Source organism: Grampus griseus (genome assembly GCF_964374135.1).
Source record: "Grampus griseus genome assembly, chromosome: 1".
NCBI lineage: Eukaryota > Metazoa > Chordata > Mammalia > Artiodactyla > Delphinidae > Grampus > Grampus griseus.
In genome coordinates, this window is record NC_139017.1 from 167,973,313 (window position 1) to 168,044,064 (window position 70,752).

At 51.4% G+C, this 70,752-nt stretch overlaps 3 protein-coding genes across 3 annotated transcripts; 1 reads left to right on the plus strand and 2 right to left on the minus strand.

The window, feature by feature from the left end:
- Positions 1-12,764: 12,764 nt before the first annotated feature.
- On the minus strand, positions 12,765-19,811 carry UBXN10 (UBX domain protein 10; the record flags this gene model as incomplete). Its single annotated transcript, XM_082667266.1, has 2 exons — positions 19,795-19,811; positions 12,765-13,622 (listed from the first exon to the last, which is right to left on the minus strand). Exon 2 carries the CDS (start codon positions 13,605-13,607, stop codon positions 12,765-12,767), a length of 843 nt encoding a protein of 280 aa, XP_082523392.1. The 5' UTR covers positions 13,608-13,622; positions 19,795-19,811.
- A 10,042-nt stretch (positions 19,812-29,853) lies between these two features.
- PLA2G2C (phospholipase A2 group IIC) lies at positions 29,854-43,462 on the plus strand (the record flags this gene model as incomplete). The annotated part of the gene is made up of 4 exons (XM_082674252.1): positions 29,854-29,893; positions 31,989-32,133; positions 34,165-34,268; positions 43,311-43,462. 4 exons carry the CDS (start codon positions 29,854-29,856, stop codon positions 43,460-43,462), a joined length of 441 nt encoding a protein of 146 aa, XP_082530378.1.
- A 12,141-nt stretch (positions 43,463-55,603) lies between these two features.
- PLA2G2F (phospholipase A2 group IIF) lies at positions 55,604-63,264 on the minus strand (the record flags this gene model as incomplete). The annotated part of the gene is given in 7 exon segments (XM_082674360.1): positions 55,604-55,782; positions 58,082-58,171; positions 58,396-58,418; positions 59,571-59,608; positions 59,611-59,717; positions 62,200-62,261; positions 63,149-63,264. Coding segments are annotated over 7 exon segments (615 nt in total).
- Between the last annotated feature and the right edge of the window lie 7,488 nt (positions 63,265-70,752).

Below are 70,752 nucleotides of genomic sequence, written 5' to 3' on the forward strand. Positions count from 1 at the left end.
CCAAACCTATCTTCCGGTCTCACCCTCCTTTACCCTTCACACAGTCACCAACAGGCCTTTCTAGAACCGACTTCTGATGATACACTCCTCTTTGGAAGTCTCTGCAGGCTCCCCTTGGCCTACAGGGTCAAGGGCACAGTCCTTAGCATGGACTTCAGGGTCCTCTACAATCACCCCACCAAACACTCCCCCAGAAGGACACACACCAGGCACTCTGTACTCATCATTCACAGCAGGGCAGGACTTTCCTGGCACCATGCTCATCCCACTGCCTGGAAGGCTGTCCCCTACCCCCTTCTCTGCCTGGCAACCTCCTGCTTCATCATTCAAGACTCAGCTGCAAGGTGACACCCCCTCTATGTGGCCTCCCCTGACTTTCTCAAGCAGAGGTTCACACACTCCTTGGTGAGCAGGAACCTCCTGCCTGGTGAAGGTCAAGATGTTTCCTGTTATACAAGGGCCAGCTCCTGCCTACCAGCCACCCCGCCAGCCCCAGCTTCTGCGTGGGGCTTGGGTACCGCTGACCATTGTAGCCTGGCCTTGGGAAATGTCACATGCTCTCCATTTCAGCCTCCTTAGAAGAGTTAGGATAAACATTTACCGCAGAAATTGTCCTAGACCTGGAAATTGTATAACTGAAGATTAGGGGATATTAAATACTGTTAAAACATCTCATCATTTTTGTAATAACGAAACAAAGAAACACGGGGACCTAGAACTGAAATGTGCTCTGAACTTAGCAGGGATTCTCAGCTGAGGGTGGGAACAGAGGCATTTCTGAGTCACCCACAGGGCTTTTCTTACACAGATTGGATGCTGGTGCCCCTCCCCCCAGAGTCCACCCACCCCTGTGCCCCACTCGGACCCACCCTAGTCACTGAGCTTCAGAGTCACCTGTGTGCTGGGCACAGTGAGGCTTCCTTGCTGATCTCTGCTGCCTCGTCTATAAAAGGGAGGGATGATGTCAGCCTCAGAGGAATACCCTGAAGGCTAAATGAGAATCTACCTATGATGTTCTTAGTAGGCACTAAAAAGAAGTTAGTTCCATTCTCCTGTCCCTTCCTCACTTCAGCTAGAAATTTGCCCCGGGTCCCACAGGCGGCCATGGAAGGGAGTCCTCAGCTGTGATGGGTGAGACCAGAGGGTGGGATGCCTGGGGCCAAATGCAGCCCCTTTTCCTCTTCTTTCTACTGCCTAGGGAAAAGCTCTGCCCACAGACACTTCATAGCAAGGGGTTCCGTAGATACTCATGTCTGTGACCGAGTACTAGGTGCAGAGGTGGCGCCTTTTCCCCACCATCTCTGGTCAGTGCCCTGTGGGTCCACCGGCTTTCATCACTGGGGTGTAGACGGGCCTGGAACGGCTGAGGTGCTCTTCCGGGAAGTACACCAGGTGGCGCTGTGGAGTAACCAGAGGGTCCAAAGGGAGGGACCGTAGAAGGAGCACTTGGAGGGGCAGCAGCATCCCGACTAGGAGGCTATACGGGGCGTGACAGAGAGCCCTTGATGGCCCTCTGCTCAGGAACCCTGACGGAACACCCCTTTGACTCATTTGAGCACAAGCCAGAGCCCCTCCCTCCGTGTTCCTTGCAGAGTTGTTGACAAGAGCGTTGACCATGTGCCACATTCAATTCTAGGTGTGGTTTAACCCGTTTAATTCTCACAACTGAGCACACAAACTGCCCTAATGAAAAACACTGGGCAGCTGAGGCACAGAGAGGTGCCATAACTTGGCCCAGGTGACCTGGCCGGTAGGTGGGAGGCCTGGGATTAAGCCCAGGTGGTCTGGCCTCCTTACACAAAGAGCTGATTTCCCTCCCGCAGCCTAAATAACTTTCAGGTTATCTCCAGTGGTTCTAGGGTAAATCAGCATCCCCGGCTTAGAGAAGATACCTCAGGAGGCTGAAGATTCCACTTCCTCTTGGATAATAGGCCTTTAGGTTGCCATTTTCAAGAGGCCCAGACCCAGCATACCTGGGGTGCGCTCTTGGGCAGTGGGGCTCTTATTCACTTATTCCTTACAAGTTTACCATCCAGGCAGGGGGTGCCAGGGGTACAGACGGGCAAGGTCTCAGGCCTCGTGGACTTTATATTGGGGTTGGGGAAACAGCTAACAAGCAAATCCATAAGTAAGAAAATTTCAGGTAATAATAAAAAAGAAAGTAAAGGCAGATTAACAGGGTAGAGACTGAACGACAGTTGGAAGAGGGGAGGGAAGGGGTGAGCACGTTGGTGCAGCAAGATCACTCTGTATGAAGTCTGAACTGCGTATTTCCTGATTCCGTGATCGCCTTCAGGCGGAGAAAATGTCGTCGGACTTTTGCGCAGCAACCTCTGCGTACACGCACTCGTATAATCACCCTCTCCTGGAGTAGAGTCAGCTTAGGCACAGGCTACGCACTAAACGAGGGAAGACTTATTCTCTAAGTGCCAGAGGTTCTGGAGCTCGGGCAGGCTGTCTGTGTGCCTTGCTTGCCCACCTGGCCCCAGGTGTAAATGGTGCAGAAACGCAGGCCCGTTCGGGCTGGGTAGCTGGCCCTGTCAGAGGACAATTGTTGAACGTGAACCTCAGTTTTGAGCCTTTGGCAGGAGGAGCCCGTTCATGCTTACAGCTTGGCAGCAGTGCTTGCTTTTAGCCAAATCTCCAGTTACGAGTAATAAAGACCCAGTCCCTGGTGGGCAGCAGAGCCATAGAATTGAAGGGGTCCTGAGAGATTGCCCAGCCTCTGTCTTCAGACAGGGAAAGTATAAACCACCCTGGTCCCAAGGCACTATCTCGCTTCCTGAATGTATCTAAGGACAGAGATCATAGAGGGACCCCAGATGCATTCACCCACTCATGTCCTCAGGGTGAGGGCTCTGCCTCCAGTCAGGGCGTCTTCATTCAGAAATGTGGTCTCTGAAAGGGACCCAGCAGGGCCCATTAAAGTATTGGGTTACTTATCCGGTGGCTGTCTCCGCTACTGACTGGGCTTCTGTTCTTGTGAAAATGCGAAGCCTATAGAGAACAGGAACCTCCCTGTCTTCACGGTCCCTCACTGCTAAGAATGTATTATCTTGATTAGGGTAATGAGAGATGTGCTCTGAAATACGTGGATGAGGACCAAAGCAGATGGACGGAATTAATTTGTGTTTGCCAGCTCTACCCAGAGCACTGCAAGGACTTTGAAAACCATGCCAAGCTCCTTGGGAATGGCATCATGGAGACGCGCCACTGTGAACTGGATGAAGGGCTTGGGTGACCCAAATGACCTGTCAGTTCTACGTCTTGGATGCTGAATATTTGTTTTGTTTTGAAAGTAGGATCTTTAACAGTTTCATTTGGGGAACGTTGGCACCTACCAGGGGCAGCCCCATTGCTAGGTACCCAGAGAAGCACAGGATAAATGAGTCATGCGCCGGTGTTGAAGGGCCTCGCAAACTTGTCAAAGAGGCCAGCTGTGCGCCGGTTCTGGGATATCGCTCCTCCCTTGGCTGGTTCTCTCCTACCCGGCCCTCGGAGCCTTCAGAAGCTTCCCCCATCCTCCATCTGTGATTCCATAATATCCTTTAATGTGTTCATTAATCCCCCAAACACTTACTGTGTGCCAGGCACTGCTTAGATGCTTGTGCTAATCTGGTGATATGACAGTTTTCTGTGCACCCATCGGCCTCCCTCACTGCACGGGGCTCCTTTAGGGCCGTGAGCACATCTTCCTTCTTGTGTTCCCAGTCCCTGGAGCAAAGCCACTGCACCATAAACGTCTGTGGAACAAATGAAGAGAGAAATGACAACAAGAGGGGTAGCTCCTAAAATAAAAATGAGCACTTATCCCTATTTTTACGGGTGTCAGAACATTCTCAATAAAACGTTACTTCTTCTGATTCTTCACCACAGCCCCTTGGGAAGATGGAGGCTTGGGTCAAATACAAGCCCCCCAGGAGCAGATGGGGTTCGTGATGCCAAACCCTGTGCTCTTTCTACTCCACATAGGAGCGTTTCTTCTATGAGAACTTGGAGGGGGGTGGGTATTGAGCTGGGGAAGCCCAGGGAAGAGAGAGGTCGCTCCCTGCAGAGAACTTCAGAGAAGGCTGGGCCTGAGGCTGCAACTGAGAGGCAGCTCCTGACAAGCAGAGCCGGGGGAGGGGGTGGGGGGGTGTTGGTGGGGAGGAAGCCCATGGCCCAGGGCAGGTCCCAAGGCCAGTCACTGGCCTGGCCTGCTGAGAGGGATCTGAAGAGAATCAAAGACCGTAGGTGTTGGAAGGGACCTTGAAATGACCCAGCCCAGCAGTTCTTAGCCTGGGGACCCTTAGCATTCCCTGGAGGTGGTTCTAAAAGGGTGGTTCCCAGGCTCCAACCCCAGACACTTTAATTCAGAAGATCTGGGGCGAATCTTTCTAAAACTCTCCAGAGCCCTTGGGATGCTGAGACCCCTTTTAAAGTCCATTCCTCAGGGTTTTTTGTGGGTTTTTTTGCCTATTGAACACAGTCTTTGAGTTCAAAAGCCATTTGGGAGGCATCATGGCTACACCGCGTCAAAGGCTTGCTGGGGGTGGTCTGAATTTTCCCCAATACTTGCAGCCTCACCCTTGTCTGTCAGCTGCATCCCCCACCTCGTCCCCCACATCCCCCCCCGCCCCCCCCCACCGCCGTCTCTACACACTGGTCTTCCCACTCCTCTGGCTGAAGATGAAGGCACAGCCTCTGCTGTTGACTGTGAGTGTGTTTGTTGATTTGGTCCCTCTTGAGCACCGGCTCACACCTGAACTTCCTGGAGACGGGACGGAGGACTCTAGACTGGTTGGTGCCGGATGCCTTGGCTGGCCTGGCCTTGGGGGAATGACTGCGGGAGTGGAGCACAGCCTGAACAGCCGGAACCAAGTCCGAGAGCATCTTCAGTCAGTCCTGGGAGTGTCTCCTTGATGGCCCTTTCCAGTACAGATGGCAGTGAGGGCAAATGCTCTCTGCAGGGTGAACTGATTTCCTGAGCTCCCACACTGGCCCTTGCCTCCGTCTGCCTCTTGTTCCTCCTCCATCCTCTTTTTAAATCCAAATTAAAAGGTGTTAGAAGACTGTGGCAGGGTAGCCTGGGTCCTCAGGCTGATCATTCATGGCTTTGACCAGGCTCCCGGGCAGCTGAGCAGGCAGACCTCCTTCCAAGACTATTTGTCGTAGATCAATAGAATATTTTCTGCCACTATGGAGTGTAGTTGGTTTCAGACTACTGTCAAATGAGATAAAAGACGAGTCTAATACTCACCACATATGATTTTTTAAAATTTATATGCCTCTTCCCTCTAGACGGGAAATTCCTGGAGAGCAAAGACCCGCCTGATTTCATCTTTATGCCCCGTGTCTGGTGCGTGTACATGTCCATTTTGTTGGTTCAATGAAAAGATATGTATTTAAGATTTGATTCATAAAAATCCGATATGCGTACCGTTCAGTTCATGACTAAATATATTTTGAAAAGTGTAATGTTTATATCAACTATGATGCATATAGCGACAAATATGAATATTAAGAACAAATTTCTCTCTCAGCCCCCCACCATCAGTCCCCACTTTCATAGGGTCCCAGATTATGACAACAAATTAAATGCACCTTGAGGGACTTCCCTGGTGGCACAGTTGTTAAGAATCCACCTGCCAATGCAGGGGACATGGGTTTGATCCCTGGTTGGGGAAGAACCTACATGCCATGGAGCAACTAAGCCCGTGTGCCACAACTACTGAGCCTGAGCTTTAGAGCCCACGAGCCACAACTATGGAGCCCGTGTGCCACAACTACTGAGCCCGTGCACCGCAACTACTGAGCCCACATGCCTAGAGCCCATGCCCTGCGACAAGATAAGCCACCTTAATGAGAAGCCTGTGCATGGCAATGAAGGTAGCCCCTGCTCACCACACCTAGAGAAAGCCCACGCAGAAATGAAGACCCAACACAGCCAAAAATTAAAAATTAAAAAAAAAATTAAAGTGAACCTTGAGTTTTTAATCTTAATATTAAAAATATTTTGAAAGACATGCAAAAAGTGTTAATATTTAATAGTAATCAAAGACATGAAAAATATTTTTAAAAAGCATTTAGTTTCTTTTTTCAACAAAAGTAAAGAAAATTATAACAAGCAGTAACCTCAAAACTGAAGATGCTGCATGAAACTATTAGATGCTTGTTATATAATCCTTCAGAAAGCAAAGCAGAATCCATAAAGTTTTTTTATATATATATAATATATATATATATATAATTGGACTTACCTATTCCTAGCCCTGCAAATCTGTCCTAAAAAGAAAGAATTCAAAAGATGCAAAAAGTTACATAAGTGAAGATTTTAGCATTGACTTCTGTAGAAAAACAAAAACAAAACCTGGAAATATGTAAATGTTCCCCAAAAGGGAAATAGCTTAATAAATTACAGAACATCAACATGTTGAAGTATTACTCAGTCTTACAATAATTATGAAGACTATAGAAATTTGGAAAAAGAATATAAAACTGCTGTTTTTGCTAGGATTACAAACGCTAAAAATATGCATGTGTGCCTACTGACAAGAAGGTAATGTGCAAACTAATGTAATCTTTAAGAATGAGATAATATACATCAAGATGTTAACAACGGTTGTCTCTGACTGAAAGGATCATGGACGATTTTTAGTTTCCTCTTCAATCTTCCCTGTATTCTTCATGTTTCCCATTATTAAAAGAAAAAAAAGCCTGTGTTTTGTTTTGGGGGCAGGGTGTCATGGATTCTGCAGAGTAAACCTCTTCTGCCTGGAAAAATCATTTATGATGACGGTGCATTTACTTCACTACTGTTTTTACAGTAAAATTAATACTTCTTGAAAAAGTAAATGGATTCGATACCCAGAAGCTGACTGCTTCTCAGGACGTCTGTGGCTACCTCTCCAGTCTTCATTGCTCACTTGGATTGTAGAAGTAATAGCTTCTACTTGTTCTTCCATCTTCTGCGCTTGTCTGTGCTCAGCACAGCAGCCAGAGTGCTGATGTGAACACATATGTCCGTAGACTCCTCCGCCCAGCACCCTGCAGTGGCTCCCGTTCTACCCAGAGCTGCAGCCCCTAAAAGGTCCCAAATGATCTGTCTCTCCGCCCCCATCTCCAACAGCTCAACCCCTTCCTCCCACCAGCCACACTGACTGCCCTTCCCTCCAACAGGCTAGATGTGCTCCCGCTTTAGGACCTGTGCGTCCCCTCCGCCAGGAGCAGGCTCCCCGCCCCCGGAGCCCCGCCCCCGCCCCCAGGAGCACCGCTGAGTCTCATTTTCAAGTTCTTCGCTCAGATGTTGCTTTGTCTGTGAGGTCTGCCTTGACCACCCACCCCCCGTGTAAGATCTCATCCTCTGCAACCCCCATGCTCTCCAGATCCCCCTCACCCTCTGCTTTTCCATTTTCCATCACCTGTATCCTTTTCTATCATACTATATTATTTATTATGTATATTGTTCCTTTTCTGTCTCCAGGCATTTGAATGTAACCTCCATAAGGGCAGGGAATTTGTGCCTGCTCTGTTCACTGATAGACCTAATAAGTGCCTGGCCTATAGGTGCCTATAGATACATTTTGAATGAATTTGTTACAGCTAATTTGAATAAGGTGAGCTCCTGCTAGGAACTCCATTAAGAAGGAGATGTGAGCTGAGGTCCAGGCCTGGGTTGGGGAAACTAACAAAGCTCTATTGGGTCTGGATCCAGAGTCTTTGGGACATGGCCCATTCAAGTATGATCTGGGTTGACGCTGCAGTACATCCAGGGGCTGTACGCAGGGCTGGCACGGAGACAGCAGGTGATTTCCAGACTGCGCTTCCCAGTAGGGAGGATGAAAGTTGCCACCATTCTCCCACGGTCTGTCTGCAGGTGGCTGGTCACTCTTACTAACAGTGCGCTGGGGCTAAAGCAGACCCAGGATGTCTGTCGGTGGTACTCACCAACCACAGTAGACCCACGATCCCCACCTCTCTGCTAGAGGGCAGATGCCAGAGAGGTGCAGCTCTCAGCAGGTCCAAGGCCCTACGGCACAGCTCTCCTCAGTGTAAAGAACAGAAGAACAGGTGGGCGTGGAAGTTATGAAACTAGGAGCTTTGTTAATTACACCAAAGGACAGTGGTTTTATTTGCCCTCATGAGAGGAAATGCACCCCAAATCAGCCGCTGGGTTTGGCTGAATGGAATGGAGGCAGGAGACGGAGGGAGAGAAGAAGAGGTAATCAATGTATTATTTTACTGGAACAAGGATTTCTCATAAAGTAACCTTGGCGGTAATTATACCCGTAGAGTTAGATGGTAATTGACTTAACCTATACATTAAGTGAAATAGCAAACTTTTTAGTTGCATCTCTTAATTAAAGCAATTAATAGCTTTGAAATTCTCTACACACTTTGTCCAAAAACTTTCATGCATTTCCTTCCTCTGCACACTGCTTCTGGTCAGGGTTTTTCCCCTGCCTACCATGTATTGGTCTTGTGGCTGTCAGGTTTGTTTTTGTTTTTGCAGAAACAGTCCCCATGGGTGAGGTGGTCAAGCTAAGTCCACTTGGGTAAATTCCAATTTGTCAAACTATCTTTCCTTTTCTTTTTCCTTAAGAAAATGGATTGTGTATTCAGAATCTGACCATCTCTCATAACATTTATGGCTACGCCCCTGGCCCAAGCCACCACCATCTCTCCTCTGGTTACTGTCAACGTCCAGTAGTTGGTCTCCCATCTTCCACCCTGACCCCTACAGTCTGTTCTCAACTCAGCAGCCAAAGCGCTCCTCTGAGCATGACGGGGAACGAGGCTCACTTCGTTGTACCCATCGCCAGTTGTCCCATCAGTTGTTCAGCTTCTTGGGATGGGATTTAAGTGTGTCCAAAAATACTTCCGGAGGTGTGTGCTTGTGCATCAGCTGTTCAGGGTTTCTGCTGTTTCCTCAGCTGTTTGAAGGTACAGGCACACAGAGGGACGTCAGCAAGGGCTGGTAGAAACTGCCCTCACCAGGAAAGGAAAATGTCACATCACCGGTGCAGACGCAAAATAAAACACCCAATTTTATTTTTCATAATTGAGTGACTGTCTTGTTTGTTGGTGAGTCACCAAAAGTCTGCTCCACTTGGATGGCCAACGCCTCCGCAGTGGCCCCCGACCCTCTCTGCTTCTATGGTGGGGTTTGGTCGGTTCTGATTTCAGGGCGAGGGTAAACGTGCTCGAAGTTTTAACTTTATTGTGGTGTGGTTGCCTCGGTGGACTAAGAAAACGGATATTCCTGCTTAATTCTCAGAATGATTTCCACACGAATGAAGTAAAATGATCTAGTTTTCTTTGCAATTCTGTTTAAAAGGGATAAAAGTACATCCACTGACCATGTAAAAGGCTCGTCTAAAATATACCCCAAACCACGGGAAACTGAATACCCTCTACCTCCACATATTACGAAGACAACTAAAAATCGTGTAAAGAGAAACCTTTTTGCCTCTTGGGGCAGGGTGGCTTTATTTGACATTAGACACCCCTTTCAAATGGTGATAAGAGCATGAACAAAAGCAAGTCTAGTGCGTGGAATGCCTTACTTTTGTCATGTCTGATAGTGAGACTGATTTGTCACTAGTCTTGAAAGTTTCTCATTGGAATGGAAGCCTCAAGGCTTGTCTTGCTTTTTTTTTTTGTTTGTGAAGGATTTTCTGTGGGGAGCTCAGGGGTGACCGCTGGCTCATGGTCTCGTTCACCTCGCTTCTTCAGCAGGACTGCCCTGGATTCACGGCTGTGGGCTGGGTCCCCGGGTACTTTCAGGGCAAGGGCTGTTGTTGTGTTAGAAGCACCTGCCATCTGTTGGTGAAAATTTTTTGGATTCTACATGATGAGTCACTTCTTTCTTGTGCTGTTCCTTCTGCTGCCAGGATGAATTTACCTACTGGATTTTATCAGGGGATGGAGTGGAATCTCTCATCATGAAGCTTTGTCCTATGCAAAGTCCATGTCCCTAATGAGCGATCTTCCTGATGCCATCACTAGAAGAGGTGGGGAGGAGTGTCTTCTGTGTTCCCGCAAGGTGGGGAGAAGAGCCGGCAGCCATCCAGTCTGGCCCTCACTCTAGGGCCCTCCCAGATAAAGCTACAGCTGCTGCCCTCAGCTGGCTGGAGCTGACAGTCCAAGGTGGTTCCACATTGTCTTGCCGATGCTCTCTTGCTAGGGCGCCAATGCCTGTGAGCCGGTGTGGCACAGGGCAGACCCTCAATGACTGTGGGTTAAATGAATGACTCAGGCCTGTGACCGCAAAGTGGGCCAACTTCAGACCTACCAGGGCCACCAAGAGTTAGGCCCTGGGCTCAGCTTAGCTCATTAGGCCAGGGTACCTGATTGGCAGTACCACCTACAGAGCCAAGAACGCTGAAGTTCTGATACAGTGTGTTCTTGCCAACCTCAAAAGAAGAGTGCGTGGAATGATTTGGGGAAGAAATTCAGGAGTTTCTTCCCCTACAGGCCAGCTTAGTGCTCTGATATGAGCTGGAAGTAGGAGCTTTCGGAAGGGTGGGCATCTAGAGTGCCTGGGGAAGAGGACTTGGATCAAACAGTAGGGCCAAGTGCTTTGCCAAGGAGAGAACTGAAGACGGGGTTCCCAACGCCCTCTGTCCACTAGCGTGGGTGGCCGAAGCCTTGGGCTGAAATAAGAAGATGCACTTCTCCACTGACTCAGTGTCACGCAAATCGGTTTTTATTATTAGTATTGTCATCTTTTGTCCCCGCAGAAAAAGTTTATTTGAAACAAAGGATGTGTTTCAAATCTAGCTTTGTTCACATATCCCCAAATATCCTAAAATATTCCTATGCTTTATGCCTTCCATTTTGTTCCCACTACCCCCAAAATTCTAAGCTAAACAGCAGTAGCAAACCCCTAAGCGCAGAACGTTCTAACTCCTCCAAGCATGCTCCATTTCACTGCAATTTTTCTAAAGATTTCCTGCCTGGAGAAAGTACCAAGTCCCAGGTGGGTGGGATTTTATTCTTACCACAGAGTAGGTGGTAAGAATAAAATGTGGGAGTCTCTGCCCCCAGCCTCCTAGATCAGAGGCAGAGTTCCGTGCTCGAGTCCTGGGTAGGAGGCGAAATCCCTGGACTGTGCGTACCAGGCTCGAGTCACCAGGCCCTTCCGCGTGGTCAGCAGCTGGGGGATGCGGCCAGTGGCCTGGGCCTGCCCAAGGCGCCACCAGCCCCAGCTGACCTTTGCAGTCAGAGGAGCGGCTGACCAAATGGCATTAAGAAATTTTGCAAAACATTCCAAAATAACCTATTCTGGAACGATCTGGGTGGCGTGGGATGCGGTTAGGACAAGTCGAGCCTTCTTCAGAGGAAAGGATGTTGGTGTTCATCTCCAGGGCCAAGTATCAATTTGCTGGGAGTAACATTTCCAACCACAGGCCTTACCTATGCATGAGATGCACTCGTTGCTATGCTTCTAGAAGTCCTGCCTTCTCTGTGTACCTAGCAAGTAGGGGTGCGTATCAGTACTCAGGGCTTTGTGATGGCTGGGCTCTGGGAGGACAGGTGTTCTCCACTCTGAACGGTGATTTGGCCACAAAGGGGATCCAGGTGAGATGTGGGAGCCTTGCTGAGCTTACAACACAAGGGAACTTTGGAAAATTTCCATGTCACCATTTCAGAGCTGGAAAAGCAAGACTCCGGGGTCCGCCACACAGCTACGGGTGTCATGCTGATCGACCAGACATTTATTTGGGCACATGGTCTCAACGTAGGCACAGCAAAGCGACACCAAACCGAGGCGCCCTCTTCCTCCGGGGGATTCTAAATCAGAACATGGGCGCACCCCTGTCGTCTCAAGGGAGCGTCCGTGTTTGGAGTAGTAGGGGAGACCCTGAAACTGGGGGATAAAACAATGTATCCACTCCCAGATAAGCCAAGGGGGCCCCTCCTACAAGCTTGTGCAGACTTGTAGGTTAGTGCCATTTAAAAACAAAAGATGCCACCACTGACAAAAGCAAAGGATGTAAGATTACACTGGCTTTTCTCAGTTTGGGGAAAATTTTGTGCAGAGAGTAGCTACCAAAAATTGTAAACCTCATCAGTCTCTATTAAAAATAAAGTAGCTCCTGGCTAATCCCTGCTTATGGGAGGGATTCACTCTCCAGCTCTGGGGCTCCTTCCGAAATGTTGGTGTATTGGGGGATTTGTATTAGCTGAAGACCTATTCTTTCCTCTGAAACCACTTCACACGAACGGTAATCCCCGAGGAACTCGAGCCACCGAGCTTGGCAAAGGGGCTGCTCCCAAAATAGGGTCAAGCGCCCGCTTCTTAGAGATGCTTGCAAGAAACACAAATGCCAGTGCAGTATTTCCTGAACCCTGGTTATGTACCAGACCAGAATCCTCTCTGGGAAGTGTTTAATCCTGCATCAAATACAGAAAGGCAAACCATTGGCTTCAAGGGAGTGCAAGTTCATTGTAAAGGTAGGCAGGTGCTTCAGAAAGGACCCAAGGAGAAGAGGAGAAGGCCTGGTCACAGCTGTTCCAGGAACAGCCTTGGTCACTTGCCAGTTCACTGCCGTGGTGGAGAGAATTCAACCACCGGAAGAGAATCCTCTTAACGCATTTGGCGCCTGCGTAGATTTCACTGCGTCAGAGAAGATGCTCTGAGGGCGAGTGTCCCAAGAGTCACAGCCGTCACAGCCGCACCAGATTCACACGGCACTTGGGACCAAGCTGCCTGGGAGGCCGTGGCACCCAAGCATGCTCCTTGCTCAGAGACCCGGGACCCCAGCTGGGTGGCTGCCGACTCAGGGCCACCCCTCCCCAGCTTCCTGTGAGATGCCCAGCACCGACTTGTGCAGGATTCCGCACTCCTGCAGAGACTTGGTGAGGTCAGAGAAATGTCTCCTGGGCACCTCCATCGTTTCAATGCTGCGGTGTCGGTAGGTGGCCTTGTTCTTGTGTTCGGCCACGGCGACAACCGTGTATAAGTCATCAGTTGGCCGGAAATGGTGGACAAACCTCCGTCCGGATGGCGATCTGACGGCAAGCAGCAGCCTAGGCTCTTGATCCGACGGTTCCTCCAGGTCTCTGGCCCTGTAGGAGCTTTGTCTCTTGGTCCCCATGATGAATTTCCTCTCCGGGGAACAAGGCTGAGCTCGGGAATCTTCTTCCCTCATCTTCACGGTGCGGGTCTCCGCTTGGTCAAGAGCCTGGGTGCTGCTCAGCTGCAGGGAACCAGCCTTTTTAGCAACTGTTTCCAGGGCCCCCTCCTCCAGCGTCTTCCTGTTGATGGAAGGAAGGACTGGGTATTTATTGAGGGAAGAGGATGCCCCTATGGGCACCTGCTGCAGCAGCTCCGGGATCTCATCGGGGGCTCCCGGATTCGGAGATTTGGGTGTGCAGGCTCCCGGTTTCTGGCTGCTCGGCGACTCGCAGGGAATGGCTGGAGGTGAAGATGGCGTGAGGCTGCAGCATCCCTCCGTGCCTGCGGGCTTATGCAGACTTGGCCGAGGACGTCCCTTGGCGGACTTGGGCCTCGTGACGCGCATGTTTAGTGAGTCTGGCCGCCAAGTGAAGCTGTCAGCTGCTGTGCTGACAACAGTGCTGTATTCAGGGGGGGCTATGTTCACAGGGGCTCCTGTGGCCATTGCTCCTCAAGACCCCTAAGGAAGCAAAAGAGAGGAGGCTGTGGGTTAAATGTTCTAGGACTTCTGGACCTGAGCCATTCACTTCCCAGGATCCAGAACAAGGACCGGCCACAATGGGGGCGGGAGGGGGTGTGCAGAGGAGCTTCTCTCTGGATTTCTGGCATCTGGAGAAGGGCACCAGCTGCAATTCATTCATTCCTTCATTCCAGGCATTGGAATATATCAGTGAACCAAAGTCCTTGCAACTTAAATTATTATAGTGAGAAGAGGCTGGTGTTAAATCCACAAGTAAATAGATATTTTCAACGACCACTAACTGCTATGAGGAAAATAAAGTATTGCACCAGCGAGTGACTAATTCTTATTCTTACAGGGGGTTGGGAGGGCTTTAACCTGAGAGACCAGATTGATGCGAAGGAATAAGCCCTGTTGCAATCGAGAGCAGGGCTCAGCTAACTGTTTCTCTAAATGGTTTTGGCTTTGGGAGCCACGTGGTCTCTGATCCAACCACTCACCCCTGCCCCTGTAGCACAAGAACAGCCATAGACAATACGTAAGCAAGGGACTGCGGCTGTGTTCCCTGTGTTCCCAGGCAACTTTATTTACAAGGACAGGGGTGGGCCCCATTTGGCCCACAGGCTGTGGTTTGCCCACCCTTGCTCTAGGGGGAAAGTGTCCCAGGCGAGGGAAGAGCCAGGGTCCAGTCCTGAGGGCGGGATCTGCTGGCTCCCAGGGTGGGGTGCTCCGCCCTACACTGTCCACAGACCTGGAGGCCCAGAAGACAGCGTTACCGTGGCTGCCTTTGCTCCGAAGAGAGAAAGTATCCCTGTTCAGTTACCCAGCAGGGAATCCAAGCTCAGCTTCGCTCAAGAGCTGAGAGCTATATATATTTGTTAGCAGACGGTATTTGTTTTTCTCTTTCTGACTTACTTCACTCTGTATGACAGACTCTAGGTCCATCCACCTCACTACAAATAACTCAATTTCACTTCTTTTTATGGCTAATATTCCATTGTATATATGTGCCACATATGGAATCTGAAAAAAAGAAAAAAAGGTTATGAAGAACCTAGGGGCAGGACGGGAATAAAGACACAGACCTACTAGAGAATGGACCTGAGGACACGGGGAGGGGGAAGGGTAAGCTGGGATAAAGTGAGAGAGTGGCATGGACATATATACACTACCAAATGTAAAATAGATAGCTAGTGGGAAGCAGCCGCATAGCACAGGGAGATCAGCTCGGTGCTTTGTGTCCACCTAGAGGGGTGGGATAGGGAGGGTGGGAGGGAGACGCAAGAGGGAGGGGATATGGGGATATATGTATACGTATAGCTGATTCACTTTGTTACACAGCCGAAACTAACACACCATTGTAAAGCAATTAGACTCCAATAAAGATGATAAAAAAAAAGAGCTGAGAGCTTGAGCTTCCTGCCACAGGTGGCAGGGGGGCTCCCGCCCCGTATTCACTGGGCAATCACCACCCTCTGCCATGCCCATTTTCCCCGTTCCCCCTCCATACTTCATTTTCCTTTCTACTGGCTTTTCATTCAACCTTCTAGGTGGTTCTGTGCAAGTCACTTCATGCAACATCCCTCTGCTGCCCTCACTTTGTCATCAGGCTGGGGGAGAGGAGAAGGAGACTCCACTGCTGGTCCACCCACTGGCCAGATCTCACGGGGGGCACTCGGCTTCTAGACCGGGGTTGGCAATCCCTTTCCGTAAATGGCCAGACAGTAAATATTTTCGGCTTCGTGGGCCACAGTCTGTCACAACGACTCATCTCTGCCCTTGTGGTGTGAACGCCGCCATAGACAGTGTGTAAATGAACGGGTGTGGCTTTGTCCCAAGAGAACTGCCTTTATGGGCACTGGCATTTGAATTTCATATCATTTTCATGCGGCACAAAATCTTCTTCTTTTTATTTTTTCCAACCATTAAAAGTGTAAAAGCTATTGTTAGCTCATGAGCCACACACACACAGTGGTGTGATCTGGCCTGTGGGCCATGGTTCACCAAACCCCGTCCTAGGCCAACTCCAAAGGGGCCTCCGGCCACATGCTAATTCTACAGATGTGTGAGCCAGAAAAGCAGAGCAAATGCCCCAGGCCACCAAGTCAGCTGGCGGCAGAGGCTGAAAGAGAATCCAGGTCTGTGACACCCAGTCCTGTTCTCCAGGACCAGACTTGGCCTCTCCCCCAGCACTGGTCACATTCAGTCTCTTCGTTAGCTGCTGACATTTCTTCTTCCCAACCACCTTGTCAACACTTTGAGGGCCCCTGTGTTTGGACCTCCCACACCCTGTATTTGGGGGTGTGCACGAGTGCACGTCCTGAAGCACGGTGGGAGGCGTGTTTCTCTTGCGGGCCTGGAACTGCCAAGTCAGGCCCCCTCCCCTGTCCTCGTCGTCTTCACAGCACCTTCGCTAACACGCTTCTGATCACCTTTTCTTCCCAGTCCCTGGTTACATCCTTCCCAGGACGCTGCAACGTGTTGGGCTCCCTGCCTCCTCTGAATCCTGACCACCACTGCGACTGCGGCTCTCTCCACCTGCAGCCTGACCAGCCCTCTCCCAGCCCTCGAAAGACCTTCTGGTAGCTTCCCAGAGCCTCCCCAGGAAGCAGCACGTTTGGGAGGTGTCGTGAGACCTAGGTTCTATTTCAGGCCCTGCCCAGAGCTAGCTGGATGACCACGGGACAGTCATTCTACCTTTCTCATACACTGCTTTCCTCATCTATAGAATCAGCTATATGACCTTGAAAACATTATTTAACTACCTCTGAACATCAGTCTCTTTATCTGCAACATGAGGACAGTAATACGAAACATCATAGGTAAGGCCGTAAAAACCAGGCTTGGCACACAGTAAAGGCTTCATTTTTCTGCTTTTGGTTTTTGTTTTCTGTTTATTTAGTGCTTTCGATTGTTTTAGGTCCAAAAGTCTTACCTGTTGCTTCAGAGCTTTTCCCCACGGTGTCCGTGGCGGGTCTACTCCCAGTCACCTCTAATCGGCTGGGTGACTCAGGGGACCCGTGCCTGCCCCACCCACTGCACAGAAATGCCGGAAGGTTGACTCCAATGAGCTACTGCCTCCAAAAATGCATTCTAATATGTCCCTTCTAATCCCATACTTTTATTTATTTATTTAGTTAGTTATGTATTGGCCACGCCACATGGCTTGTGGGATCTTAGTTCCCCGACCAGGGATCAAACCTGGGCTCTCGGCAGTGAAACCATGGAGTCCTAACCACTGGACCGCCAGGGAATTCCCCCTAATCCCACACTTTAATCGTATACTTACCTCCCATTCACTGACTCCAAGCTACCTTCATCACACAATGCTGAGCAATGCAATTCAAGCCCCTTAGCTCTGCACCCTAATATTCCCATTCTGTGCATATTACCATCATTGTCTAATTTTAGGGCGTATCCCCTTCCTCACCACTAAAACCACAACCAAACAAAACACAGTATCCCTGTGTATTCCTGAAGGCCTACTCAGTTCAAAGTCTGCCCTGTCAGAAAGAGAAAAACAAATACCGTATGCTAACACATATATGGAGTCTTAAAAAAAAAAAAATGGTTCTGAAGAAACTAGGGGCAGGACAGGAGTAAGACGCAGATGTAGAGAATGGACTTGAGGACACGGGGAGGGGGAAGGGTAAGCTGGGACGAAGTGAGAGTGGCATGGACATATATACACTACCAAATGTAAAATAGCTAGCTAGTGGGAAGCAGCCGCATAGCACAGGGAGATCAGCTCCGTGCTCTGTGACCACCTAGAGGGGTGGGATAGGGAGGGTGGGAGGGAGACGCAAGAGGGAAGAGATATGGGGATATATGTATACGTATAGCTGATTCACTTTGTTATAAAGCAGAAACTAACACACCATTGTAAAGCAATTATACTCCAATAAAGATGTAAAAAAAGAAGAAAAAGAAGTCTGCCCTGTCTTTCTTGACTGCAAGGCCTCTGTGTTTGCTCCCTTCTGCTCACAGGCCGTGTCTTTCCACACTCCCATTTTCCCACTTCTAGTCTTTCACACTCAATCTGGCTGCTGGGAGTTCGGGAGCCTTCTCCTTGGCATCAAACAAGCCTGCCCAGCTCCTTGTTAATTTAATCTATTTTCTGATCAACTGTGAAGAATGTGGGGGGGGGGTTCCCTTTAATTTTAGTCAAAGTCTTTCACTTGTAATTAAGCAGCTCTGCACTTAACTCAGGGTGGCATGGGGAGGTCATAACTGCCCAACTGTTCTGCCAAAGAGAAGCTTAACTGGGAGACCAGCTCCCCCTCTCTGCCCACCCTTCCCCGTCGAAGAAGGGCTGTTAATTTGCCACAGCTTCTACCCAGTTATCACAGACTTGGCTTCTAATTCCCACACACGCCTCGGGAAGGCTTAACTGTCAGTAAGTTTGGTAACTTAGAAACCTCTTCCTTAACAACTTTGCTGAGGAAAGTCATATGTTCTCACAGGCTCCCTGCTGGATTATTTTTAACAGTAAAACTTGAGTGTGTGCATGCACTTTCCATACCTTTTGGTACTATATAATTATCCATGTTCAGGGGGTGTCATATCCAAGACACCCTGGTCATAAGATAACATGACTGCGAGCTATCTCGGAGAAAAACCTCAATTATGACTAATCCCTATAAGCCCACTCATGGTTATTTAGAGATTAACACCTCCTTCAGGTAAAACCGTTCCCTCAAACCTGCTTTCATAACCCGCTGCCTCCTGCCGAGAGCAGGAACCATCTGTTACATGGAGGGAACATCAACTCTCCCCAGCTTCTCCCACATCGAGAGGGGAGGTGGGGGAAACAGGTGTTTGGGGACCTGGGCCAACGGTGTCTTTATATTCACACCTTGGGTCTCAATCTCTGCCTTCCCGCCTCAGTCCAGGGAGGCTTCTGCTGCATCCATCATCAACCCCGCTCAGCTCATCTCACCACCTCTAGGCCTGGCAGACTCTCAACCACAAAGTGATTTGACAAGATCTAGGCGTAGGCTTCCATCAAGCTGCCTGTTGAATAGGCAAGTGGCCTGTTTACTTAAACATAATAGCTGCACCCCAGAGGCCTGCTAGGAGTCAGGAAACAAACATTGATAACGGTTCCCAAGGAACTGCCAAAAGGGCAGGTGCCCATTCCTTAAGATTACTCACCAAATCAACTGGAAAGAAGAAGAATTGGATAGGAGAAGCTAACGCCATCTTCTGGCTTTCCAAAGGCTCCCACCTCCCACCACGGGGTCAGACCACCCTATTTCACTCACAACCCAAACCTAAGCCTACAATAAATGCAATAAAATATAACTACCCACATATCATCTGCTGGTATATACCAAGGGTGCATACATTTGAATTGGTCTTTTAAAAATGTTTGTCAGTTAATACTATCCTCTGCCAATCCCCACTCCTCCTTGTGAGGCTTTGAGGATGAAAACGCTCAGGAGAACAAACAGGAGATAGTAGTTGGCCTGAGAATGAGAAAACTTTGGTACCATTCCCAGTTCTACCCAGGACTAAAGATTAGAATACACTGTCCTACGCAGAGTGCCATGTTTAAAAGGGGGAGTGGAGAAATTGGACCACAAGCCACCAAGTGATCAAAGGTCTGGAAAAGGAACTGGGCATGATTCCAGCAGCAGTGGGGAGGGGGGATTAGAGGTAGGTGGAGAAGAGCTCAGTTCTTTTCAAGTACTGTTAGTTCTAGAAGGAGGCAAGATTAGGCGGCAGGATGGATGTGGGGGAGGGGCAAGAAAGAGCCTCTAGAAAGTGCGAGTTGACCTGGGTGAAACAGCGGGGGTCTGGGGGGAGGCTCAGATCTGGTTCCGATCTCTCCGTGTGACAGGACATCCCCCTGTCCCTCGGAGTCTGTGTTCGGTCTGTACTGCCCAGCCAGGAGGGCATGGCCCAGCGGTTTCCTAGGGCCCTCGGCTTCCGAAAAGCCCGGGAGCTGTCCCATTCCGGCAACGGTGAGCTCTGGCCGGGCTGGCTCTGCCCCTGGGGAGCAGCCGCTTCCCTCCTGGCCCCTGACCTGTCTCCCGGGCTTCGCCCCTGGGGCCGAGTCTGCGGAGGCCCGCCCGGGCGACGGGCCCCTCGGGGCTGGCCTCTCCCGGCCCCTCCCACGCCCCCAGGAGGCCGAGGACAAACCCGCGGGCCGGCGGCCGGCCGCGCTCACCTAGCGGCGCCGCTCCATCCGCCGCCGTCGCCGGGCACTGTCCCGCGGGTAAACAGCCTGGGTCTCCCGGGCAACCGCGCCGGTGGGCGGACACGTGCTTCCGGTCTGGCCGGAACCGGCCCGGCCTGGGGGGAGGGGGAGGGGCGGGGTAGGGTTGGGGCGGGGGGAGGGGCGGGGTAGGGTTGGGGCGGGGGGGAGGGGCGGGGTAGGGTTGGGCAGGGTAGGGGCGGGGTAGGGTAGGGGCAGGGGTAGGGTTGGGGCGGGGGGAGGGGCGGGGGGAGGGTTGGGGCGGGGGGGAGGGGCGGGGGTAGGGTTGGGGCGTGGGTAGGGGCGGGGGTAGGGGCGGGGTAGGGTTGGGGCGGGGGGGGAGGGGCGGGGTAGGGTTGGGGCGGGGGGGAGGGGCGGGGGGAGTGTTGGGGCTGGGCTCGGCCCCGGGAGGAGACGGGGTGGGGACTCAGGCCTGGCCTCTGCTGCCTCTTCTTTTCCTCACCTAGCCTCCCTGCCTCGCCGCACATCTCCTGGGGGAGAGGGCGTCCAGGGGCAGGAGAGCCCTGGCCAGGAGGCTGGGGGTGGCAGGCCCACCTGCCTCAAACCCCTTTCGTGACCTTGGCTGAGGCCCTGACCCTCTCAGTGTCCCTGATTGGCAGATGCAGCTGCTGAGATGACTGATTCTTGTGAATCCTAGAATCTGAGCAGCTGCTTTTAGGGCGTCTGTTTGAGGCCGCCCGTTCGACACCCGTTCCTTGACCTCCTCATTTCCCTATCAGCCTAGCACACCCGGGCCACATCCGAAATCTTGCTGTAGCTGCATCTGCACCTGCTTTGACGTCAACCTCCTGACCATGACTTCTTCTGCAACTCCAGCCACTTCTACCACGCTTGTCATTCAACATCTTCCAGAGGCCCCTCCATTGCCTTTCTGCTTTCTCCGTATCAACCTGTGTCTTCCCTACCCTGTTGAGTTCAAGCTCCATTACCTCAGCTATTCCCTTGCAAGAAGCCGTGCCCTTGTCTTGCTGTCTTTCCATCACTCCCACCTGAGGAAACCCCAACCAGTCCACCTACACCAAGGTCCTGAAGAAATCTTGACCAGCCACAGGCATTGATGTCATGGAAACATGGGGTCTCCAACCTCCTTTGGACGCTCAGTCCTACACAGAAATCCTCCCACTTTCCCCAGCCCAGTTTTGACTCCTTTCTTCCCAGTGGCTATTTCAGACCTTGTCCTCTCTCCCAAAATCTCTCACCTCTCCTCGTTCCTCTTCCTGCTCAGAAGATATCCTTACTTCCCTCCTCAGAGAGAAGATAGAAGCCATCATATGGAAACTTTCTCAGCTTCTGCCCTCAGACCTACAAACTTGCCTACTTTCGTCTCCTTGCTTTCCTTCCTCCCTCCTGTTCCGATGGGAGGGAACCCATCCTCTGATTCTGTCCGAGATTCACCGCTGATCCAGGGCTGCCCTGAAGCCTGTCCCCGGCCACAGGGTCACACCTGTACACACCCTCATCGTACTTCAGGCCCTTGCTCCTGCTGTCCCCTCTGCCTACAAGATTCTTCTCCACGCTCCCCAACTTCTCATCCTCTTTCTTTGCCTAATGGCCACTTACCCTTCAGATCCCAACTTAATAGATGAAGGCTTTCTTCCAAGATGGAATTAAGATAGCTTCAGAAGGAGTCCTAACTGGACACTTGTCTGCCAGGCCCTGTTCTAGACTCTTGGAATTTGCAGAGGAATAACTAGTGACTATATTATTAGAAGATAATGTTAGGAGACATTCAAGAACCATATCATCAGATGAAAAAATTCAGATTCTCTACCCAGCATAATGGCAAAATGTTTGCTACCTTGTCTATCCCAGATGCATGGATACAGGACTGTGATCGAGCGCAGCTCTAACCCACCTGCAAGATATTCACAATTGGCTGAGAAGACAAGTCGCACAGTCATAAGGAGTTACCAATCAGATTCCTTTCAGTACAATCGGAGCCAAGGGTGGAAGAGCAGCACAGGCTGGACATGATTATCTGCCACGTGATTGGCACGGACAGGAAGTTCTCTGGGGGGAAAGAGGGGATCGTTTCAGCGGTGGTGTTTCTTCCCATCTCAGAGAAGAAGCACCTGACCTGTGGGAGCTGCTGGCGAGTCCCTGGGTTGGGCGGGCCTCCTGCAAGGGTCACCCCCTCACCCACCCTGCACATCTAGGGAGGCATCTAGGGACCTAAGAAGGTGCAGGAGCTAGAGGTTTTAGGAGCTGAAGGTTTTAAAGCTCTGTGCTGGAGGCTTATTTCTTGTAAATGATTCTGTCAGAAATATCTAAGCAAGACTCTTCAGCCCTTCAACGCCCACCCAAAAAAGATTAAAGCGGATTCTTCATCAGCTATTTTAATATCACCTAAGAATTATGCAATCTTTTGGAAAATCAGATTGGCTTCTTACCCCATTTGTGTGCGTGAGTGTGTTTGTGTGCGTGAATGTGTCCCCATGTGTGCACACAGTGAAACGGTGCTTATGCCTAGGGTCTGTTTAATCTTCAGCAGTGTGTGCCTTTTGCTCCCAGGGGCCATGGAAGGCACAGCCCTAGGGGGGAGGCTGGAGGGAAGGGAAGGAAAGGAAGCTGGCCAGACAACTGCTGTGCCTGCCTGCTCTTTAAAGAGAGGGCTGACTCCGCTACCTTTGTCTCTCCGCCTTTTTTGAAGAGGATGTCTTTAAAGGATGAACCCTTTAATGCCAGGTCTTCAGCACACATGCAAAGTGGATTCTTAGTAAACGTGGTCAAAGGTCACTGCCCTGCCAGCTTAAATGTGGATTCACCTCCTTCCCAGCCATGGGTCTCTCTACTCCACAGCTCTCTTCCTGGGCTCCAGCCAGCTTGTCCCCCAAATGGGCCCTCAGCCTTTTCACCTCCAGGGTCCTTGCATGTGCCTGCCCGACCCTGCTCCCTTCCTTGAAGTTAATCCAAATTTACTGATCCTTCAAGGCCCATCTTGAAAGTCACCATTTTCTTGAAGGTCTTTCCTGACCACACCGCCCCCCCCCCCGACACACACACCCCTCCTGTGCTTTCTCTGATCCCGTCTGGTCCAGTGGAAGATGCCCAAGATGGCGCCATGGGCCCCCACTAGGTCAACTCCTCTCATCTTCAGGACTCTCCTCCCTGCCAATGTAGTTGTAGAAAACAATTGAATCTCAGGGCCCCCCAAGTTAACGATTGGCAGAGCACTTTTAGGGCCCCAGTCCAGCTGATTCCAAAGCCCACCCTGTACCCCAGAGGCCCATCCCCCACCCCAGTATTCCCACCTGGCACTTTACCTGTACCTGCCTATTGCGCTGGTCATGGGGTTGCAGGCGTGACCTCTGGGGTCAAGGCTTGAGTTTGAATCCCAGCTCCACCCCTCGCTAGCTGGAGACCTTGGGTAACTGCTTTAACGTCTCTGGACCTCGGTTTTCACCTCTGTAGAACAGAGATGATGAGAATAGGATTGTCGCGAGGGTGAAATGAGATAACACATGTAAAGGTCTTAGCGTAGTGCCTGGTGCATGGTGAGTGCTTGGTGAGGGTTAAGTTCATCATCCTATTGTTCTCATCTCACGGTGCACATCTTCTTCAGTAGATTATGAGCTCCTTGTGGGCAGGAACTTGCCTGTGTCTGAGTTTCCTGCTTTGCCCACCACGTGCCTGCTTTGTGGTAGGTACATATGAGAATTCAATTCATGATGATGGTGATACAGCTGGCTTTTCTGTGAGAGATCCAGCAAGTTGCCAGTTGGTATCCCCCCAAGGGTATGTGGCTTGAAGTCTAAATGAGCCCCCCCCGGGTCTGGGCTGAAGGCAGGAGCTTCAGTTTCTTAGCAGCTTGTCCCCAAAGAGCAATTGGCCTTTTTTTTTTTTTTTTTTTTGTGAACTAGCGACTTGTAGATTTTGGAGTCTGTACCCAGTGTCCTACTGTCTGTCCTCAATCCCATTAGACATGTCGATTGAGATCACGGATAACCTTCAAGCAGAAGGTGAACTGGGTGGATCTTCTGGTTAAGAGGCCAAGAGGCTGCCACAGTTAGTCATGCCTCCCGATGAATCAACTTCCTGAGGGCACTGCAAGAGAGAAGTTTCTAGAAAATGAAATTCACCCCTTGACATACTGCAGTTGTTTCTTTCTTAAATATTATTTCTGCCATAGTATTGGAAAACTTCCAAAAATGTATTGCCTACTCTTCCCAGTGTTCTGCAGCAAAACATACCAGACATGGTAACTCACCTTGGCTACCGCTGACCAAGTGCTTTTGCCATCGGGAGCTTGTTGAATCTTGCCGGCAATCTGTCGGGGGCCAGGACTATTGTCTCCATCTCACAGATGAAGACCCTGAGGCTCAGGGAGCTGCAGTGGCTGTGACAGGAAGTGGCATCTCTGCACACTACAACCTTTTCTCGGGGCTTGGAAGTCAATACCTTCGCTCCAGGTGCAATACTGTTGACGTGGCTAGAGCCATCTGCCCTGCACTCCTGGCCCCAGGTTTACGGGCTTGGTCAGTTATCCTTTTAATCATTCCTCTCTCTCCCTTGCCTTCCTGCTAAGAGCAGCCACTCTTTTTTCTAATTTCTGTTCAACTTCTGGGTCTGAGAAAAAGAGTGATGCTCTTGCTAGAATTTTGTCTAAAATAAGAGCATTGTGCCATGGGCTTGGACGCTCGGGGGCGTCTTCGGTTTTGTTTTCTCAGCTGCGTGTTGGACAGTTACAGGGTTTGGCCCAGTGACCCACAGGTAAGCAAGAGAACTGCGAAGGGGTTAGGGGTGCTGTTTTTGGAGTCAGACACACCTGGACTAAGCCCTGGCTCTGTCCATTTGCGGGGCAGCCTACCTACCCCCTGCCCGTCTCTCTCCCGTCACCTGTGAACCGGGCTTGATCATCTGTGCCTCTTTGGGAGGATTGAAAGAGGATTCGAGGAGATAATCCACGTACCAGGTTGAGCCCCGTTCTGCTCCCCAACGGATTGTAGTTTCGTTTTTATTTCTGTGACTTGAAGCATGATAGGCCTCGGATCATTCATTCATTCATTCACCCCTCAAATATTTATCACTGCCCATCTCTCAGTGCCTAGTTTCCTTTATCTTCAAAACGAGGATAATAACAGGAGTTATCTAGCTGAGGACTAGACATGAGGGCTTAAGGAGTAAATCTATGTGAAGCGCTCAGAATTGTACCAGGTGATACACATGTCAACCGTCATCACCATTGGTACTAGTTTGTGCCAGGCACTGTGCTAGTTAGACTCGAGGTGAACAAACTAGAATGACCTTTGACTTGTGGATCTTGTAGGCTCTTTCCTCCTTATTTTCTCCATGGGGAGAAAAGCCAACCAATGTCTCATCACTGCCCATGTAAGATGAAGTAATGGGTTTGAGAGAGTCACTCCTAGGGACCTGCCAACTTGCTGGCTGCTGCCCTAGAGGCTGGCGTAAGAGTCATGCCTCCCTCCCTCCCTCCCTCCCTCCGTCTCCCCCTTCATCAAGTCTCTGGGCCCCTAGCCCTGTGCTCTTAGCTTTGGTTCAGCACGATTCAAAGCACCCGTAAATGATTACTCAAAGGGAGAGAACCATGTCTGTCTTGCCTAAGTCACAGCTGTGGAGGTCAGTATCTATGAAAAGGCTCTGTAACTTTCAAAATGCCACCCAGACAAGAGGTTTAGGTAGGGAGCCCAGCAAGGTGGATTTGAAGTTAGGGAACAGAGCTTAGTCCTGGCCCCGCCACTTGGTAACCGTGTGGAACTGTTTCAGGTCACCTCTCCTCTCTGAGTTGGTTTCTCAATTGTCAAATGAAGAAGTGATAGGTCCTGCCTGGTAGCATTGTAGTGAGGAGGAAGTAGGAGCAGAATACAAATGTAAGGTCATTCAAGGCCCCCTCAAACGCCTCCATCCTTTTGGAGGTGAGTCCACTGCTCCTTTCTCTGAGCTCAAAGGCATTTATGTATACAACCACTAGAGCAGTGCTCATCATTCTGCACAGGCTTAGACTGGCCTCCCCGGACACAGACTCTGAGATGGAGAAGTGCATTGCCAGGGGGCTCCCTGGAGAGACACCTGTGCAGATGTGAACCAGGCGAAGTTGGAGAGCAGGAGAAGCTGACACGTGGAGACGGTTGCTAAGGCCACATCTGGTCCCCCAGCGAGCTCTGGGAGACCTGGGATGGCCTTTCAGAGCTGTCCTGAAGGACGCAAGGGGGCGGCCCTTTTTTTTTTAATTTATTTTTTTATTGAAGTATAGTTGGCATACAATATCATGTTAATTTCAGGGGGTTACCAGAGTGACTGAGGAAATGCATTAGGAAACGATCACCATGATAAGTCTATTAACCATCTGTCACCACTCAAAATTATTACAGTATTATCAGCTATATTCCTTGTGCTGTATATTACATCCCCGTGACATTTTATAACTGGAAGTTTGTATCTCTTAATGCCCTTCACCTCTTTCATCCAACCCTCCACCTCCCTCCCCTCTGGTAACCACCTGTTTGTTCTCCATATTTATGACTCTGTTTCTGTTTTGTTTTGTTTGTTCATTTGTTTTGGTTTTTAGATACCACATATAAGTGAAATTAGATGGTATTTGTCTTTCTTTTTATGACTTATTTCAGCTGGCATAATACCCTCTAGGCCCATCCATGTTGTTGCAAATGGCAAAATTTTTAATTTTTTATGGCTGAGTAATATTTCATTTTAAATATATATATATACTTAGGTTGCTTTCATACTTTGGCTACTGAAAATAATGAACATATGGGTCATCTGCGTTTTCGGATTACTGTGGAATAGCTGGATCGTATGGTAGTTCAACTTCTAATATTTTGAGGACCCTCCGTACTGTTTTCCACAGAGGCTGCACCAGTTTACATTCCCACCCACAGTGCATGAGAGTTCCCTTTTCTCAACATCCTGGGGGTGAGGGGTTTGGCCCTTTAAATCATCACCTCGACCAGGGGCTACTCCTCCCCCCATCGCCTGGCGGAGTCATAACCTTCGACCAGACAGAGGCAATTCCCAGTGAATGAGTGACAGTGTCAGGAACAGCTGATATCCCATCCCTAAAGAAAGGACCTGCCAGAAGCTATGCCAACCATTCGGGATCAATGGAGAATGAATAGAATTTCTGCACATGGGACTTTCGATCTATATATGGTCTATATTTACCTATTTGGTCTCTGGTCAGCTTGGAGGCCCACCTTGGGCCACAGTCTTGTCTCATGAGAAGAACGCATAGTTGGTGCTTAAAGGTGTCTGCAGCATCTCATTACCGGTAGTGCACCCAGGTCCCTTTCTTTGTCTCTCCAAAGTGTCACCACCCGATCTTTTGAAAGATATGAGTCCCTTCATCATGGGCTAAACCACCACACAGTTATTTTTTCATACTCAAAAGAGACAAAGGAAACCAGCCTGTAAGATGGAACCTCATTTAAAAACATCCCGTGCAGCATCTGAAATGAAGGCTGCCTGGGACCAGGCCCGGTCAGGGCCTGGTCTCGAAGCGTCCACCAGAAACTTGCTAACGAGGGCAAAAATGGCAAACTCTCCCAGGATGCTTCAGCAGGTCGCTCGTTTTGAAATTTTCCTGGGAAACTTTGCCACAGAGTGCAAACCTAGCTGAAGCTCTACACCTGCCAAATCCTCTAGGCTCTGCTGAGCTAGGGTTCATAGTCCAGGTCTTGACCTTATCAGAGTTAGCCTGCTTTATGATGGAGTGCATAAAAACCACTTGCTTTTAAAGAGAGCTGTTGACTAACTAGTGGGGGCTCCATGTGAGGATGTGGGACCCTGAGCCCACATTCTCCTCTGTCGTCCTGTGGGAAGTGTGCCGGATATGGCTACCATTACCATTGCTAATAATATTGGTTTGGCCAAAAAGTTCGTTCGGGTTTTTCTGTAAGATGCTATAATAATAAGAAGGGTGTGGTCGCCTGGTACAGCATTTTATAGTGCCAAGCAGTTTTACTTGCATTATTTAATTGGTCCCCACAAGTCTGTGCAGTAGGGAGCTGTCTGAGCACAAGGAAGTTGTCCAAACTCTCTGGGCCTCAGTTTCTCCATCTCTAAGCTGATAATAGAGCCTCTTAAGTTATTGTGAGGATTAAATAATGTAACACCCATGAAGCCCTTAAAGAAAATAGCACCTGGCATGTACGACTTTTTTTCTTTTTTCTTTTTTTAACAAAGAATTTACTTTATTAGAAATAAAAATGGGACTTCCCTGGTGGTGCAGTGGTTAAGAATCCACCTGCCAATGCAGGAGACACAGGTTTGAGCCCTGGTCCAGGAAGATCCCATATGCCGCGGAGCAACTAAACCCATGTGCCACAACTACTGAGCCCACGTGCCACAAATACTGAAGCCTGCATGCCACAACTACTGAAGCCTGCATGCCTAGAGCCTGTGCTCTGCAACAAAGAGAAGCCACTGCAATGAGACTGCACACCGCAACAAAGAGTAGCCCCCTGGGCTTCCCTGGTGGCGCAGTGGTTGAGAGTCCGCCTGCCGATGCAGGGGACACGGGTTCGTGCCCCTGTCCGGGAAGATCCCACATGCCGCAGAGCGGCTGGGCCCGTGAGCCATGGCCGCTGAGCCTGCGCGTCCGGAGCCTGTGCTCCGCAGTGGGAGAGGCCACAGTGGTGAGAGGCCTGCGTACAGCAAAAAAAAAAAAAAAAAAAAAGAGTAGCCCCTGCTCGCCGCAACTAGAGAAAGCCTGCGCACAGCAACGAAGACCCAACGCAGCCAAATAATAAATAAATAAATACATTTATTTTAAAAAAATAATAATAAATTGTTATGATGCAATGATCTGCTAAGTGTTTTTTCTTTTTTTAATTGAAGTTTAATCAATTCACAATGTTGTGTTAGTTTCAAGTGTACAGTAAAGTGAGTTAGTTATACATACACGTATACCTAGTCTTTTTCAGATTCTTTTCCCATGTAGGTTATTACAGAGTATTGAGTAGAGTTCCCTGTGGTTTATCTATTTTATATACAGTAGTGTGTATCTGTTAATCCCAAATTCCTAATTTATCCCTCCCTCCCCCACTGCCTTCTTTAATAACCATAAGTTTATTTTCTACGTCTGTGAGACTATTTCCATTTTGTAAATAAATTCATTTGTATCTTTTTTTTTTTTAGATTCCAACTAATTTCTTAAATGTTTGAAATTACTGATAGGCAATTTTAGTCTCTCTTTTTTTTTAATTAATTAATTTATTTTCATATTTATTTTTGGCTGTGTTGGATTTTTGTTTCTGTGCGAGGGCTTTCTCTAGTTGCGACAAGCGGGGGCCACTCTTCATCGCGGTGCTCGGGCCTCTCACTATCGCGGCCTCTCTTGTTGTGGAGCACAGGCTCCAGACGCGCAGGCTCAGTAGTTGTGGCTCACGGGCCTAGTTGCTCTGCAGCATGTGGGATCTTCCCAGACCAGGGCTCGAACCCGTGTCCCCTGCATTGGCAGGCAGATTCTCAACCACTGCGCCACCAGGGAAGCCCCAATTTTAGTCTCTTTAGGAGAGGAAAGCCAGATTCAGAGGGGCTAAGTTTATGAATAAGATACCTGGGCATCAAGGAAGGAAAACAGAGGGGGACTACCATGCAAATGAGGCCAGACTTTCCCACACTGGATTTCCAACACGAGCCATATAGCATTTGCCTGTCAACTTGGCAACAGAGGAAATACTGAATCTTCAAAAGAAAAAAAAAAAGATGAAGGCATAGTGTTGCCAAAGAAAGAAATTTAGAAAAAAACAAAAACCTTGCACTTTTCAAACAATTGAACCCTTCTCATCTTTATATTTAGGTCTAAATAACTGAGGGATCATCATATTCAGAGATAATTAGGTTTGAAAAAAGGTCTCTTTGCTCCGAGCCCTCCACTGAGGGCTTTTGAAGGCCTGCACTGTGCTTGGGGTTTCACATCCACGTGGCCTCCCTCATTTTGGTTATTTCCTCCCCAAACAGAAGTTCAGCTGGCAAAGCCCTGGAAAGCAGAGGAAAGTGTGATCCTGGTGCCTCGGACCCCCGGTCTCCTCAGGAATGAAGGTTTTCGGGGTTCTCGTGGTCTTTGTCTCCTGCCGTAAGTAGTAACAGCTGAGTGAGCTCAAAGGCGCTGTCCTGTCTGTGTGTCTGTGTCCGGGGTGGCCCCTCCTCAGGTAGCATCAGGTGAGGGGAAATCAGGTGTCACTCAAAGGGGAATCGGGAGTGGAACGGCCCCCCACCAAAGTCCTCCTGCTTCTGCTTCTCCTACAAAATGGGTTGATCTTGGTGTTGGGATCTCACAGAACGTCTAGAAAATCAAAGGTTGCTAACCATTTGCTAAGAAAGAGGGCATTTGACAATTGTTTTACCACACACACACCATTCAGGAGTCTTTTTTTCATTTGGTTGCTAGCTGCCTTTATTTAAAGTCTTGTGGATTCCAGGACAAAAATGCAGACACATATCTAGCTAATTTAGGAATGATTAATTCTCATCAGAAAGCCATTCTTACGGTGACCTAAGGAATACTTAGTAATTATAAGTCATTGCTACCAGGAGATCCGATTACCTACCTCTGCAAAGTGAAAGAGGACTTACTAGGAAACTGTGTTGGGTTTGTTGGAAAACTCTTTGACTCCTTGGTTTGATCAGATGAGTAGAGATTTGCTCAAATCCATTTTTCTATCTGTTTCAGCTGTGAAGCAATCGCTTTGGGCTTCCTAAGTCAAAATGTCAAAAATGGGGTTCCCTTTTCCCTTAGTCAGTGGTGGAATTTACAGTTTTCAAGATCATGATGTTAGAGGCAGGGGACCCGTGTGTAGGAAGAGCCACTGCTGCAGCCCCCATCGTGTACCCCAAGAGCAGTGTCTGAGTGTGGTCCTGCCCTCTCTCCAGGGGCTGCTCCAGCCCCAGAGACCACCCCCAGGCTTTGGCCCCCTCTGCAATGCTTTGTGACAACAAGGCACCCCAAATCACAGTATGAGGTTGGAAGGCTCCTGGGAAAATTTCCCCAAACCTCCTGTCTTCGGTTTTCTTCTTCAAGTTCATGTTTTTATTTTATTTTTATTGTAAAATTAATATCTGCTTTTAATTAAAAAGAAAAATACACAGAGTAAGAAGAGTATAGAATATGGAGTAACAAGACAAAGTCCCTTCTCATCCTTCCCGGACCCTGATCCTTTTCCTACACTCAGACGTAAGCACTCTTCAGAGTTTGATATACATCCCTCTAGGCCTTTATATATGTACCTTTCAAACATTTCCATAGAAAAGTAAAACACGCTTTTTGTAAGAAAAAAATATATATATATCAGACAGCAGAAAAGTATTTAAGATAAATGTTGCCTGTTGTTTTTCTCCACCTACTTCCTCAGTCCCATTGCCTAGTGATATTGCTAAAAGTAGTATGTTTTCAAGACATCATTTAGTTATTATCTCCCTGTCCATAGGCATGTGGGTAGTCTCCAATTTTTTGATATCACAAATGATGCCGCAGCAAACATCCCTGTATATACATATATATATGTATATCCATCCATACATATATATATATCCATCCATACACACACATATATATATACATACATATATATATCCATCCATACATACATATATATATACATACGTACATACATATATCCATCCATCTATCTATCTATATCTATCTATATCTATCTATCTATCTATATATATATATATAATTTTCCCCCCTCACTTTCCTAAGCATTTTATAGAAGTAAAACTTGCTAGGTCCATGTGTATTTGCCATTAAAAAAATGGATTGACGACAACTTTTTCTGCCTCTTGAGTATTTTGTTTCTCCTGTGAGGTTGTACATGCCTGATGGTATTTGCAAGGGCTACATTTCTGGCTTTGAAACTTTCTCATTAATAACATCAGATCTGAGAGTGTTTCTGCCCAGGATGGTGGTCTTTTACTTTGGGGAGAAGACTGGAGTTGATAGCATTGTCCTGAATGTCATGGAGACTGGGTTCTCATCCTGGGCTAGCGAGACACTAGCTGTGTGACGCGGTAAGCATGACCCTGTCTTGTCCCCGTTAAAGGGGCTGATGCCCAGGCACCACATTTAGGGGATCTCCTGATATCTGAATGCTAAGCGCTCTGGCTAGGGGACCTGAAAGCAGCATCTTTCTCGTCGCATCTTCGCTTCTTCCTTATTTTCTCCTTGGCAGTGATGGCCCCCACCCATGGCAGCTTCTGGCAGTTTCAAAGGATGGTCAAACACATCACAGGGCAGAGAGCCTTCTTCTCAAATTATGGATACGGCTGCTACTGCAGGCCTGGGGGCGTAGGGGTCCCCATGGATGACACTGCCAGGTGAGTGCAGAGGCTCTGAGGCCTCCTGCCGGTTCATTTTCTTGAAGAGAGAGAGGGTGTTAGGACCCTTGCATTGTAAGGAACCAAAACCAATTCAGGTGAGCCTGAGGGTAAGAAAAAAACTAAATGGGAGTGGGAGGGTGGTCTTGAGGAACCCAAGGCTGGGACTGGCTTCCTGTGGCCTATGCCCTATACAGGGCCCGCCTGAGGTTCCCTGCTCTGTCACCTTCTGGAAATGCTTGACAATATTTGAATAAGGGGCCCCTCGTCTTCATGTTGCACCAGGCTTTGCAGATTATGTGGTCAGCCCTGCCCAGAGCTCTAGAATGTTCAGCTCTCAGTCCTCATGGTAAACGTGGTCTTCTCTCAGGCCTCCAGTTTTTAGGATTACAGATGCAGCAAGACTGACCAACTGTCTCCCAGTCCTAATTCCATTTTCCAGGAAAGAGAATCCAAGTGGCCCGGTTTGGAAAAGTTGTCCATCTGGGTGAGGACACACGGCACAAACTTGGCTGCCAGGCCTACTTCTAAGGATGGGGGTGGGGGAGGGCAAATTCCCAGAAAAGGGGGAGGCTGGTGTTAATCTGGGGAGGGACCAGGGAGGTAGGAAACAGGATGGTTTGTGTGTCTTTTTATTTGAAGAAAGAAGAAGCAAAATGTTCCTGGTCACTTTCACCGTAGTGTGGATAAATATATCCCCATAGTAGGGCGTGAATATCACTCCTGGAGCTTGATTCCTCCCGGTCGGGCTCCTGAGACCATGGAATGTTCCAGCTGGAAGGACCCCAGAGCCCTTGAGGGGACCTGACACTGATGAAATGCCCGTCACATCCTGAGCCCCGGGATTGGTGGTTTGCATGCAGGGCTTGGTTTAATGCTCCCAGCACATGGCCGAGGCCGCGCCACCATCCCCATTCTACAGGTGACAACGGTGAGGGACCCACTAAACGAAACAGCAGAGCCCAAAGACACAGAGCCCTTGAGTGGCAGGGTCAAGGTTTGAACCAGAATTTGCCTGTTTCAAAGTCCGGGCCCTTTGACACTCTGTGCCTCCCCTTCCAAGTCCTGGGGCTGGTGAGAATTTTAACACTGTTAGCCAACGATGACCAGTGGCAAAGAGCCCACGTGTGGATGGGGACGGTGAGTGAGGAAGACAGAGCGTCCAGCCCAGGGCATCGGCCAGAAGCTGATCCTTTTCATGTCTTAGAATCCAGCCCCAGATCTCTGTGTTCCTGCCACTCAGACATGGTGGAAGAGGGGGCCTGAGGCCGTCCCCCAGCTGTTTTCTCTCCTCCCGTGCTCTCCCCTGCTGGCACACCCACCCCTCCCCTGGCCAACCCTGAGCCTCAGGAGAGCAAAGACTGAAGGATTATGTCTGATGTGCTGACCCTTTCTGCTCAGAGCCTCTCCCAGGGCTGGGCACATATTCAGTGCTCAGTCAAAAGTCATTAAATGAATGAATAAGTCATGGGCACCTAGATTTGAGTCCTGACTCTATCACCTTCCAGCCATATGATTTTGGGAAATTCACCTCTGGATCTCAGTTCCTCTCCTATAAAACGGAGACAAGGACTGCGTGTCCTAGGGTTACTGGGAGGCACTCATGAGACAGCAGTAGGTAGAGGAGGGCTCTTTGTGTGATTTTTTTTTTTTTTTTTTATTGCGGTACGTGGGCCTCTCACTGTTGTGGCATCTCCCATTGCGGAGCACAGGCTCCGGACGCGCAGTCTCAGCGGCCATGGCTCACGGGCCCAGCCGCTCCGCGGCATGTGGGATCTTCCCGGACCGGGGCACGAACCCGCGTCCCCTGCATCGGCAGGCGGACTCTCAACCACTGCGCCACCAGGGAAGCCCTCTTTTTGTGATTTTTAATATCATCAGGAAGTTACCTCCCTGCCTTCCGCACCTTCTCACCGGGGGCGGCGGGGGGGGGGGGTGGTGGTTGGAGGGAGGAGGCATGTGAATCCTTTCCAGACAGTCCCCCAGGGCCACCCTCAGGAAAGCTCTCATCTCCCTCCATCTAGCCCCCAGGTGCTGCCTGGCCCCCAACTGCTGCTGCGAGAAACTGAAGCAGCTCAGCTGCCAGCTGGTGTTGAACGGCTACCGGTTCCGCGTGGCCAACGGGACCGTGGTCTGTGAGTTGCCTTCCCTGTAGGGAATGTCTTTGAAACTGGGCCTTTCCTTAAGGTCAGCCTTGTGGACCCAGAGAATTTTGGGGAAATGAGATTTTTTTCCAAGTGCTTTGGGATGGAGAGCTGTAATTCCGAGAATCAGAGCTTCCCGAGAGTCCTGGCCCGGTGCCTCCCCGGTCCCCATGCGCAGCTGTGCCCCCAGCTCCCTCCAGAGGCGGGGTGCAGGGCACAGCGCCCCCGCCCCCGCCCGGGGTCCTGCACGTGCTCCATAAATAGTTGCTGACTCGAGAGTGAATCTTGCAGCTTCGCGCGGCAGCTGCTGCCGTTGAGAAGCTTCTTCCCGATGTCTGTCCTGTGTTAACAGAGCAGCTCAGCTGTCGTTCGGCTGAACAAATATTTGCGAAGGGTGATTGCGTGCCAAGCACTGGGATAAGCGCGGGGGTGGGGAGGGGGGGACACCAAAGTCAATAGGAGGGGGACGGGGAAGGGAACCCACGTGTCACGGAGGCCATTCAAGGAAGAGGGCCAAGGACAGGGTGGGCAAGTGCTGAGTGTCCAGCACGTGGGGAGGGGCCCCTGATCTCCCAGAGCATGTTCTGGGACTGCTGGGTGTGTAGGGCAAGTTGGATCTAAAGAACAAGCCCATTCGCAGGTGCTGGGCCACGGCCTTGTCGTGAACGCCATTCATTTCGGCGGAACCGGTGGTTTAAATGCCCCTTCGAATGTGCGACTCGCCTTCCGCTTGGCCTTGGGGAGTTGCGTGAACCACTGTCCTCCCCTTGTGTGTTTATTCAGAGCTGTGAGTGTGTCTTGGAGATCGCCTGTCTTCTCCCGAGGCCGGGGAACCACCTCCCTTCCACTCATCTCCCAGAGCCCCCAGCCAGGGCTCCGACTTAGGACACACTGAGCGTTAGGGTGGCGCAGTCTCCCCGGTCCCAGTGGTGAAACATGGCTCAGGCCCCTGCAGACAGGAGACCAGCTTCAGCGGAGTCTGCTTCTCGGCTCCCCCAAGCACACCACCGATGGGGAGGGACCCCCCTTTTTCTTATGTGAGCTCAAGGAGACTTCCTGTGTTGGAGCTCTCTGGCTGTGACCGTCCTCAGACCTAAAGCAAGGCGTCCCCTCTGTGAGGCCCCCAAGGCCATGTCCAGGAGATGGGGAGGGATCAGGGTCTAGTGCAGGGGTGGGGGAGGGGGTGACTGGAGGAGGTTGTCCCCAGAGGATTGTTTGCTTCGGCATATGATGCCCTCTGGAGGCCAGGGACCAAGTTTCTGACGTCCTCCTCCCACCCCTCGTGGTTCCACATGGTGGAAGGCAGGGGCCAAGCCTGGCTGTCGGTTGGTGGCAGAGAGGCACACAGAAAAGCTGCCCCTGACTCCCCTCAGCCCAGCTCATGGTCTCACTTTCACATGGTTTCTTCTCACCTCTTTTCGCCTTGATCTTAACATCTGTCATGTTAAGTGTTACCTTAGAATGGTTGAAAAGCATCACTACGAGAGAGAATATGCTCTAAGAGCTCTCTCTGATGCCCCTGTAAAGCGCAGGGACCAAGGAAGGAGGGAAATGGTGTTCTGAGGAGGGAAGTGGAATTTCAGTAAGTGCAGAGGACCTTCCCGCACTGTGGTCTCAGGCCCAGGCCAAGCCTCCGCCCGCTGCTCCTGTGTCACGGGGGCCCAGCCCGGGCTCTCTGCACCTAGAGCAGCTTCCTTATCAACCCTCTTCACCCTCCCAGGTGGGGATCAGAGCGCAGCCCACGACCCCAGGAAATGGAGCAGAGTGACCTGGGGGCAGAGGCTGGAGCCCCAGGAGGTGGCACAGGAAACGTTCTCTGCTTGGCACACCAGGCTGGGGGGTGGTGAGAGGGGCAGGCAGGGGCTGGGAGCTGGACTGGAAAGTTCGTGGCCTGGCCCTGCTTTCTGCAGATGCTGGCCCCTGCCAAGCAGGAGTAGCCAGGTGCTTCCGAAGCTTGACCAGGGCTCCCAGAGCTCAACATCTTGCTTAGGGAGTTAGCATGGAGGGATGCTTCTCCGTCCTCACCAGGACATCAGCACCCCCTCCTCAGCTGACCCAGCTAGTGAGGACCAGGTTGACCCCCCTGTTGTCCCCGCCCCCACCTTGCCAAACCCCTATTCCAGTGTGTGCTGAGACCCCAAGTGAACCCCGCACACATCCATTCACTTGCCCAGTATCAACTGAGCACCCATTGGGTGCCCATCCAGGGCCAGTGCTGTGCCAGGGCCAGGGGCACAGAACAAGGCAGCCAGCCACAGGCCCTGCTGTCCTGGCCTTCTCCAGAGCTGAAAGTGCCCTTGGGACCATCCAAACCAAACCCTCATTGTAGCAATGGGGAGACTGAGACCCAGAGATGGGGAAGGGTTTGATCCAAGGTAACAGGCAAGATTAAAACTCATACGTCTTGAGGCTTTCTAGTGCTCTGGAACACACTGCTGGCCTGAGTTTTCTAGGCCTCAGTTTCTTCATCCATAAAATAGGTGCACTAACAACAGCTACAGTTCATGAGCATCTGACAGATGCTTTGCACTCAGCACTGTGAATCCGTGATAAACCTTTGAGGTGGGCATTATTCTCCCCATTATTGAGGAGGACCCTGAGGGTCAGAGAGGTTAAGTGAGATGGCCAAGGCCACACAGCCATGGAAAGAAGAGTTGGGATTCAGACCCAGGTCATCTGACCCCAGCTGGTGCCCCTGCCTCCCACCATCCTCCCCAGGGGCATGGGGCCGCTGGGAGGGTGATGGGGCTGCTCTTGGCTGGGGGTTCACACAAATGCATATCTTATTATCTACGACAGGCTTGTCAGAATGTTCAGCCCTGGCCCAAGGGGCAAAGAAGAGCAGAAGGAATTTGCCCCTCTGCAAGGACCCAGATCTTTCTGTTCTAGCTCTACGTACCCTGCTAAGGGGCCCAGAGACAGCACACGCTTTGGAGTCAGGCAGAGCTGGGCCTGCATCCCAGCTTCACCTTTTCTAGCTGGATAATTGCACAGCCCCCCTGGGCCTTAGTCTCCTCATCTGTCAAATGGAGATACTAATCAGAACTTCATAAGGTCACTAAAGGACTGACTAAAGTAACCCAGCTCAGAGCAGGTGCTTAGTTAGTTAATGCGCCTCCTTTTAGAAGTTGAGATTTCTTTTGTTTAATCTCAGTTTCCTTTTCCCCTTTACTTTGTGGGAAAGCACTGGGAGTTTTTTTTAGTACTGTTGAGAGATTTCTTGGAAACATCTCCTCTGCATTTGCCTCCCCTTGAGCTAATGTTATTAACCCCTTACAGGATAAAAGCTCGCCCACTCTACCCCCGGTTATACTGCAGTTCAAGGAGCTGCCTTGCAAGGGTTAACCACCTCCCCAGCCTCCAAGTTCTGAAATCCGGCACCCAAGCCTGGTCCCAGGTTGCCTAGCAACCAGTGGCTGCTCCGGGAGGCAGTTGGTGTGAGCAGGGAAGGGAAAGGAGAAAAACAACTTGGTCTGCCCGTGTCTCTAAATGTCACCGGGAGCTCAGTGCGGAGAAAGGCCTGGAACCCAAGCCCTGGGGCCAATTTGCCGAGGGGCGAAGGCTCCCCTCAGGTAACCGGGGAGGTCATTAGCCCTCTGTTGAGTGGGCTTACATAAGTACTTGGCATTCGCAAGGGATTTTAAGATCTGTCAGTGGTGACGCCCCCTCCACCCACACATGAATGCATCTGTAGTGCAGCGGGGAGCCCGGCCGTGGGCAGCAGAGCCCAGGTTCCAGCCAGAGGTATCACTATCACCTCCATCTCTGAGCCTGTGACTTCTCCCTCTGCCAAAGGGGGAGGGTGAAGCAGGTAACCACTGGAATTTGTAGTTTGCAAAGATCTTCCTCCTTTGCTACTGAGTTTCCTCCTCACAAGACCTCCGCTCGCTGACACATCACCCATTTCCTCTCCTAGCATCTGTCTCAACCTGACATCATCTCATTTTCTTGTTTATTTATGCATTGATTCTCCCCTCGACTGGAATGTGAATTCCAGGAGAGCGGAGAGCACTTGTTGGGGGCGGCGCTTGTCCTCATAAGGCCACAGAGGATGCCCAGAGCTATGCAGTGTGGGGTCCGCTCGCTCAGACCTGTACCTCCGCACTTCCCAGCCAAAGGGCAGGCACGGGTTAGGAACTCAATACCTGTTGGTTTGATGAGTGAGTGAATGAAAAAAAATTCATGAAAGAGTCCATGCAAGCACCCGTACCCTCATTTGAAAGCCGAGGGACGATGCTCAGAGAGGGACAACTTGCCTGCCATGCTAGAACATGCAGGCGGCAGATCTGGACCGAGAAACCGACTCCCTGTTTCTTGGGATGGGGGCTTCATTCACTGCCCCGCAGGCCGTGGAAGCCCAGCCAGTGAGCCAGTAGCAAACTGGGACGGAGCGCTTACAGCGTGTCTGGGGCTGAGGATCTGCAATGAAAAGACAAACTCCCTGCCTGTGTGCAGGGAGCGAGACAGCCCATAAAATATTCAGAAAGAAAGATACACTTAGGTAGTGACAAGTGCTATGAAGCATCTAAAATAAGGCCACAAGCTAAAGGATGAGGATGGCAGTGGGCGGCAGGGCAGGGGGTGTGGGTGCGCGGCGAGGATGGCTACTTTCTGTGGCTGTAGAAGGCCACATAAAGGAGGTGGCATTTAGCTAGTGCGGAAGGAGACGAGGGGCTGGGGGGTGGGCGTCCCACCAGGAGTGAGGCCGGTGGGGCCTGGCCGTGGGGTGAGGGGCTCACCTTCTCCTTCGGTTGCAGGGGAAACATTAAAGCAGGAAGTGATCTGCTCAGATTTTGCTTCAGAAATGTCACTCTGGCCCCTGTACAGAGACGTTGGGGAGCAGGGGAAGAAACGGGGAGCCACTAGTGGGGTGTTTCAGTAGCACTGGGGAGAAGCGACCATTGCACAGATCGATAGCTGGGGAGACGTACCAGATGCTGCGTGTGTTTGGGAGGTAGATTGACAGGACCTGCTGATGGATTAGATGTGGGGTTCGGAGGTAAGGGAGGCTGACTCTGAGGTTCTTGGTCTGAGCAGCGATGGATGGTGGTGCACCTACGAGCTTGTGCAGATGGGGGAGAGCAGACTCTGCAGACGCAGCAAGAGCCTGGCATGAGCCATGTTGGGTTTGAGATGCATATCAGACACCCAAGAGGGAGTCACGTGAACACAAGCCTATTGGTATCTAGAGCTCAAAGGAGATGTCCAGGCTGAGGTGAGAACTGGAGAGTCAGCAGTGCTCGGTGGTATTTAGAGCCCTGAACTTCAAAACAAAAGCTCCCGGGCTTCCCTGGTGGCGCAGTGGTTGAGAGTCCACCTGCCAATGCAGGGGACACGGGTTCGTGCCTCGTTCTGGGAAGATCCCACATGCCGCGGAGCGGCTGGGCCTGTGAGCCATGGCCACTGAGCCTGCGCGTCCGGAGCCTGTGCTCCGCAACGGGAGAGGCCACAACAGTGAGAGGCCCGTGTACTGCAAAAAAAACCAACAAAAAAAAAACCCCAAAAAACAAACAAAAAAACCCACAAGAGCTACCAAGGAAAGAGTTTAGAGACCAGGCCGGAGGCCGGGCACAGAGAGTAGCAGCGTGGCAGGCAGTCTGGGTTAGCCCAGGCAGGAACGTAGACCTTCTTGCTTTGTCTCATTGGTGGAGGTATATTTCATGGAATGAGAAAGCATATCCTAAAGCTGTCAGTTCCATTCTTCATGCCTCAGTTTCCCCATCAGCAAATTGGAAGATGCAGGATCTGGGTTTAGGCTTGTTTTTAAAAGATGACTTCCAAACATGGCGTTTCTTGGCCCAGAGCTGCCTCTTCTTCCGGCCCATGACTGGTCTGTTACTACAATGGCTGTGGGATGTCCACAGCAATAGACCGCTGCTCCAGGTCGGTCCTGACAGCCTGCACCCTGGGCAAGCTGTTAGATGTAGAACTAGACAGCAGGAGAGAATTCTACTCCACGCTTTGGAAAAGAGCAGAAGACAAAGCAGGAAAGGGGGTGGTGAGAAAGGAAGAAGGAGGTTTGGTGAATTGAGATGGAAGAAAGAAGAGATGTTACAGACTAGGAACAGGAGACAAAGAGATAAACAGAAAGGGAGATGGATGAGAAAGAGGAAAGGGTGAGAAAAGTGCCTCGCTTCCAGTTTCCAGAGAAGCAGCACCCGGGTAAGTGAGAGCACCAGGTGCCAGGCCCTTTGGGAGGGAAGCGAGGTTGGATGGGGCATGGCCCTGTGCCCAAGCAGCCCTGGGCCCCACCAAGGGCAGCAGCCACACAAGCCGGTGAGCCCCTGCAGACCATGGCGGCTGCCGGGGGGAGGGCAGCAAGGGGCATGCTGGGCGGAGGTGAGAGACCTGGACATGGAGGCTCTCAGGGAGTCCCTGCAGGAGCTGGGGCCTGATGGGTCTTGAAGGATTGTCACAGATGGAGAAGGGAGAGCGCGAAGGCAAAGGTGATCCAGGCGCCAGGAACAGTGGGAGCGGCAGGAACCATCCCTGGCACATTTCCTGAGGGTGAGTGGAGAGGTACAGCTAAGGCGTAGGGTGGGTGTCAACATGTCTTGAGAAATCCAGGCTCCAGTGAGATGTGGGAGGACAGCTTCCTGCAGGAATTGTAGACTTCGGAGAGGGGGAAAAGCAAACAAACAGACGATAGCCAGCACTGGTCCAGTTTCAAAGGGCCCTTCTTTTTCCAACATGTGAAGCTAAGGGTGCACCATCGTCATAATAACAAGCATTTACAGAGGCCTCTCTGTGTTCTGAGCACATCCAGACCACTCCATCTGTAACGACACCAGTGAAAACCCTCACAGCAATCTTGTGAAGTAGACACCATTATTTACTTTTGATACTATTGCTTTTATCACCATTTTTAAAAAATTTATTTATTTTTGGCTGCATTGGGTCTTCGTTGCTGTGCACAGGCTTTCTCTAGTTGTGGAGAGCGGGGGCTACTCTACGTTGCGGTGCGTGGGCTTCTCATTCTGGTGGCTTCTCTTGTTGCGGAGCACGGGCTCTAGAACGCAGGCTCAGTAGTTGTGGTGCACGGGCTTAGTTGCTCCGCAGCATGTGGGACCATCCTGGACCAGGGATCGAATCCCTGTCCCCTGCATTGGCAGGCGGATTCTTAACCACTGCGCCACAAGGGAAGCCCTATCACCATTTTATAAATGATACTGAAACTAACTTGCCCAGGGCCAACACATCAGGGAGTCTGGCCACCTCACTTCCTCACCCCCACAACCCTCAAAAGAGAGTGGAAATGGAGTGGAGTTATCTAGAAGGAGGCTGCCTTAGACGTCCCCTACACACACACGCACACACACACACACACACACGCACGCATGCACGCACGCACGCACACGCACATGCACCCATGCACAGAGCACTATAACTCTGACTACTAAATGAAAGATGCCCCCCTAGTGGTCACTTGGCCACAGTGCAGACACTCAATCCCAAAGGCCCATTGAGCCTTCATTCACTTATTCAATGACTATTGAGCACCTACTCTGTGCCAGCATAGTATTCCAGCTGGGGATACTGGGAGGGACAGGACAGAAAAAGCCCCAGTCTCACAGAGCTTACACTTTGTTGATGAGAAACAGACACAAATAAGAGAAATAAGAGATATGAAAAGTGTGGTGAATCAAACAAATGGGGATGTGAGGGAGAGTGGCTGGAGAAGCTTTAGAAGGAGTGGGCAGGGAGAGCCTCTCTGAAGAGAGGAAATCTGACCAAGACCCAAAGGTGGGATGGACCCAGCCACTTAAAAATCCTGGAGAGAAGTGTTTCAGACAAAGAGAGTAGCAAGTGCAAAGGCCCTGGGACAAGATCAAACAAAACATGCGACATAAAGAGGCCATTGGTCCTGGAGCAGCGTGAAGGTGAGAGAGTGGAGGTCTGTGAGGATGGAGAGGTTGGCGGGGACCCCATCATGGCAAGCCTGCTTTGGAGCCCATGGCAAGGATTTGGGATGTCTTTGCCCAAATAGTAGGAAACCACAGCAGGGCTTTCAGCAACAGAGTGATCCTAATTCAAGTTACATTTAAAGATGGTCTTGGACTTCCCTGGTGGTGCAGTGGTTGAGAATCTGCCTGCCAACGCAGGGGACAGGGATTCAGCCCTGGTCCGGGAAGATCCCACATGCCATGGAGCAACTAAGCCCATGCACCACAACTACTGAGCCTGCGCTCTAGAGCCCACAAGCCACAACTACTGAGCCCGTGTGCCACAACTACTGAGCCGGTACTCCATAACAAGAGAAGCCAGTGCAAGGAGAAGCCCGCTCGCCGCAACAAGAGAAAGCCTGTGTGCAGCAATGAAAACCCAACGCAGCCAAAAATAAATAAAATTTTAAAAAAAATTTTAAAGACAGTCCCTGTTTGTTTCTTTCCATTAGGGTGGAATTGCTGGTGATGACAGAGATTGGGATTGTGGCCAAGAAGATGGAGAGAAAAGGGAGGAGTGAAATATGCTAAACATAGAGACATCAATGGAACTTCGGGTGGATGGGCTGTGAAAGCGAAAGGGGGGTAGGAATCAAGGTCAGCTGCTAGTTTTCTGGCTTGAGTGGGAGGGGCTGCCATTTCCCAAGCCGAGAGTGTGGGTGGAGGACCAGCTCAGTGGGCGGGGGGCCGGAAGGGGACCCTTACATCCAGAGCTTCCTTTGGGGCATCTTACACTGAAGATGCCTGCGACATCCAGGTGAGAAACCAGGTAAGCTGTTGGAAGGAGGGGCTGAGTTCTGATAAAATAGGTTTTGTGTCCTTGGCCTGGGTGCTGCCTGGCAGCACTAACCCAGGGCCCCTCCGTGCAGCCCACACCTGCTCCTTCTCTCACTTCCTTCCAGGCTTCTCCTTGGGGCATGTCCCGGTGTGGTGGGGGAACGGCTTGGGGACAAAAGAAAAGAACTCCCAGTTCCTTTCCTTTCTATTTTCAACCCTTGACCCCTTGCAGCGAGCTCCCAGCTCTCCCCAACTTTAGAATCAAACCCTGGGAGTGGATGGAAGCCCCCTGTGACCCTCTGTCTCCCTTCAGTTGAATGCGCCCTTGGTCCTGGTGTCGGCTGCCTCTGTGGGCTAAGAGCCTGCGAGTGTGACACTCAATCCGCTTCAAAGAGAACCTGCCCAAACTTCAAGCGGTTCTTCTCCAGCTGGCCCCGCTGCGGCAGGAGCAAACTCCAATGCTAGTGAGGCCGTGGGTCCCTGGTCGGTCTGGTCTGGGATACTCCTTTGTCACTCAGCATTAGAGGGCTGGAGATCAACAGTGGAAAAGACAGAATCCTGGCTTTCTATGGGGGGAGACAGACCATAAACATACACATAAATAGTACATTCCAATAGCAGTAAGACTAGGAAGCAATAAAGCAAGGTGACAGGGTAGAGAGAAGTCGCCTACCCCCATCCCAGGAAGTTTCCAGGAAGGGAAAGGCCCCAGGATCTGCCTTAAACTCTCCCTCCATCCCCATGTCAAAATCAGGATACAGGGCGGGTTTGGGAACCAGACCCACAACCCAGATCCAGCTGGAGCCAAGCAGGGATCCTGGAAAACAAAGTCTCGGCCACATGCCAAGGACCCGAGAAGCACACTTGGACTCTGTTTCTCATTTGCTGGAGTTCTGCCTTCTCCAGAAAACCCCGAGGTAGGAAAAAGTCGATGCCCTTTTCACCTCCCAGGAGACAGAGCATGAGAACATCAGCTCCCACAGCTGCCACCTGGATGTCACGCCAGGAAGATAACAAAGAAATGAAGGAAGAGGGCAAGGGAGAAGGAATTGGGGGTATCCAAGATTTTGATCCACACTTAGAAGTCCCTGGTTATAAGGCATAAATTCTAATAAATATTAAAGTGGTCCAGTCAGGGTGGATGCTAATCGTTCTGATGCCCGGGGGTAGATTGCAAAAATGACCACAACTCTTCCTACCTCTCTGTATCCTCACCTCTCACGATGTCATGCTCAGCTTTTCCCATCAAGCGGTAGACTGTTTTCCCCACCCCCGGATCTGAACTCTGAACTGGCCTTGCGATTTACTGTGGTCAGTAGAACATGGTGGAATTGATGGTCCACCAGTTCGCCAGCAAGGCCTCTGGAGGCCCAACGCACATCCCCTCTTTCTTGGAAACACCTGCCGCTGCCATGAGAAACACCCTGGGCCCACCTGCAGGAGGGCAGGAACCCATCTGGATCAGGGTCGTCAGGCCAGCTGGCTGGCTGAGGACCTCAGACCTGTGAGAGCACTTGGCAGGGATCAGCAAAGCCAGCTCACGGATGACCAGAGACACCAGAGAACCTCGCTGAGACCAAAACAACCGCCCAGCTGAGCCCCAGCTAAACCACCACCTTGCAGAAGTGCAAGCTACGTAATGGGCCCGTTTAATGTCATTAAGTTTTGGTGTGGTTTGCCATGCGGTGTAACTCACTGATGTCGTTGGTCTTCACTACCCGAGGCTCTGGGGTTCTCAGCACTGTGCCGAGCTTGGAGGCCACATGAACAGCGTGGACGTGCCCCTGCCCCTTACCTGAGAGGCTTGGGAGGAGAAAGGCCATCCTCATGCAATACCGGAGAACACACAGAGGCTGTAATCACTCACAAAAGTTCATTGAGGCTCTGCTAGGCGGCAGGCACAGAGCTGGGCAGTAGGGATACAGACGTTTAAAGAAAACAAACAGAGAATCAGGTGTAAATATCCTGGGGAGAAAGTTGAGAGCCAGAGCAGCTTTTAGAAGTTCAAGTTCAGGCACTTACAATCTGGACTGAGTGATGCTGTCACAGGTGTGAAGACAGGGAAGCCAGAGGTGGGTGGTCAGCAGAGGGTCTGGGAACTAGGGCTCCGGGGCTCTGCCTGGCTCAACTGGCAGGTCACAGGGGAAACTGGTCTGTTTTCCCACCTGCCCACGCGCTGTAGTAATCGCTACTGCAGAAGGAAACTTGGGGTTGACGGGCGTCACGGTGAAGGTTGTAAAAGGCGGTGAGGGGAGTGACCATGGAAAGGCAGGCATGGAACCAGGGTGGCTGGGCACCACCCCTCCCTGGGGACTCCAGACCACAACAGAGACCAGCTCAGGACTGGCCAAATGACACAGTGGAGGGAGGGAGGCCAGGGCTGGGCTCAGCATGGGGGCAGGGATTTCAGTGTGAGATCCAGGCCGTGGTCCACTGCCTGGGCCTTCGATTCTAATCTGTAAAATGGGGCCCGTGGTGGTCTCGAACTGCTCCCGTCGATGCCCTGATTCTGGGAGGACAGGACGGTGGTGGGACTGTGGAGGGATGTCGCTGGCTTTCACTGGGAAAGCCCCCTCTCCTGGAAGGGCGATCACTCATCCCCTCAACAAATCCACGTCAAAGGCCTGCTGCAAGCCAGGCCCTGTGCTAAAGCAGAGAAGTAAAGCTGCATCCGACTCGAGGTTGCTCAGATCAGACAGAACACAAGTCAGCGGGTGATCGCAAGGCAGGCTGGGAGATGCTGGAACTGAGGTCAGCTCACGAGCCATGAGCACCATCGGGGCAGGGGGTCAGCATTCCCCGAGGACTGCTGAGGGTCTGGCGTCTCACCTGAGAGCTGAAGATAAGGGGGAGCTGGGGTACCAAGTGAGGTAGAGGGATGGAAGGTGATTCCACAAGCCTGCTCGAAAGCGCCACTGCCACGTCTCCCCCCAGATCAGCTGAAGGGCCGTCCTCCATGTTTGCCCCTCCCCCAAGCCAAAAACATGCATGTCAAATTCTTTTTCTCATATCCCACATCTAATGTGTTGGCACCTTCAAAATTCACTTAGATTCTATATTTATAAAATACTTCAGTAAAATGTACACATTTTTAAAAAGACAAAGATGAGAGGGGAAAAATTTAGAACCACCTGGGCCACCTTCAGGGCTGCCATCTTTGTCTGAGCCACCATCGCCTCGTTCCTGGGCTACCGCTTGCCCCACATCATTCTCTCCACTTCCACCCTCAGCCTCTGCAATCTCTCATCCACCAGCAGCTGGTCAGTAGGGTGCCTGGAGTCTGATCGCGTCACTCCTCTCCTCACGCCCTCCCCATCTGCCTCTGAGTAAGAGCCGATGTCCTTCCACAGCCCCGAAACCCCCATGACCATCCCCACGCAGCCTCGCTTCCTATCCTCTCCCGCTCACTCCCTCCACCCCAGCCAATGGCCTCCATGCTGTTCTGTTCCTTGAACATGGCGGCCACGCTCCCTCCCAGGACCCTGCCCACAGTGGCTCCCTCTGCCTAGAAGGGGCATCCCACGTGCCTGACTCCCACCTCCTTCAAGTCTCTGCTGGAATCTCAGCTTCCTGATAAAGCTTATGCGACCCCCCTCCTTAATACTGCCCACCCTCCGCTGGCCTTTCCCATCCCCTTCGTCCTGTTCTCTGTTTCCCCATGCATCATACACTCATGGATACCACTGCTCGTTTTCTGCCTCCCCACTGGAAGATGAGCTCCTGAGGGCAAGGATCTGTGTCCTTTTCTAATCCCTCGTGTATATGTTGAATGACGTGAGGTCAATGCGAAGGGATTGCATTAGCTCAGAGTGGGGAGCATGGAATGTGGGAGTCGATTTTCAAGGGAGCAGGAGATGAGGCAGGCAAGGCCAGGTCAAGGAGAGCCTGCGGCCACTCTAAGAGGTCTGGGCTCGCTCCTGGGAGCAGCGGGGCTCCCAGTGCTCTGAGCCATCACCACTTTCCACCTGGGAGAGCTTGGGCAGCCCAGTGTCCTCAGGGGAAAACAGGCAGACGGTGGACGGCGGAGACCAGGGCGCGTGATGACTCACATGGGGAGGGCTGTGGCGATCGCGGGGACGCAGTCGTGTCCCTTCCTTCCACCTCGGCACTGTTGTAGGAGTGAACGCCCTGCCTCAAAGGGGACAGACAGTCAAGTGTAGATGCGTTTTTGCGACAGCTCTGCGTCTGCACCTTTTCCTCAGCTGCATTTCTTGCCGTCTGGGTGAAGCTGCCAGGCGGTCAGGGAGGGGTGGAGCAGTGGGCACGCCCTCCACCAAGGGTGGGCTTTGGGCTCAGTGCCCCACAGGGAAAGGCTGTCACCGCTTTGGAGTGACTGTGTGCATGGCAGGCAGAGCCATTGTCCCCCATCCCCACTGCCAGGGTGTCTGCAAAGCTGTGAAAGGCACGGGGATGAGCAGATGTGGGGAGTCTGGCATAAAGCAGCAGCGTGGGCATGGCTGGGGGCCTGGCGGGGGGGCAGCTGGCCTGGCGGGGAGAGAGGTGACTGGGTCAGTGAGTACAGAGGCTCTCCCGGGGTGCCTGGGACGGGCCAGGCATTACTGAGCTCATCCGGAAGCGAAATCACATCCAGTGGGAGAACAGAGAGCTGGGGCAGGGGGCGAGGCCCAGGCCCCGGGACCCTGAGCGGGGAGAAGGGGAACCCAGATGTGCCCCCCAAGCCTTGCTTGCTGCAACAAGCGGCCTCCAGGTGCTGAGGCTCAGCTCGTCCAGGCACAGCGTTCCCTTTGTGCATAGTACACCCGACCTTCCTCGGGCGGTTGCTGTTAAGTCCCCAACTGACTGCGGCTCAAGGCCACACCGCTAACGCATAGCAGAGCAGCGACTAGAGCCCAGGCTGACTCTCCTTGCCCTACGGTTCCCCTCCCCGAGCTCATCTGGGAAGGAATCCAGTACTGGCGAGACTTGGGGGACGGGTAATGGAGGAGGCTGTTCCCCCGGGGTTTAAACCCTTGCCCTAGAGGGAGGCCTAGGTTCTGGTTCTGGCCAAGCCACTAAGTCGTTGTGTGGTTTCATTCATTCATTCACCCAGTGCACAAGTATCCAGTGTGCACTGGATTCAGTGGGAATAGGAGGGCACACCCCTGACACCTAAAGCTCACATTGGAGCTGAAGACAGACAAGTAACCAGGTGATAACAAGACAGTGAGGGGCAGGGAGCCCGGATGCAGGCATACCTGGGGGGCACAGCATCCAGACCTGCCGGTCAGCAGAGGCTTCCAGACCTGAAGGTTAGGTGGAAGGCAGCCAGGCAAGGCAGAGGGGAGGGAGAGGGCACCAGGCAGAGGGGACGGCCTGAGCAAAGGCCAGGAGGCAGGCAAGGGAGAGGGGCAGCCCGTAGCTGAGATGAGTGTGAAGCAGGGGTGGGGCTGAAGCGGGTTGGAAGGAGGGGAGCTAGGAGGCCGGAGAGAAGGAAGCTGGGGTGAGGACCCCCTCACATAAGCCCCTTCCTCTTCCTGGGCCCCAGGTTCCTATTTGTGTACATCTGACCCTTCCTGAAGCTTTTTTTCACCCAACTTGTAGATCATCAGTGAGACCTCAGAAATTATTCATTCCCTTTTCACAGATGAAAATGGAGGGTCTGAGCAGGCAGGTGGGGCTGGAATGGGAACCCATGCCTTCGGATTCTAAATTTCTTTTTTTTTTTTTTTTGGCCACGCCGCACGGCATGCAGGATCTTAAGTTACCTGACCAGGGATCGAACCCATGCCCCCTGCAGTGGGACCACGTAGTCTTAGCCACTGGACCGCCAGGGAAGTCCCAGTTCTAAATTTCTTGTTTCCCATTCCCTTTCTCAGAATGAAGGGGTTGAAGGGATGCTCTCTGAAGCTAAGGCTCTGGAGTCAGGGTTCAAACCCTGCTTGTGTTGCATGACCTTGAGTAACTTACTTGGCTTCTCTGGGCCTCAGTTCCCACCTTTTATAAACAAAGCTATGAACAGCCCCCACCTCATAGGGCTGCTAGGAGGGTTCAGTGAGATGGCACACACAGAGCTCTGAGCCCCGTGCTCAGCATACAGTAAGTGCTTAATAAATCTTGGTCTACTCACAGGGCCCCGACATGCTGAGGGACCAGATGGCCAGCCCAGGAGGCAGGGTGTTTGGCAGGGTTGCAGGGCCGCATGCCCAGACCTCTGTACTGTGCACCCTGGCCTCCTAACGCCCAACTCTGCTTGTTGTCACAGTTGCTGGCATCAGCTGCTTGTTAGAAGTCACAGCTGGGGAAGCTGACAGCAGTGTTGCCATGACAACCGCTGGGGAGGACAGGGCTGCCTCCCTGCATTCATAGTCGGTCCTGAGCATGAAGAGAGGTGGCTCCCGGGCCCAGCTGAGACCAGGGCCGGACAGGCACCAGGGCCCTGGCTGTGCAGCTGGGACACTAAGTTGCCCCCTTCCCCTCTCCTTCTGCCTCTCTCCTTCCCCTCCCCTCCCCCCAACACCCACGTGTAGAGAGCCGGATTTTCTTGGTAAACCACAGCTTTGCTCTGCCAGGTTTCCATTTGGGGGAGAATGTCCCAGGCCAAACACTTCATCAGAATCTTCCTTCTTTCCACCTACTGCCCTTTGTCGGCCTGGCCCTGAGGACCTTTGGCCCAACATGCAGTCAAGGGCCCCAGTCTCCAGCACTGAGTTTCCAGTCCCCGCACAGGCCCTGTGCTGGGAGCATTCTCCTCTGCGGCCTCATGTGGTCCTCAGACCCAACGACGCGCTCTTCATTATTACACACATTTTACAGAAGGGGGAGATGGAGACTGGGAGGGGTGAGGCAACTAACCCAAGGCCAGTGGCCCCATGAGCGGCAGAGCCAGGGTTGCACCCAGTCTGCTCCTTGTGAGAGGCAGTGTCGATGGCAATGGTAAGGTGGAGGTGACAGTGATGGTTTCCTAGTGCTCTCTTGGGCATTGCCAGCCTGGGGCAGGGTCTCTCCCTTTGGGTTCAGACCCAGAGGGGCAGGAGGTGTGGAGCAAAGCATAGGTGGTGACCTATCATGACCACTAGGTGTCGCCCAAGTTCTAGAAAAGAGTTGACAGCCACTCCCTGGGGTGGGGGGGGGATCTGAAGAATGGGGGCAAGGGGCAGTGCTTCTCTGAGAATGGAAGACTGACCTAGGTCTGGGCAGAGATGGTGTGTTGTAGAAAATCAGAACTGGACAGAAGTTAAAGCAGTAAAAGTAATTTTATTAACTATTGCAGTGGGGGAAAAGAGACAGTATAGAACTGGGCTCAATTCTTAATAGAACAAAGAAAAGTGGGGATTTCTAACTAAGGAGCAGGGTGAGTGGGGGTAATCAGTGGCTGGAAAATCGCTAAGAGAGTAGGGGAGTCTTGATAAACTGACCTAACAGGATTCTTGCCGAAGGCAGGTCGTGGCGATCAGATATCACCTGGGGACTAGTGAGAGGTGAGAAATTTGATCAGATATTGAGGAAGGGTAAGGATTCTCCCTAAACTGATATAGCGAGATTCTTGCTGAAACACAAGAATGATGCAAAGATGAACACAGAAGCCCACAGGTTGAGGCCAAGTTGAGAAAATTCTCAGAGGAGCCCAAAGTTTGGTCAAGGGGAGAGTCTTTGCCAGTCCCTCCTCTGGTTCAGAGGAAGAGGAGATCTTCTTTCTTCTGAACAATATGAGTTCCTTTCTCGATTGGTCATTTTTTGTTCCTTAGTGACCAGTGGAACCATCTGTTGAGACTTGGTAGTAAAGGGTATTTTCTCGATGGTGTGAACCATCAAGCATTTAAATGAGGGGGATATCTATGAAAAAAAGAAAAACAAAGATTAATGATCGGAGCAACTAAACCCAGTTTCTGGGTTCAGAGGACAGCCAGTTGAGACTTCTAGATGTTGAGCTTGAAGCATCTGTGGATGGTGAAGTGAGGAGAGCAGTGGCAATCCATCGGTCTTCCTGCTTGCAGTTTGCATCATCTCTGGTGGTGGCACCGACATCAGTGTCATGGTCACGTTTGTTTCTTGGACAAGAGCGTGGACGCATCCAGCTTCAGCTCATAGGGCTTCTTTAGAAAGTCCCAGTAAGGATCTGGGCAGTTGGGTTTTAGTTCTCAGTGACTCCAAGTCAAGAGGGTGGGAGAAAAATTGGAAACATTCATCTGAAGAGTTGTAGCCAGATTTTGGAGAAAATTAGAAGAATTAACCAAATGTGCAGGATGGCAGGATTCCTTCCGTTTACAGACAGGTAACAAAGCAGAAAGGAAAATGGAATCTAGCCAAGAGGCGAAAAATAGCTCAAAGACAATGAACGGGACTGTAATGTAATAACCCACGAGGCTGTGCTATACTTTCCCACTGAAAGTGAGAGGTGTTGAATTTTTTAAAATGCACACGTGAGAGTTGCGAGTTAAGTTTTATTTGGGGCAAAATGAGAACTATAGCATCTCAAATAGCACCGAGGAGCTGCTCCAAAGAGGTAAAGGGGGGAGGGGTCAGAATATGTGTGATTCTGGTGCAGTCAGGCACACATTTTGACAAAAGTTGCTATTAGTCAAGAAGGTTGCTGCTAGTCACAAGGAGACAGATGTCTCTGTTAATGATTTTAGTGCTTTTCTAGATATGAGAAGATGCAAGAAATTGAGCTCATAAAATCTTCTCCTGAAAATATCTAACTATCTGAAGACCTGTTCTGCCAGTTTTTCCCAGAGCACAGAGGGCCTCATTCCTGATCTCCACCCTTAACTCCTTTCAGGGGGTGTTGAAGGTCAGAGGCTGCGGTGGCTGGTGAGTTCATTCTTATAGAAACAAGAATGGCAAGCGACAACTTTTAGTTGGCAGAGATCCCGGGGTCCAATGATGAATCTGATTCCATCTGAGTCACAACTCCTAGAAAACCAGAGCCGGACAGTAGCTTAAGCGGCCAAAACAGGTTTTATTCAAGAACTATTGCAATAGGGACCAGTATAGAATCGGGCTCATTTCCAAATACAATTTCAAATCCTTACATTTCTTAAGTGAGGGTTTATAGCAGGGGGTGGGGGAGGTGGAAAATTGATAAGAGCTGGGGAATTCTTGCTTAACCGACCTAACTGGATTCTTGCAGAAGGCAGGTGGGGTAATCAGGTATCACCCAGGGGCTGGTGGAGGATGAGGAATCTGATCACGTATTGAGGGTGGGTAGGGATTCTCACTAAACTGACATGGCAGGATTCTTGCTAAAATGGGGCAATAGAAACCCAAATGTTGAGACCTAGCTGAGAAAAGATCTCAGAGGAGCCTGACTAAATGTTGGTCAAGGAGAGAGTCTTGATTAGTGGCAGCCCCCAGAACAGTGGGAAGCAAGTCCAGCCCCCTCCTCGAGCCTCTGCATAAAAGACCTCACTAACTTGAGGAGAGAAAGACCACGCATACTGTAGAAGCAAAGAGCCCTTCTTCAAACACTGTGACCCCACTCCCCCTCGCCACCTCCAGAGGCATCAAATACACCATCCCACCTCCACCCCATCCCCTTGGGGGCCACTTCCAGGATTGGCTGCATCCTTCGTGCTCCCCTGACACCACCTCGCACCCTATGTCAAGGGTATCGGTCCACGTGTCTGCCTCTCCCTCCCAGGCTGTGGGGTCCTGGGGGCAGAGGCTGTGTCTGATAAGTGGTGTCTACCCCGAAGCCCAGCCTCATGACTGGTCCATAGGAGACCATGGGGATAGGTCCATTGAATGAATGAACCAATGGATGATCATGTCCAGGGCTTTTCAAAACGTTAGCTGAAGACTCTCTTTTCTTCTTACAGTAGCTCATGTGAAGGATCAATATGTAACACAGGAAAAGCACGGCTGCTCATGGAAGAATGAGGTGGGGGGCTCAGACCCCCATCTGCTCAGCCTCCCCTTCCCCAGAGATCACCCCTAGAAGTCCCAGGAAAACCCATGGCCTTGGGGAGCATCTGAAACATTGGCTCTGGTCTCTCTGCACTTGGGGAAACTGATGCCCATCACAGGGAAGAGGCTAAGGCCAGGACCCAGGACCTGGCGCCCTGCTGGACTCTCAGTCACTTGTCCCACTGACCCCAGCTGCCCAACTCATCATTAAGAAGGTGCGAAGAGATGACATTAAAAGTCAGATGCTGAGGATTCAGATCCCAGCCCCATCACTAATGACCTGTGTGACTTTGGGCAAGTTACTTACCTTCTCTGGGCCTCGGTTTTTTCAACAGAAAAGGATGGGGCAGAGGGAGAGCATTGTGGAGATGGAGGCCTAGTAAGTACTCAGCCCAGTAGTTGTTATCATTGTCCGACCGCTGGACCACAGCCCCACTTTCCAACCCTCCCAACAGTTTTGTCTCTGCTGGAGGAGGGCTGCTTCGCCCAGACCAGGAGCGGGAAAGGGATAGGCCCTGCCCGATGCTGAGGGTCAGGGAACCCACTTTCCCCAGAGCTGGAGACCCGGGAGGGAGCCACTGTGCTTTTCCCTGGCCAGTGGGTGCCTTGCCAAGGAGGACTCAGCAGTGGGCAGTGGAAGTAGGAGGCCTTTATTAGTTTGAGGAGGGGTGCCACGTCCTGTGGACAATCTCTGGGGGTTGCAGTATCTGGGAGAGTCTGGGGTGAGGCAGGGGGCAGGCAGGACCCCTTAGCAGCAGAATCCCGTCCCAACACCTAGACTTTTAGGAGGGGAGGCTGTCCGCACGGGTAGAGGGGCACAGCCAGAAACCCAGGCTCCCACAGGCAAGGGGCCCAGGCCTCTGCTGCCCCGCCCCTGGGGGACTCCCCATCCTGGCTCCATTCCTGCTGGGGGGGCGGGGCTTCAGCTCAGAGTTGATGGGGTCAGCTCAGGAGCAGGTGGGCTCCTGAGAGCATCTCGGTGACTGGGCAGGTCGGGTGCGGGCCCACGGGGGACCACAGCCATCACCCCACGGCCAGCAGGACAGCAGGGGTAGAGCAGCAGGGAGGCCTCCCACACACAGCGACAGCTGCCTCCAGAGCCCAAGGCGGGTTTCTAGAAGCTGCAGCTTGGCGGGGCTCCGTCCAGTCCTACCGTCTTTTTTGTAGATGTTCTCCCTACCCCCACGTCCCTCCCCGCCTGTGCTCGTCTTGACTGTCCCTCCCCCCCGTGCCAGTGGTCCTCGGCGGCCGCAGGGTGGGCCGGGATTCCTGGCGGATGTTCTCGGTGTCCCGGGGGGTCAGTGGCCCTCAGGGTTGACGCTGGCTGAAGGCAGAGGGTGGAGCGAGGCAGGGCGCGCTGGCTACTTGGAGGCCGCTGACCCTGAGGTCAAGAGGCGAGCTGAGGAAGGACTGGGAAGCTGGGGAAACAGCAGTGCTGGGGCAGAGTCAGGAAAGCGGGCCCGCTGAGGCCTGACCCTCCTCCTGTTCTGCCCGTAATCCCACAAGCCCCAGCGGGAACCTGGGCCCCAGGGGGACCCCACCCCCAAGGCTCCTCTGCTCCCTCTTCTCCTGCCACGACCTCTCTGGTCTGGACGTCTGGCCCTCACCTTGTGTCACTTCTCCCACTCTCTCCCCTCCCTTCCCTCTTCACATCCTGCTGCCTTCTGGAATCTTCCCCACAGCCTCCTGCCTGGACCTGGTCTCTCCTGCCTTTGTCTCCTCTTCACGGAGGTGGGTCCCAGCTCCCGGCTTCCTCCCCATCGAGAGGGCTTCTGTAGCCAGGCTGCAGCCTCGCCCGCCTCTCCTTGCCCGGGGAAAGAGTGCTCTGGTCCCTTCCACGCCCTGGCCTGGTTGCTGCGTGGGGAGAGACGCAGGGGGAGCGCCTGGAGGCCTGGGGCTTCCCCCTCCCATGTTTGTCAGGGACCCGGGCAGCCTAGGGTCAGGGCGCCCCTCAGAGCAGTTCAGCGTTGCAGGGCGGCGGCCAGGGTGTGCCTCTGACATGAATGGGTCGGCAGAGGACTCGAGTGGTGGGGACACATCTGAGTGTGCGCCTGGGGGCGGTGCATGTGGGCTCTGTCAGTGCCCAGTGCTCTGAGGCCCTCTGGGTAACTGAGGCCAGACTTCAGTCCTGAGACGTTAGCCCCGTGACCATCCTGTGGCGTCTGGGCTGGGACTCATGTGCTACTTTGACAAAGGCCAGGATGGGGCCACCTGCCCTTTTCATGGGGCTTTGGAGGGCTGCAAGGCTCCCAAAGCAGGGCTCACCCTGAGTCATCCCCTGGGAGCAGCCGAGGGGCCCCAGAACCAGGCCTGTGACCAGCGCTCTGTCTGCCTGGGAACCTGGTCCTAGGACACGCCAAGCTCTGGGCCCATGTTGGCCGCCCCAGGTCTGGCTCTCGAAGACTCCGGGCCCCAGCCTTGAGGGCCTGGCTGAGGACGTCAAGCTAGTGCCAGTGAGAGGCCCCCCTCCCTCAGAGGCCCCCAGTCTTTCGTAGGTCTTGCCTTCCACACTCGGGAGAGACCCCAACAGGGCACATGCCCCCTGCCACGTCCAGGATGAAGACACACCCAGGTCTGGGCTGGAGGAGCCAGGTGGCCAGGGCCCCGGCCTTTCTGAGTCCTCTGGGGCCGGTCTTGCTGGAGGGCTCCGAGGAGGGCAGCCCAGGGGCCCCCGACCCGCCCCCACCTCCACCTGCTCCATCTGGCTGGTCCCCAGGACCGGAACCTCCAACCCTCCTCTCTGTCAGCCCCCAGAGGGCGCTAGGGAGGGGCGGGGGGCGTGGCCCGTAGATGCTGCAGTTGGGCGTGGGGCTCTGGCGGTAGGTGTTGAGGTAGTTGCCACGCTCCTTCCTCCCTGTACGTCTGCTTCTGGAAGCGCAGGACCACGCTCTTGTCACACTCGCACGTCTGCTGGTCACGCTCCGTCTGGTTGAGCTCGCCTGTGGGGAGTGGAGCACACAGACTCTGAGGTCACAGTGGACCTCGGAAGGGGGTCTCGGGCCAACAGCACCAGCACCGTCAGCGGGCCCACCCCAGGCCTGCAGGCTCAGACACTCGGGGCCCAGCCTCTGTATTCACAGCCCTCCAGGTGCCCCTGGTGCATGGGAAACAGAGAACCCCTGAAGCCCAACAGAACAATGTCAACAGGGGGAAACTGAGGCCCAGGAAAGGGTGCGTTTGTCTAAGTCATCCAGCAAACGCAAGGCAGAGCTGGGACGGAAATCAGGCGTCAGGAACTCACCCCCCAGCCCAGTTACTTTCTACCATCGCAGGCCTCTCTCAAGCACAGAATCACAGCACACCCACCCTGGAGGGAGTTCGTGGTGAGGACGGAGTGAGAAAAACACTTATAAAGAGCTTAGCTCAGTGCGCCCCAGGGAGCAAATGCTGTCGTAGTTGTTATGGGCCTTCAGAAATCATCTACCCCATAGTTCTCAGCCTTAGGTGTGCATTAGAATCAGCTGGAGGGCTCCTGAAAACCAAGGCTGCCCAACCCCACCCGTAGAGCTTCTTCTAACAAGTGCTGTTGATGCTGCAGGTTCAGGGAACACCTCTCGAGAACCACCCACTAGCCCAATTGTTTGCAAACTTGCAAACTCTCCATCAGCAGAATACCTTCTCTGACGTGAAACTCTTGGCCAAAGACTAATATATCAAACAGCCGAAAGAGGGAACTTCCCTGGGGGTCCAGTGGTTAAGACTCTGTGTTCCCAATGCAGGGGGGGCCCGGGTTCGATCCCTGGTTGGAGAACTAAGATCCCACATTCTGCAACTGAGCCCGAGAGCTGCAACTAGAGGGGCCCGCATGCTGCAGCAAAGACCCAGTGCGGCCAAAATAAAAAAGAATAAAAAATTTTTTTTTAAACAGCTGAAAGAGAAGCCACTAGAGCTACAAAATACATTAAAGAGGCAGCTGGACCACCGATCCAGGATAACCAACCCCCCACTAGCTCTCACAGCAGTTGACCTGATGACCCCAGAAATCCCCAGAACCCAGTGTGAAAACCACTGCTTGGGTTAGTCCATTGTCTTGGGGGTTGAGGAGGGAAATTCCTCTCCATGAACTGCTTAATGAACTCCTCTCTCAAGCCAGACCCTCCACCACACATCTGAACAGCAGAATATGAGGACCAGACAGCCCTGGGCTGCCGAGGGTCCCCAGATGTGCCCAGTTCCCCACCAGACTCCTTCCCAGAGAACAGGAGTCTTGAGTATCTTTGCAAAGCTGGCATTGCTTGTGAGCTCTTAGTAAGGGATGACACACAGCCTGGTGAAGATAAGGAGACAAAGGGAGCCCAGGGCTGCCCACGGGGCTGGGCCAGGGGCACCTGCTACCCCAGGGTGGGGCACTAGCAGGGGCTGGGCAGGGACACCTGGGCCATCAGCTTTGATGCTGCGCCCCTCAGGTGGGGAATGCGTCCATGGTAAAGGAGGGAACCTGCCAGGCCTGGCTCCGGCACCTCGAATCCCCAGAAACCCTGGGTGTCTAGGATGGGGCCACGTCATCTGCTGGGGTCCCAATGACAGAACTAGAAGGGAATGGGTCTGCTCAGATCCAAACCCCTCAATGTGCCCATGGGGAGACTGAGGCCAGGTGGGGAAGGACCTGCCCAGGGCCATACATGCTGGGAGAACATGGGTTCCAACCCAGGTCCCCTGACTCCCATGCCAGCCTGACACAAAGTTTCAGGATCATCTGAGGATCTGATTAAAAACAGAGAGTCCTGGACCCCACCAAGACCCGACCCACTGAATCAGGATCACTCCCTAAGCTCTCCGAAGCTTAGGAATCTCAGGGACTGGGGCACCTGGGGGCCAGTTCAGGCCCGGGGGCTCCGAGCACATCAGGGAGATGTGCCAGGGCCACAGCCAGAGTTATTAGATTCGGCAAACAAACAAGCAAACGAAAAACAAGGTACCTGGGTAAATCTGAATTTCAGACAATAAATATTTTAGTATAAGTATATCCCCAATATTGCATGGGATATACTTATGCTAATTCTTCATTTCATACGAATACTTACTCATTTTATGCTAACATTTAGTTTTTAGTATAAAACTAAAGTATTTAGGATATACTTACATAAAAACATCTTTCATTGTTTATCTGAAATTTGAATTTAACTGGGCATCCTGTATTTCATCTGGTAACCTGGCCCACGGCCCTAGCACAGGCTGAGGGGGCTGGCAGTACACACTTCCGTGAGGGGAAGGGGCGATGGTGGGAGAGGGACTCACTGCAGACAATGTTAGTGTTGTTCTCGATGGTGTAGTCGTAATGGTCCACATAGGTGTGGCAGCCCAGGTCAAAGAGCTTCTGGGGCTTCCCTGGTGGCGCAGTGGTTGAGAGTCCGCCTGCTGATGCAGGGGATGCAGGTTCGTGCCCCGGTCCGGGAGGATCCCACATGCCGCGGAGCAGCTGGGCCCGTGGGCCGTGGCCGCTGGGCCTGCGCGTCCGGAGCCTGTGCTCCGCGGCAGGGGAGGCCGCAGCAGTGAGAGGCCCGCGTACCGCAGAGAGGAAAAAAAAAAAAATTTAAAGAGCTTCTGGTAGCAGCAGTCGTGGACATGGCAGCACGTAGGGGCGGGGAAAGGAGAGCAGGCAGGCATAGCCAGGCTTGGCCCCTCTCCCACCGGCAGTGACCTCTATCATGATCATCTGTTCCTGTCCCTCACGAGTCAGACCTTCAGACTGAGGCCCAGAGAGGGCAGTTACTGGCCTTAGGTCACACAGCCGGGCAGAACCAGGCCAGTGCCCCAGGTTCTTGTCCGCGATCCCCTCCCTTTGCCCTCCGCCCAGAGCCCTAGCTTTCCCCCCCACCCCCTGGAGCCCTGGCTGCAGCTGCAGGAGGGGTCAGGGTGGGAGGGAGGGGCCTGAGTGAAGTCAAAGTAGGAAGAGACCGGCTAGATGCAGGGGCTATACCTGGCTGTGCACGATGGCCAGGGAGACACAAAGGCCTGGAGAGTTAAGTGGGGCTTGGGGATGGGGGACAGGAAGCAAATGTGGTGTGGCTGTCCCACCCCCTCTAGTGGAGGGCAGGTAATTAGTCAACGTGCATTTATGAAGCCTCCACTGATACCAGACTTGGTGCTTCGGGGGGAGACAGGAGCAAAGGATGAGCCACGGCTTCCAGGAACTCCCGGTCTGATGGAGGAAGCACAGTCCTGTCCACCTGAGCCTCCAGTCTGAGGGGCCGTGGTCACAGCCCTTGCCTTTGTCAAGTATAAGCTGTGTGACTTTTGCTCTCATGTGTATTTGGAGGCAGGTCAAAGGCTCCTTCCGGTGAGAACGGAAGTTCAAATGCCTCCAAGCCCAAGACCTTGGAAAGGGACAATGGAAAGTGTCCAAGATGGGACTTCCCTGGCAGTCCAGTGGTTAGGACTCTGCACTTTCACTGCCGAGGGCCCAGGTTCAATCCCTGGTTGGGGAACTGAGATGCCACAAGCCTCGCGGCCAAAAGAAATAAAAATAAAATAAACATGCCAATGATAGAATTAAAAAAAGAAAACCCACAATGTTATACACTTTAAAAAAAAATGAAAGAAAAGAAAAGAAAATATCCAAGATGGTTGAGGAGGACACGGGTCAAAGGTCAGGCTTCTGGCCACTAACTCATCAAACAAGCCTCCTCCTTGGGGGAAGGGGCGTCTCCCACCTCTCAGAGATGGAGACAGTCTGACCTTTACTGTCCCTGCCCGGTTCCAGCAGACCAGACTCTCCAGGACCTACCAGTACACCTCATCCATGGGCAGGCCACGCCTCCCCACCTTCCGCAGTAGCAGCCGTAGCCCACGAAGGACAAGATGGCGTTCCTCCCTGTGTTGGCTTCCACCACGGACCTGAGGTTGAGCAGGCTGCTGTGGGCCGTGGGCAGGACTGCGCAAGAACCCAGGGGGTGCTGTGAGTTCCCTGCCCTGTGCGTGGCCTCTCCTGTTTGACTGGCTGTCCTTCCAACACCCCAGGGCTGGGGAAAGGGGAAGGGACAGAGGGAGCAGGAGAGGGAGAGCAGAGCAGGAGGAGGGTGCAATCTTCAAAGCAGCCGGTATGGTGCGTTACACAATCCTTACACTGAGCCCTTTGGCCCTGAGAATATAATAATAGCATTTGCCAGGCACTGTCCTATGCCCCTTACATGCATTAACTCATCAAGGGCTCCCTGCAGCCCTATAGAGTGCTGATATTATCCCCATTTTACAGATGAGGAGACTGAGACCCAGAGCGTATAGTAATTTCCCCAGGAAGACATGGTTGAAAAGAGGTGAAGCAGAATTTGGACCCAGCCAGTGAGAGCCCAGTGCCTTATATACTCTAAGGGGCTTCACAAATGCCACATGCTCTTCTGAACACGATTCTGGGCCCCTCTGGCTTGGCCTGGCTCCTCAGCTCCCAGCAGGGACTCAGCGTCCCCACATGGCCCTGGGGCCAGTGCATCATTCAATGAACACACACACACACACACACACACACACACACACACGTATATATTTCTTCCCCTTTGTCCTTGTCTCACAGGTAGTGCAACAACCTTTCCTACACCAGCAAAATCAGCTTCCCGGCATCCTCAGGCAGCTCACCCCAGGGACATATTCTCCCCTCCCCTGCTTCCCTGCCTCCTGGGCTCCCAGATGTGCTGGCTCACTGCTGAGTCAACACCAAGCCTGGCATTTGGGTCCTTACCTGGTTGAGGCCACCACCCACACGGGCTGGAGGGCCGCTGTCATCCCATTTTATGGATGAGCAAACTGAGGCTCAGAAAGGTGAAGCTTTGCCCAGGTCATGCAGCCTGGAAGTGGCAGAGCCCAGACCTGAACCCAAGTTTGTGTGCCCCAGAGCTGGGATGCCTCCCCAACCCGGGCTCCTCCATCTGTGCCCGGGGCTAGGCACCCAGTTCAGCCTAACCCTAACTCTCTCCACATCCCCCATCCAGCTCCACGGCCTGAAAGAGGAAATGTACTGGGAGAGGGAGGAAGCTAAGAATTTCAGAAACGGAGACTGGATGGAAACCCAAAGACCGAAATTACTTGTTTCTGGAGACGTGGTTGTCCAACATCGCTAGTGATGACAAGGGACTCACCACCTCCACATGCCTCAGTGGGAAGAGCACAGACTTTGGAGTCAGACAGAGGCAGGTCCAGAACTAAAGCTCCCTGGGGCTCTGTTTTCCCATCTGCAAAATGGGAATAACAATCCCAGCTCCCAGAGATCGGGCAGGCCCGCTCTCGGGGCCTGGCACGCACCAGACCCTCGCTCCCCCCATGGTGCCCCCTCCCAGGAATTGTTGTGCCCCTGAGCCAGGCCTGCCCTTCCCCTATACCTCCCACACTCATACAGTCCCACAAGCAGACCCACACTCACCCCCCATGCCCGTACACATGCACACGCACTCCCACTCTCACACACACACAGCACCCAGAGCGGCCACGTGCACGTTCCACTCCAAGTGGAAGAAACAAAACCTGCATTCACTCAGGCTGCAGCCTCTGTCCCAGGCCGCTGGGCCCGGCTGAACTCGAGGGGTTACGTTCTAAATAACAAGTCACTTTGCCTGAATTCAACCAACTGTTTCTCACGTCTGGCCACATTTAACCTTATCTCGTTTCTGATATTTTCTTCCTTCGTCTCAAACCTGGCTGGGTTCAGGGAATGCTGAACAGGTGGACAGAAAGCCGGTGGGACATTCAGCCCATCTTCCGCCTACACAGGGCAACTGCCACCAGGACGCCTGCCTGTGTGTCAGGAGCCTCAGCTGGCCGGGGGGTGGGGCCCCCCAGAAAGAAGAAGGAAGAAGGCCCCCAGACCTGCTCCATGTCTTCCGGTACATCTCACACCCAGACACTGCTACACACCTGCCGTGTGAAGATGTGTACAGCCTACTTTCACATACACGCTCTAGAGACACACACGCCACTGTGAACACACACTTACACAACATCCTGATGTGTGTTACACACATAGACATCACCACGTGCTCAGACACACCAACACACACATAGATACATGCGGCTATCTGCACGCAAGCTCACCAGCTCTGCATGTACACACGTACACAAACACGTTTTCCTATGTACACAAGCACCCTGGTGTCCCTAAGTGCCCTGACGCCAAGTCACCACCGCCACTTTACGATGCTTGTTCAGCTGTGGGCCCTGCATCCTTGAGGCCCGTAAATAGTAAATGCCGGCCGCCCGGGTGTGTTTACAGGTGCCTGGAGGAGTAAAGAGCCCCAAAGAAGGGATGAAGCCAGGCAGGGGCGGAGCCAGGAAGCAGAGACCCAGTGGCAGGCCTGAGGTCCTGTGGCCTGTGGGTGAGTCACAGCAGAAAGGCTGTGGGTGTCGGGGAAGGAGGAGTTTCCCAGCACCTTCAGTCACCTCAGCTGGCCAGGATGCGATGGTGATGAACGTCTTCATCCCCAGGTAGGACCTGAGAGAGGAAGAAACCCTGGTCTTGGGTCCGTCCCTTCCCCCTGTGTGGGGTTCCTGGCCTGTGGCTCCCTCCTGGACCTCGTTACAGGTGTGGTCAACGCCATCTCTTTTTTCGTTGTTTTTTTTTTTGCAGTACGTGGGCCTCTCACTGTTGTGGCCTCTCCCACTGCGGAGCACAGGCTCCGGATGCGCAGGCTCAGCAGCCATGGCTCACGGGCCCAGCTGCTCCGCGGCACGTGGGATCTTCCCGGACCGGGGCACGAACCCACGTCCCCTGCATCGGCAGGCTGACCCTCAACCACTGCGCCACCAGGGAAGCCCAACGCCATCTCTTGATGCCCCATTTCCTGCTGCCCTTGCCTTGTGATTAGCTCCTCCAGGAAGATCTGAGCACCTCCCACCTCCTGGGACAGACCCCAGGATGGCAGAGCCCACAGGCACCAGGAGCCTCCTTCCCTCCCACTCTGAGCAAGAATCAGCTTCCAAGACAGGGAGCTCCTGTCTCATGGAGTTGGACCTTGTCACAGATCAGAACCAACCCCTTTCCATATGCACGCCAGGGAGTCACGTGACCCAACCTGCTGGCTGCCTCTTGCTCCCGGAGCCAGGAGACCTGGGTCCCTGGGTTCTAGCTGCAGCTCTACTTCCAAAATGCTGTGTGACCATCCATAGATCCCTTAGTCTCTCTGGGCCTCAAGTGCCCGTAAGGATTAGCTAGATGATCCCAAAGGCCCTTGTAGTGCTAAAAAGGCCATGACATAGCTCAGCCACCATCAGAGACTCAGAGCTCTCCTTTCTGAAGAAATGGATTCTAGGAGCCAGTTCCCCACCCTCATCCCTGCTGCTCTCCAAGGAGGGCTCCATCCCAGTGAAGCAGGCATGTACCTGGAGTTTCTCAAAGGAGAAGAGGCCCTGAGGCTCGGGCCCCTCCACCCAGAGGGGTGTCTAACCAGCCCCTTCTTCCTGAACTCTCTGGGGTTGGCCTGAGCCCCATCTGCCATGTTCCGGGTTCTGGGGGGCCAGGAACATAGGGCTCTCAAGGAGAGCCACGATCCACCCCAAAGTCTCCGGGGAGCAGGCCCCAGCTTCTCGTTGTTGCAGTGGCAGAGTAGTGCCGGGGCAATGCCCCAGGGCAGGATGCAGGTGACACATGGCCTAGAAAAAGGACTCTCCACCTCCCCCCACGGCCCTGCCCACAGCTGCCGGGTAACGCCCACTCCAGGGTGCTCGGGCCTGCGGGGCGTGAAGAGGAGGTGGCCCTTCCCCAGGCATCTGAAAGGAAATTAGCCCAAAGTTCTCTCTCTTCCCATCTGAAAAGGAGGAAAAAATTATCCAGTGACACTTGTTAAAGGACAGCAAGGCAGACTAATTATTCAAGGGGGCCATTGTATAGCGTAGGGACTGCTATGATGGAGTCTTGCGGTGAGGGAAAGAGATTGGATTCAACTCCAAAGAGAACAAAGAAAAGTGGGAATTTGTAGCCAAGGCAACAGCGTGGGGGTCAGAGGATGGGAAATTCCCAGGAGGAAACATCAGGGTTGGGGAGATTCTGGCTAAACCCACCTAATAGGATTCTTGCTGAAGGGAGGCAGGGTGACCAGACATCACCTGGGGCTGGTGGGGGCGGGGGGCTGAGGAACCCCATCAGATATCAAGGATGAGGGATCCTGGCTGAAGTGACCTAGCAGATGGCATGCTAAAACTGGACAACGCCTAGATGGACACGGAAGCCCAGAAGTTGAGGCCTAGAGAAGAAGAGTTCAAGGAGACCAAGCAAGTTTGAGTCAAGGAGAGGCTCTGCCCGGAAGGCCCTCCGTGTGGATATGCGCACATCTGTAAGCCATCCCTTCACATCTGGAAGGGCTTTAGTCCAGAATCGGCAGAGAACTGCCTACCCACATCTGCAAGCTGCTGGTGCCCACCTCTGGCTAAGACTGGAGGGGCACGGGCACACGCGTCCAGCAGGAAGCCCCCAGCTCACATCCGGAAGGGCGAGCCTGCAGATCTGGGCTACTCTGTGCCACCACCGCTGTCATGTGACCCGACACCTCTCCGGTGGGGACCGCCCTAGGCATCCTAGGGGGCTGGGCAGCATCCCTAACCTCCACCACTGGACCTGGTAGTGACCCCTCCCCATGCTCCTCTCCTCCTCCCTCCCCCCCGCACCCCCACTTGTGACAACAAAGGTATCTCCAGACATGCCAAATGTGCCCTGGGGGCCCAGTCACCTCTGGTTGAGATCCTGGTGGCCTGGGGGTCAGTGCCATTTGCCTCTTTTTGGGGGTGGCATGTGTGGGGGAAAGATGGGGCAGGGAGGAACAGAGGGAGGCTGGAGCCGTGGGAGCCCCCGGCAGTGGGGACCGTTGCACAGACAGGGACTCCGATCCCAGCACCCTGACTTCTTGACTCTGAGATCCTGGGAGGATAGCTCCCTTCCCTGGCCTCTGTGTTCTCAGCTGTAAGATGTATATAACCGGGCATCACCGAGCAAGGATTCTGCTCGCAGATAATAACAGATTACAGGTGTTGTGTGCTACGGGGGCATGCGGCAGGTGCTCCGATAAAGACCTCTTTGTTACCAAACAGAGGCCTGTTTTCCAGCCTTGAGGTGAACTGAGATGATGGGAGGGGAAAAAGGGAGGGGGGAAGAAGAGTAGCATTGGAAGTGAAAACTCCAAATCGTCTCCATTGGCCCTTCCCTCCCAATGGTCCCAAACTTGCTGGCAAAGAACAGACGGGAACCGCCCCTCTCCCCCACCAGCATTTCCCTTCCTACCCCCAGCTTTTCCAGCTTGCACTTCTGGCTCTACCAAACCAACTGGCTGGCCAATCCCACGTGTCATTTCCCCGTTCTCCCAGCCCTCACCCTTCCCTTGCCCAACCTCCTCTCTGCGGGTCCAGGCCCTTCTCTTTCCCAGGAAGTTATCCTAGAAAAGCCCCCCTGCGTCCAATCACACATCCCTGCGTGGAAGGTGTTGACCTGCGCTTGCTTATACAGTCTTTTGTAGGCACCTGTATGTGTTTCGGTCTGTGGGTCTTGACATTGCACTCAAACCAGGGATCCTGGAGAACAGGGGGCTATCATTTCCTCCAAAAAAGCCAGGGGTTCTCCTGGGACAGGGGCTGCATCTGCCGCATCAGACTGTGAGCTCCCTGAGAACAGAGCGTGGAGATGGAAGGGTAAGGCTGGTCTCTGCCTTCACTTGCCTGCACAGTTCAGTACTCGCTTTGATTTTTGCAGATACCTGTTAATAACTCACTCCAAAGGAGGAAGAACCAAGAAGTAAGGCCCAGTCCAGTCCGCATACTGATGATACAGCCGCCAACATGCAGGTAACCAGGAGGCACTTAGATCTATGCCAAGGAGGCCATGGCTGGGGTTGGGGGGGGAGCAGTGGAGGAGGCCCTGAGAGTCTCTGCATAGTCCTGTGCCATTTTCTCATCACACACTCCCACTGGCTGCGTTGGTTTTGGGCTTGGTGCCTTGAGGGGAGGATGGGCGCTCCCTCCCCCTCCCTCCCCCTCCCTCCGCCTCCCGTCCCCCCTCCTCCCCCAATCGCAGAGTGCTCAATATCTAAAGTCAACAATAGACTGGTCGACCCAGTAATTCCACTTCTGGGACTATAAACAAAGATACAAACCTGAGTAGCTCCCAGAGACCAATGAAAGAGGATGCTGACTGCGGCGTTCTTTAGACGCTCCTCCATCAGAAGCACGTTAAGTCAGGGAATTAGTTAAGCAAATGATTAACCATCCATCCATAATTATGTTTTCAAAGATTTAACGATACAAAAAACCTGGATATTAAAGGTAATGGCAATTCTGTAAAACAAACAAAAGAAAAGCGGGGTGGGCACAACATTGTCAAGCAAATATACCCCAATTAAAAAAAAAAGACTGTTGGAAACTAAAAACAAAAGGGGGGGCGGTTGTTGAGGGGTGGATGGGCACATGCATAAAAATTATCTGGAAGATATACAGCAAAACATTAGCCGTGGTTATTTTTAGACAGTAGAATAACTGGTGGTTTTACTGTCTGTCATTTTTTTGTGTTAAAATGAATGTAAGGCAGTATATTCAATGACTAAGATGAAACAGTCACTTTCCTTGAAAAACATGAATTCACTCAACTGGAAATAACCCTTACCTCTATTAAACAAATTGAACATGCAGTTTAAAACCTTTTCATAAATAAACCCCAGGTCTAGATGACTTCACAGGTGAATGTAACCAAATACTTAAGGAAGAAATAATACTAATTGTATCAGGCTGCTAGGGGTGCCATTACAAAGTACCATAGACGGGGTAGCTTAAACGACAGAATTCACTTTCTCACGCTTCTGGAGGCTAGAAGTCCAAGACCGAAGTGTCGGCAGGGTTGGGTTCATTCTGAGGCTCCTCTTCTTGGCTTGCAGACGGCTCCACACATGGTCTTTCCTCTGTGCATGCACATCCCTGCTGTCTCTTTGTGTGTCCACATTTCCTCTTCTCATAAAAACCAGTCAGATTGGATTAGGGACCACCCTAATGGCCGCATTTAAACTCAATTAAAACCCTATCTCCAAATACAGTCACATTCTGAGATAATGGGGGTTAGCTTCAACATATGAATTTTGGGAGGACACAATTCTACACAAATTCTTCTAGAAAATTTAAGTGGAGGAAATACTTCCCAATTCATACTATTAAGCCACTATTCTTCTGACACCAAAACCAGATAAAGACATTACAAGAAAATAAAACTACAGACAAATATCTCTCATGAACATAGATGTAAAAATTCTTAATAAAATGTTAGCAAACAGAGTCCAACAAGATATAAAAAGGAAAATACAAAATGATCAAGTGAGGAATGAAAGTTTGGTTTTATACTAAAAAAATCAATCAATGATTAACAGACTAAAAAGACCCTATTAACAGACTAAAAAAGAAAACCCCTTAATAAATTCAAAAAAACCCATCCATTTGACAAAATCTGACATCTGTCCCTGATTTTTGAAAAATACTGTCAGAAAACTGAGATAGAAGGGAACTTCCTCAGCTTGAAAAAGGGCATCTACAAAAAAAACCCTGCAGCTACCATGTACTTAATGGGGAAAGGCTGATTACTTTTCCATCTAAGATTAGGAACAAGACAAGAATCTCCACTCTCACTACTTCTATTCAATGTTTTACTGTTGGTTTTAGGCCGTTCACTAGGGCAAGAAAAGAAATGAAAGGCATTCAGATTGGAAAAGAAGTAAGATTGTCTCTATTGGCATAAACGTGATAGTCCATGTAAAAAAAAATATCCTGTAGAATCTACAAAAAAACTGCTAGAACTAATAACTGAGTTTAGTAGCAAGGGAGAAGGATATAAGATGAAAATACAAGAAAATCGTACTTCTATTTACTAGCAATAAACAACTGGAAAATGAAATTGAAAAAAATACTTTAACAATAATATCCAAAAATATGAAATATTTAGGGATAAATCTGACAAAATATATGGAAGACTTGTGCATTGAAAACTATGAAACAATGCCCAGAGAAATCAAGAAAGACCATGTTTATGAATCGGAAGGCTGAATATTGTTAAGATGCCAATTCTCCCGATTTGCTCTCTAAAGTCAATGCCCTATCATTCAAAATCCTAATAGACCTTTCTTGTAGAAATTGACAAGCTGATACTAAAATTCATATGGAAATGCAAAGGACCTAGAATATCAAATCAACTTTGAAAAGAAGAACAAAGTTGCAGGATTTATACTACCTGATTTTAAGGCTTATAAAGTTACTTTAATCAAGACAGTGTAGATTGGTATAAAGATAGACAAATAGATCAATGGAACAGAATAGATGATCCAGAATTAGACCTATACATTTATGGAAAATTTATTTTTGACACAGGTGCAAAGGCAATCCCGTGGAGAATTTTCTTTCTTTTTGTTTCTTTTATTTATTTTTGGCTGCATGGGGTCTTCATTGCTGCATGCGGACTTTCTCTAGTTGTGGAGAGTGGGGGCTACTCTTCGTTGCTGTGTGCGGGCTTCTCATTGCAGTAACCTCTCTTGTTGTGGAGCACAGGCTCTAGGCACGCGAGCTTCAGTAGTTGTGGCACGCGGGCTCAGTCGTTGTGGCTTGTGGGCTCTAGAGTGCAGGCTCAGTAGTTGTGGCGCACGGGATTAGTTGCTCTGCATCATGTGGGATCTTCCCGGACCAGGGCTCAAACCTGTGTCCCCTGCATTGGCAGGCAATTCTTAACCACCACGCCACCAGGGAAGCCCTGGTGGAGGATTTTCAACAATGGTGCTGGAACAATTGACTATCAATGTGAAGAAAAGAGAGGAAGGAAGGAAGGAAGGAAGGAAGGAAGGAAGGAAGGAAGGAAGGAAGGAAGGAAGGAAGGGAGGGAGGGAGGGAGGGAGGGCAAAAAGATAATTTCATCCATACATCTCACCATATTCAAAAATTAACCAGAATGGATCACAGTTCAACAAGGGTGCCAAGATAATTCAATAGGGAAAGAGGTCTTCAAAAAGACCTGAAGTGCTGAATGGTGCTGAAACAGTTAGATATCCACATGCAAAAGAATGAAACTGGTTTCCTTCCCCACACCATACACAGAAGTTAACTCAAAATGGATGATAGATTTAACTGTAAGGCTTAAAACTATAAAACTCAGAAGAAACTTAGAAGAAAAAATAAGAGTAGCTCTTTGTGACCTTGGGTTAGGCAATTGTTTCTTAGATACTACAAAAAAAGCACAAGTGATAAATAAATAAATAATTGAACTTCATCGAAATAAAAAATTTTGTACTGCAAACAATACCACTAAGAAAATAAAAAGACAGCCCACAGAATAGGATAAAATATGTGCAAATCATATGTCTGTTAAGGGACTTGGGTCCAGAATTCTTATAACTCAACAATAAAGATAACAACCCAATTTAAAAATAGGCGAAGGATTTGAATAGACATTTCTCCAAAGAAGATAAACAAATGACCAGCAAGCACATGAAAAGTTGCTCAACATCATTAGTCATTAGGGAAACACAAATCAAAACCATAATGAGTTACCACTTCACACACACTAGGATGGCTATATATATGGTATATAGGTATGTACCCAAGAGAAATGACAACATACACCCACACAAAAATTTGCACACGGATGTTCATAGCAGGATCATTCATAATAACTAAAAAGCAGGGAAAAACAAATGTCCATCAATTGATAAATAGATACATGAAAGGTGGAATATCTATACAATGGAACATTATTCAACAATTAAAAGGAATAAAATATTGATACGAACTATAACATTGATGAACCTCAAAAACATTATGTTAAATGAAAGAAGCCAGCCACAAAAGGCCACATATTATATGATTTCCTTTATATGAAATTCCAGACTAGGCAACTCTATAGAGACGGAAAGCAGATTACTGCTTGCCTGGGGCTTGGGGGAGGGAGTGTGGGGTAGAGGAGGTTGGTAACTGTTAATGGGGAGGGTTTCTTTGGGGGATGTTGAAAATGTTCTAAAATTAGATTGTGGTGATGGTTGCATAACGGTGAATATACCAAAAAAAATCAAATTATACACTCAAATGAATGGTGTGATATGCAAATTATATTTCTGTAAAGCTATTCTATATTTTTTTTTTTTGGCTGTGTTGGGTCTTTGTTTCTGTGCGAGGGCTTTCTCTAGTTGCGGCAAGCGGGGGTCACTCTTTATCGCGGTGTATGGGCCTCTCACTATCGCGGCCTCTCTTGTTGTGGAGCACAGGTTCCAGACGCGCAGGCTCAGTAGTTGTGGCTCACGGGCCCAGTTGCTCCGCGGCATGTGGGATCCTCCCAGACCAGGGCTCGAACCCATGTCCCCTGCATTGTCAGGCAGACTCTCAACCACTGCGCCACCAGGGAAGCCCCAAGCTATTCTTTTAATGGATCATATTATTCAGTTTTAAAAAGGAAGGAAATTTCGACACATGCCATTTGGATGAACCTTGAGGGCATGTGTTAAGTAAAATAAGTCAGTTAGAAAAGGACGTATACTGCATGATTCCATTCGTATGAGGTACTTAGAGAGTCGAATTCAGAGACAGAAAGAATGGTGTTGCCAGGGAGGAGGGGCGGGGGAGGGCGAGATTAGGAGTTCTTGCTTAGTGGGTACAGAGTTTTAGTTTTGCAAAGAGGAAAGGAATCCTGCAGCTGGATGGTGGTGATGGTTGCACGACAGTGTGAAAAGTAGTTAAGATGGTAAATATTACGTTGTGTATATTCTACCAAAACTTTTTAAAAATCTTTTTTTAAAAAATGGATCATAGACCTAGATGTAAAACCTAGGCGTATAAAACTTCTAGAAGAAAGCGTAGCGGAAAATCTTTGTGACCTTGGATTAGGCAGATTTCTTGGTACAACACCAAAAGCATGACATACAGAAGAGAATATAGAAGGTATGAAGCCTACAATAAATTGGGCTTCAGGAAAATGAAACTTCTGCTTT